The following is a 70,946-nucleotide window of genomic DNA, read 5'->3' on the forward strand; positions in this document are numbered from 1 at the left end:
GGGGGTTATCACTATGTGAGGGGTATAAATGATAAATGTCTGTTACATTGTTTTGTACACCTGAAACTAATAAAAAAATAATAAAAAATTACTGTCTGTTAAAGATCTAAAACCTGTTTGTAAAGAGAGTGGGAGACAGAAAAAAATACATATGATTAGCCTAAGTTCCTGTTTTCCCCCAGATTTCAGACTTTTAGTGTTCTGACCTTTATTGTCTTCCTCAGACCTGCTCTCGATGATGTGTGCTGGTGTGTGTCTTAAATGGTACCTTTATTTAATTTTTGGTGTTAAGCAATTTAAGAACTGGTATTTATGAAATGAAAAGGATTTATTTCCTGGTAAAGGAATGGCAAGCACCTTCCAACCATCTCGGGGCATGTGGGGACAGATGAGATGGAGACATCCTGATTGCATTAACAAATGTGTCCCCACATTCTACAGTAATGTAAGGCCAGTGTTGTAAGTTCATTCCTAAACCAGATGTGCTCCCTTCACTAGCCATGGCCCGCAAAGAAATGATTCAGTGACTCAGGGGATGGAAAAGAAAAGAGGACAGTTGAGGTGCAGGACTGAACAGAGAAACTGGAAGAACTTTTGAGATCTGTCTCTGAAAGGGCAGAAATCATACCTCTCTCCAGAATTGGAGAACATATTCGGACATTGTTTTCCAAACTTTAGTTGCTCTCATAATGCCCACTATATTTGTCATAATTACACATCATACCTATCACATAATATTCTTAATATTTTTATATTTACAATCACTTTATGCCAAGTGTTTGAATTTCTAATTTCGTTGGCCATAGGCAATCATGTCCATGAGATGGCAAATGAAATATTCAAATTTTATGTTTTTAGAATGCAGAATTTATATGAACATACAGCTAACAGTTGAGTTATTCCATTCCCCACCAAGGCCACTGCCTGTATCATAAGCAGTATTCGTGCTTTCAGAGATACTGTTAGAAACTGGTGAATGTTCTAGAACGTGGCCCTTATAGGCAGGTGAAACATTTTCAAAAGGCTTTCCATGTATTACTTTAAGGTCCCCTCATGGGCCACCTCTCATTTGTGGCACAGGAGGCATCACGACTGAGAGTGTGTTCCCCTAAAAAGACATTAGCTGGTACCTCAAGTTTGGCCCTGATAGCACCTGCAGGCCTGGAGGCAGAAGTGAGGGCCAGGATCCAGGAAAGCTCCAGGTGGAGCTGATGGAAAGGTAACAGCAGAGGGCACGATTCTCAGGAGAGTCAACTGCCACCTCTAGGTGGGCACCAGGACATGTACCCCAATGGCTGGTGTGTATCCCCATTAACCTGTGAAGAAGGCAGAACTTCATCTTGTTCTGTAATAGGAAATCAGAGGGACCACACAGGTGTCAGGAAATTTTGAATGAATGCTTGTGATTTTTGTTCACTTGTCTCCATTTCTTTACAGTGGTGATTCAGAATACACTTTTTAAAATAAAAGGGCTCCAGTGTACATCCTTGAGGGAAGCAAGGAGGAAACATGCTGAAGACACTGGATTCCACTCTGGAATCTTTCCTGGGACAGAAGCACCTCTAACAATGGGATGGAGACGAACCTTCCCAGAGGCAGCAAATAGAGGTCAAATCTGTGGTTCTAAGGGAAGCAAGAAAGAGGAGGAAGAGAGAATTTTAGGCTTGAACAGGGTCAAGAGATGGCACATGCCATTAGCACCCACTCGCAGAGGCAGGTATTATTCTTCCCGGTTACTACAGAAAGACTCAAACCCAGGAAGGGGAAATTACCTGCCTGTGGTCACATAGCTTGTCAAAGAGAACTTGGATTAGATTTCCTCTGAATTTTCTTAGGTCTCTCTTTCTTTATTAGCCAGGGTTCTCCAGAGAAAAGACCGAGAAGATATAGGATATAGAGAAGAGGCAGGAGAAGAGAGAGAGAGAGAGAGAGAGAGAGAGAGAGAGAGAGAGAGAGAGAGAGAGAGAGAGAGAGAGAGATTATAAAAATTGGCTCATGTGAATATGAACGCTGGTTAATACAAAATCTGCAGCGTGAAATGTCCCAGTCTGAAGGGTTTCAGGCAGGGAATGATCTCTTTCCCAGGGGAGGGTCAACCTTTTGTTCTATTCAGGACTTTACCTGATTGAGGCAGGCCCACCCACCATATAGAGGGTAATCTTTACTCAGCCTATTCATCTGTTAATCTCATCTGAAAGCATCCTCATAGAAACACCAAGAACAATGTTTGACCAAATATCTAGGTACCCCATGGCCTATCAATTTGACAAATTGACATTCACACCTTCTTCAAGCACACTGAAAAACTGTATGAGGAAAGTAGAGATGGAAATAGGTTTATTTGATATATACTCCACTGTGATTATTATGAAAAAATTCTAAAATTGAGTAAAAGTTATAATGAAATTATTATTAATGATTAAGAAATTATAAATGAATGGCAAATTAACTTCAATAACTGAATTATTAATAAAGTGATTTGAACTTTGTTTTGAATTTTCCAATAATACTGTCAAACAAAATGTGTTAAATGATTAATGAATATAAAATCCATATAAAATGGGTTATTTGAGTGATATTACTTGTGAGATTTGGTCTTCCAATGATTTCAGAGGGATAGGAAGCCAGAAATTTTCACAACTCTCTGAGTTCTCTTCAAAAGTTGAAGAAGCGGAAAGAGGTCAGTTGGGAGACATTATGTAGGAACAGGTCATGTGTCACATTGGGGAGTTATGAGCAAAAAGCTTGCTCTCTGTTGTAGGTCTAGGGACTGAGCTTCTAGGACATCTGAATTACAATAGCTGATGTGTGGTCTTAGTGGATTCCATGGGGCCGAGGTGGTACAGATTTATAAAGATCACAGGAATCAGCTTTATGTCCTCTATTTGAAGGACCAGTGCAGCGAAAATAGGACTCTGGAGGTCACCTTTTTACTGTGTGTTCCTAGTATCATTACGGGAAGGCTAGTGAGATGGTCTCCTTTTTAGAAGACTAAGAGAGGACTTAGTCTTCTCGAATCCTAAGGAAATGCATCATAAGGAGGACTTGGGTAAGGAGAAAGATGTCACCCGGTAGCCAGGCTTTTTTCCTCCTAGCATGTACAACAAAATGGCAACCAGTTGAAAGGGAACAGAGCAGGCAGTTTTATGACTCGGGAAAGGTGGAAGATAGGAAAGGGTCATCTTCTGCAATGAAGAAAGAGAGCTTTCAATCACCAGTTTGAGAATCCCGCAAGTTCTCTCAGGGCCGTATGTCACTGACTGAGAGCTAAGGCAGGGCCTCCATGAGTCATGAGCATGTAACCCCGTAAGGAGTCCCCGGAGCAGGATTCCGTCTATTTTCAGAGTTCCTGTCAAGCCAGTTATGGATGGAATTGCATTTTGGTTGGCAATTTACTGGACCAGGTCAGTTTTAGGACCTCCACTTCCTGGGTGGAGCAGCGAGCCCTATAAAGAGGCCCTCTGCTCTATGATTACCATTCTCCTGGGTACTCAGTCCCGAACGACGTTGGAGAAGCTGGTGAGTCTGATTTGTTGAGTTCAGTTGTTTCTTGGTGCTCTCAAACGTTGAATGTAATTGGAGACAGCCAGTTTGGTGGGTCCAATGTCATGATCGTGGGTTTGAGGATACTTCATTGATAGAACCTTAGAAGTGGGGCACAATGATATACTTTCTTCACTTTTTTTTGGTAGTTATTTTGACATCCTATAAGGAAAAAGAAATTAGTGGGAATGCTTTGATAGGAAGGAAAGGAAAAATGTAGGTATTATTTTGTCTTCTATATTTTTGGTGTCTTTCCCCTTCTGCTGTGACTTCAGCAGCTATGACTTGGAAGGTGTGAGGCCCGTGTATTTTTGCTCTGTACCGAAGTCAGCCTGTTGGGACCTCACAAGAGATAATGACAAAAAGAATTGCTTGTGAGGTTGCCCAAGATTTCAGAATTTGCGATGGTCTTTCTTGAAGATGTTATTTTCCTACAAAACACATGACTTGGTTCTTCCAAACAGATATTTTCTTTGGAAAAATGGAAAGAGAAAAGAGAGGGTTTTTGCAGTGCTGATGACGCAATTGTTAAAGAGTCTGGGAGAAGCCAGAAAGTCTGAAGAAGGGACTTCAGAGATGAAAGCACATTCCTGGAGATTGGGGGATAATGTTTCATGGTATCACCTAAGCTTTGGGTTCTCTCTCTCTAGGAGTCCCTTCCTGTGAACACTGTCATGTAATTTCTTTCAGATTCTAAAACTTGAGAAAGATGTCTTATCAACAGCAGCAGTGCAAGCAGCCCTGCCAGCCACCTCCAGTGTGCCTACCTACGTGCCCTGAGCCATGTCCACCCCCAAAGTGCCCTGAGCCTTGCCCACCACCCATGTGCCCTGAGCCATGTCCACCCCCAAGGTGCCCTGAGCCTTGCCCACCACCTAGGTGCCCTGAGCCATGTCCACCCCCAAAGTGCCCTGAGCCTTGCCCACCACCCATGTGCCCTGAGCCATGTCCACCCCCAAGGTGCCCTGAGCCTTGCCCACCACCCATGTGCCCTGAGCCATGTCCACCCCCAAGGTGCCCTGAGCCTTGCCCACCACCCAGGTGCCCTGAGCCATGTCCACCCCCAAAGTGCCCTGAACCTTGTCCACCCCCAAAGTGCCCTGAGCCTTGCCCACCACCCAAGTGCCCTGAGCCATGCCCACCTCAGCTCTGCCAGCAGAAATGCCCTCCTGTGCAACCACCTCCTTCATGCCAGCAGGAGTGTCTGCCCGAGAGCAACTAAAAGCTTATCGTCAGAATCAGGAAAGAATAAGAATTGGCTCACCTTGTTCCACAGCACCTCCTTTATCTTCTCTTCAAAGCCCATCCTCGATATGGAAGAAGCTTCTCCACCCTTCAGCCTCTCATATGCCCGTGATGATTGCTGACAGCAAAGGTTTCCTTCCTGAGGCTGGTAAACTGCTACTGTCCAGGAAGAAGCTGAGAGAGGGCAGTCCTCAGCTGTGCCAGCATCCCAGAGTGTCGGAAGAAGGAGCAGCTGCTCTCTTTTGGGTGGCAGCAGAGGGTTCTAGCGATGGCTTCTGTGTCTGTCCTCTGGGCAGGGGTTTTGACCACCTGGGCAAATGTAGCTTTTCTTCCATTTCCTGAATAAAGTACACTTTTGCTTGGGATAAATATTTTCTTTTGTTTGAAACCTGCTTCTTAGAGATATCATATCATTTTGGTTTATTTCTATCCTTTGATCATAAGGTTCAATGTCTCATAATCAGTGTTACCTGAAGTTTGGGTCATACCAAAGATTGCTTCTCTATCATTTCAAATATATGTCATTTTAAAAAATTATATGTTATTTTAAAAAATTTGAGGAACAAATTATGGAGCTCCTGAGGATTTCATTTTCTCTACTGCAAAGTGAGAAAAATGATACTGACCGTATAAACTTGCCTTAGGCATAAAATTGAATGAATATGTGTAATTTGGTTGGCACAATGCTTGACCCTTAATTAGCACTTGGTCATCATTGTCTCCCTCATCATCTTTATTATCACCATCACCACCACCGCCACAACCACCATCACCACCACCACCACCACCACCATCACCGCCACCACCACCATCACCACTATCACCACCACCACCACCACCATCACCACCACCATCACCATCGCCATCACCATCGCCACCACCACCACCATCACCACCACCACCACCACCGCCATCACCATCGCCATCACCATCGCCATCACCATCGCCACCACCATCGCCACCATCATCACCACCACCACCACCACCACTAATCACTACTACCACCATGTTTCTCTAGCAGGAATGTGGTTCAGACATAACTAGTATAGGAAACAAGAAGATTCTGAAACTTTATTTTTTATTACACTTTCATATTCTGTACTTTTCTTTCCTAATTCACTCTATTTTATGTGATATTGCATATAAATAGCTTTTGGGAACTAGTGGATTATTCTGCATAAACTTGCAGTCATTCTTAAAACATGGGTAGTACAGAGGAAAGGGAAATAATAAGCACCCTACAAGGCAAAGTGCCGCCCCCTCTCCATGTGTATCATCTGGTCTTCTTACTCCAACAACCCACTGAGGACCATGGACCTAGCAATTTTGTTCACTTCTGAAATTACTTTCTTGAGTGTTCTGACCTCACCTTTGAAAATATTTAGGGTTTATATGTTTATGTAGATTTGCAAAGTTACTCTTGCTTTGCAGCTTGTTTTCTCAGTGCTCAGCCACTTAGCCAAGTAAGCTGCAAAAAGAGGGATGTGTCCTTTAAGTACCTTTTTTCTTGTGGTCCTAGATATCCACCATAGCACACGCATGCACACACACACTGATAAATATAGCATTGTTTTTATTTTATGTATTTATTATTTTGTTTTATTTGTATTAGTTTCAGGTGTACAAAACAACATAATGATTAGACATTTACACCCCTCACAAAGTGATAACCCCCCCAAGTCTACTACCCCTTTGACATCGCACATAGCTATTACAATACCATTGACTATTGACTATATTCCCTGTGTTGTACATTCAATATTATTTTATATTAGTTTCAGGTGTACAGCGCAATGATTAGGCATTGATATAATCTATGAAGTGATCCCCCCCATAAGTCCAGTACCCATCTGACACCCTGCATAATCTTTACATTATTGATTATATTCCCCATGCTGTATTTCACATCTCTGTGACTATTTTGTGACAACAAATTTGTACTTTCTAATCCCTTCACCTTCTCCTCCATTCCCCAGCTCCCTTCCTATCTAGGAAGCATCAGTTGTTTCTCTGTATCTATGAGTCTATTTCTGTTTTGTTTGCTCATTTATTCTGTTCTTTAGATTCCACATAAAAGTGAGATCATATGGTATTTGTCTTTCTCAGTCTGACTTATTTCACTTAGCATAATATCTTCTAAGTCCATCCATGTTGTTGCAAATGGTAAGATTTCATTCTTTTTAATGCAGAATAATACTCCATTGTATATATGTAATACTGTTTCTTTATCCAATCATCTATTGATGGACATTTTTGTTGTTTCCATATCTTGGCTATTGTGAATAGTGCTGCAGTAAACATAGGAGTGCATATATATTTTTTTGAATTTGTGTTTTGGATTTCTTTGGATAAATAGTCGATAAGTAGTTCTATTTTTTTTAATTTTCTGAGGAACCTCCATACTATTTTCCATAGTAGCTGCACCAATTTGCAATCCCACCCACAGTGCACAAGGGTTCCCTTTTCTCCACGTCCTTGCCAACACTTGTTGTTTGTTGATTTATTGATTATGGTCATTCTGACTGGGGTGAGGTGATATCTCATTGTGGTTTTTATTTGCATTTCTCTGATGATTAGTGATGTTGAGCATCTTTTCATGTCTATTGGCCATCTGTATGTCCTCTTTGGAAAAATATCTTTTCATTTCCCCTGCCCATTTTTAATTAAATTGGTTTTTTTTTGGTGTTGAGTTGTATGAGCATTTTATAAATTTTGGATATTAACCCCTTATCAGATGTATTATTGGCAAATATCTTCTCCCATTTAGTAGGATGTCTTTTTGTTTTGTCAATGGTTTCCTTTGCTGTGAAAAAACTTTAGTTTGATGTAATCCCATTTGTTTATATTTTCTTTTTTGTTTCCCTTGCCCGAGGGGATATATCAGTAAAAATATTACTAAGGATAATGTCTACGAGTTTACTTTCTATATTTTCTTCTATGAGTTTTATGGTTTTGGGACTTACATTTAAGTCTTTATTCCATTTTGAGTCTATTCTTGTATATGGCATAAGAAGGTGGTCCAGTTTGTTTTTTTTTTGCACGTATCTGTCCAGTTTTCCCAGCACTGTTTATGAAATGGACTGTCTTTACCCCAACGTACATTCTTGCTTCCTTTGTCGTAGATTAAATGGCCATATAAGCATGGATTTATTTCTGGACTTTTAAATTTGTTCCATTGATCGATGTGTCTATTTTTATGCCAGTCTATGCTATTTCGATTGCTATAGACTTGTAGTATAATTTGACATCAGGTAGAGTGATACCTCCAGCTTTTTGTTTCTCAGGATTGCCATGTCTATTCGGTCTTTTATGGTTCCATATAAATTTTAGGATTATGTGCTCTAGTTCTGTGAAAAATGTCATTGGTATTTTGATAGAGATTGCATTGAATCTATAGATTGCTTTGGGTAATATGGACATTTAACAATGTTAATTCTTCCTACCCATGAACACAATATATGCTTCCATTTATTTGTATTTTCTTTAATTTCTCTCTTCCATGTCTTATAATTTTCTGAGAACAGGTCTTTTAGTTCCTTGGCTAAATTTATTCCTAAGTATTTTATTTTATTTTATTTTATTTTTTGGATACAATTGTAAATGGGATTTTTAAAAAATTTCTCTTTCTGGTAGTTCATTATTGGTGTATAAAAATGCAACTGATTTCTGAATATTAATTTTGCATCTTGATATAGCATTGTTTTTAAAAGCAACAAATTCTTCATATCAAATCATATTATATCTAAACATATTTAAGTTTAGGATCTTCCTCTTCCTATATCCTCTATTCATAAAGCTAGACGTAAAGGACTCTGGGTGGGGTGGTGGTGTTGTTTAAGGGGTGTTTGTTATAGCAGCTAGCCTATGCTGACTAATATACATAATGGTCAGGACACGTTTAGTTCTCTTCGTTGGTTTGATTAGTTGATTTTGGCGCTAGGGGGCACTGTTTACTTGGGTACCGATGAAAGCGTTTAGGATGATAAGACTTTTAGGGTAAACATTTTTCAAATAGACTTTATAATTTTAAAGACTGCAAGCAGGTAAAAATTATGATCCAAAGTATCACAATTGCTTGAATTATATCAAATGCTCATGGTTTTTTCATTAGTTCATTTTACGATCTAAGGAAAATGTCTTTTTTCATACTACGTAGCATAAAGAAGAAACATACTTTTGGGTTAGTCTGGGAGACTCCTGGTCCAGCATGTGTGGGCGTGTATGTTTGTTCGTAGAAGGGGTGGGGTGGAAAGTGAAGTTCATCCTTGTAGGTGACTGTAAGTCCCCTAAGACAAGCACTGGGAGTCCCCTCGTCCTCTTTCTGGCAGAGTGGGCACTCAGTGAATGCAAGAGGATTTCCCGAGACAACAAAAGTGCAGGCTGTGAGTCTTCGGGTTATGTCTGAGAAGCTGAGTCATGGCTACCAGAGAGAAATGAGTGAGAAGGAGCAGATTCATGTATGTGGAACAACAGCCCTTGAAATAAACTGGAAGTGGCTAAGTCAGCAATCCAGGAGCCAGGTTTAGGGGCAGGACACTGAGGGGTCGAGTCAGTCCGAGTCAGCATGGACAGGCACTAACTAGACTCCAGCGTGACTCACTGAGTTGCAAGAGGGCAGCCGTGGGCCACCCCTGGATGCCCAAGCAACAGCCACTTGGTAGCATTGTACAGCTTCCCATGGCCAGCCCAGGAAACTCAGGGGGACAAAGCAGGACGTGCCATCTCTGAAATGAAGCCCTTCCTCCCCAACCTTTCTGCCAACAGGTCCTACTTCCCCAGGGAAAGGCGTGAAGACATTGAGTTGGACCACGACACACAGTCAGGGGTGGAACTAAAAGTGAATTTAATGGGAACAGCACACAGCTGATTCACTTCTTTTCACCTTAAGTCTCTCATCAGATGAATCCCGAGGAGCTGAAATCTGAGGTTCGAAGGTACCAAGACCCTCAGCTTAATTCTGAGACTCAGAGGCCTGGAATGTTTGGGAAGGTAAAGCTTCATAGCTCATGTTTTCAGGGTGCAAATGAGGAAGGATTGTGACTCAGGGTGATAGCATGCTAATTGCAAGGCAAATGGGACTCAGGCAGCAGGGAGAGGGGCTTCAGCATCCAGTGGTCGGCTCCTCCAGGGCTTCGCTGTGGACAGTGTTACTTCTGCTTGGTCTGCTGAACTGGCGCTGGGATGACTGTTGAGGGACACGGCTCAGGGACCTTGCAGTGGCTGGGCTGCAGAACCTTGGTGTGACATGGCTCTGGAATCTTGGTGGGACATGGCTCAGGAAACTTGGTCTGACATGGCTCTGGAACCTTGGTGTGACATGGCTCTGGAATCTTGGTGTGACATGGCTCTGGAATCTTGGTGGGACATGGCTCAGGAAACTTGGTCTGACATGGCTCTGGAACCTTGGTGTGACATGGCTCTGGAATCTTGGTGTGACATGGCTCTGGAATCTTGGTGTGGCATGGCTCTGGAACTTTGGTGTGACATGGCTCCGGAACCTTGGTGTGACACGGCTCTGGAACCTTGGTGTGACACGGCTCCAGAATCTTGGTGTGACACGGCTCCGGAACCTTGGTGTGACATGGCTCTGGCATCTTGGTCTGACATGGCTCTGGCATCTTGGTGTGACACGGCTCTGGAAACTTGGTGTGGCATGGCTCTGGAACCTTGGTGTGACATGGCTCAGGAAACTTGGTCTGACATGGCTCTGGCATCTTGGTGTGACACGGCTCTGGAACCTTGGTGTGGCATGGCTCTGGAACCTTGGTGTGACATGGCTCAGGAAACTTGGTCTGACATGGCTCTGGCATCTTGGTGTGACACGGCTCCGGAACCTTGGTGTGACACGGCTCTAGAATCTTGGTGTGACATGGCTCGGGAAACTTGGTCTGACATGGCTCTGGAATCTTGGTGTGACATGGCTCTGGAAACTTGGCGTGACATGGCTCAGGAACCTTGGTCTGAGATGGCTCTGGAATCTTGGTGTGACATGGCTCTGGAACCTTGGTGGGACAAGGCTCCGGAACCTTGGTGTGGCATGGCTCTGGCACCTTGGTGTGGCATGGCTCTATGGTTTGGGGGACACATGGTTCCTGGGGAGGAGGCTGGCAGGGCTGTTTCACCTGCTGCTGCTGAAGCTGGGGGGGTAGGGTGCAGGGCTGCTTCTGCTGGTGGGAACTCATGCTTCAGAGGAGGCTGGACCTAGAGATGGAGCAGATGGTTTAAACCAAGATTAACTAGGGAGGAAGCCAGGTTCAATGCCACTTTCAGGTTTCCTAAGAAGCACATGTTCTCCTCTTTCTCTTTACCTCTAAGAACACCTGGATGATTTCTGAGCCTTGGAAGAGGAGGAACAGAGGGGCAATTTGTTCTACTCCACCTGCTCAGGGCCTCCCCAGTGTTCTCCTTCTTCCTGGCACATCTGAAAACCCAACTAAGCAACACAACACGACTGCAGGCTCCTGGCAGAAATGTGAGAGCACAATAGTGGATCACGTGGAAATGTGATATTATTATTTGAAAAAATCCCAGTAGTGACTTCAACCCACCCACACATTTCTGATAATAGGATGGCTTATCACCTATGGGATAACTACTGGCTTCTCTAAAACCCCACAGGATCCCCCCCAGTCTTGCACACACCCTCCTCTGCTTCAGATGTTTTCCTCATTGCTATTTGTTCAAGTATAATAACTACCCAATCAGCACCATCACAGATCACCTCATATAATGCTTTGGGGAGGAATTTCTAGAGTAAACCTTCCAGAAATCACCTGTGTCCCCAAACTGCCACTGTTCTTTTCTTGTCCTTGTCACCTTAGGCAGGTGACTTTCTACGTTGTATTTTTGCTCTTCATACCCATGTCTAATTTTCCAGAAACATTGTAGTTTCGTGGAATAAATTCCCCGTTGTCTAAATTATGTTTTAGCAAAATGCCAACATAATAAATGATCACACAGCAAATTGTTGACAGAATGAAATTCTCTGTATTAAGATTATGAATAATGAAAGAAGTACAGTGTTCCTCTACCTAAGTGCTGCTAACTGTGGGTCTTACACAAGTCAAGCCTCTCCTCGCTGGCACAGTGAGAACTGCTGGGGCAGAACTCATAACATCTTAAGTCCTTTCAAGCCCAAATAATGATTCCTTTTAGAGCAAAGATATCTCTAGAGGCTAGAACTCTGACGACTGAACTTCAATAATGAAGGGAAAGATAGCGAGAACACCAAGGAAGTGCCAGTAAAAATCAAATGCCTTGAGCGAACGATAAAAATTTCCAGGGAAAGACACTCACCTGGTGCGCAGAGAAGAGCAGGCTGTGTGGTCAGTCACTCGGATCTGGTGTGGTGTCCCCAGCCAACTGGCTTTTTATACAGTGTGAGCGAGACCTATTTCATGGTAATGGGACTTTCTTGGCTTCTGTGTCTTCATTCTTTGCCTGCTGGGGTGATTCACCCCAGGCCCCTCATCAACCTGTCGGTTCAGTTTTAGTGATGAAATCACCCACTTGACATTTTTTGGGTACTTGCTGTCTCACAATGATGTCACCTGGGCTTTCTCCCCACTGAGCGTCCTTTGCATCTAAGTGTAGTGTTTATGGTGAGGGTGGGGTGGGGTGGGCTGGCAGGAGAGAAGGAAGACGTTTTAGGGCTGCTGGAACCAGAAACACCCCTGGTTCCTGGAGGACCCTAAGCTTTAGCATGAACCAGGCCTATTGAACTGCGTGGTACAGGAAGTGGATGTGGAAATGCACAAGGCGTTTCTGGTTCTTCTGGGAGGCCAGGGTATGGTGACATGATTTCCCCAGGAGGAAGCAAGTAATCATTTGCTTATCCATCACTCCGTGTGCCAGTTCTGGGAGGGAAAAGGCCTCAAGTGATCCTTTTGGCCCTAAAAAGCCTTCATTCCTAGAAAGGTCTCAGAGTCAATGGAAGACAGAGCATGGGGACCACTTTCAGTGAGGGGCACGCCTGTCAGTAAATACCAGGGAGACTGTCCAGTGCAGCAGCCCAGGGCACTAGCCCTGTCACCTGTCCACTTGTTGTGGACCGCGAAGACCCTGCCTCTCTTGGGACATCCTTTCCTGGGGGCATCACAGGGACCTAGGAGTCCTTGACCCTTGGTAACAGAGTTCACTCTGCTCCAGATGAAATGAAACTGGGATCACCAATCTAGACCGTTCATACACAATCTGTCACAAGCTGGGCTCTTTGGAAAATTCAAGTCATTCTTCAAATCCAAGTGTTATGTGGTCCCTCCCTCCTGAACTTCACTCGCCTACGGGTTGTGGCCTACCTGCTGGCTCCTCAGCAGTGTCACCTCCCCTGAATTCGAGCCCACGGCCAGCCGGCCACCACTAGGACCTCCTCCCACGGCCCCCCTAACGATTATTCTACTCGTCATCCCCCACTCTGCCTTGTGTGTGGACAATTACAGAATGGATGGAATTATTTGGGATGAGATACAGAGGCGGCTTTGAGAACAACTAGGACATTTCTGATAAGGGAAACATTCCCTGTGACAAGGCGAATGGCATGATCTCAGAAGAGGCGGCCTCGTAAGGGCTCACCAATAGATAGCTGTTTCTGCTACCACCCCCACCCATCTGTTTCCTTCCCTAGAGTTGACATAGCTGCTTCCCTTTGGGCTGGCCACGGTCACCGCCATGCCTGAGTCCAAGGCTTGTTTTATCAGTTCAGCTCTTCTCACCCAGACCCCATCACTAAGGACCCTGCAAAGAGAATTCCAGGCATCCCTTGCTGTTGGTCTGGTGGGCTTCTCAGACCCAGGGCAGCCAGCCTTCTGCCCCTCGGTCCTCCGTGGCACAGCCGTGGACCTAGCTGACCTGATCCTCGGCTCTGCGGCGGGGTCCTGCCTCTCGTGTCTGCCCTGGACCCACTCTCTCGGCTTTGACCTGATGTGTCTTCCTGACTTGTGTCTCCTTTCCCCCAGCCAACGCTTTTCCCTTTCTACTGTCTCAATTTCTCCTTTCTCCTTCTGCTGTTTTGTCCAACGGGCAGTGAACAGTTGGGTATTCAGCCTTTTTCTCCTATACAGGAAAGCTGAATTTCTGGATTAGCCAATAAATTTTCTGGAAGCCATATGGCTTGTGATTGCCACTGGCATCTTCCCACTTGCCTCTGACTTTCACACCGATTTCCTTGTCAGGATGATAGGAGGCTGCTGGTTTTCTTATACCAAAGCCTGGCCCTTCTTGGTTTTATTGGAGAAGGGCATTATGTAGCTTTTGGGCGTCCTTACACATCCTCTCTGCTCTGCCTCTAATGCACACACTGCCACGTGGCCCTTTCCACGTAGGTGTGGGTGGGCTTCGTGTAAGAACCTCCTCTCTTTTCCTGACCCAGGCTCCTTTGGCACTACAGTGCAGAGCACCCACGGAGCAATGCACCCTTGTGTGTGCAATCCAAAAGTGTGGGAGAGTTCACGCACATGGAGCCAGACTGGCCCAGTGGCGGTGGTGAAGGGGGTGGCAGGAGGCTGTGGATAAACAGGTCTGCCTTCATCTCCAGACAAAGAGTACTCCATCTTCTCAGCACATGAGAAAAAGCCCACAAGCATCAAACCTTCTGTTTATGCAGATGCGAACCACCATCTCATTGCTCCCAAACAGACCTGAATCTCAAGAACTCAGGCTGAGCCCCGGGGGAGATGGCAGCCTCGCCGGAGGGGAGTGGAGCTTCCCAAGACCAAGTACGTTCAGTTACTTCTCAAGTGAAATCCAAGGCACTTGGAAGGCTAAGTCAGGGAGTATGTGGTGATGACAAGCCCCAAACCTCCCCCCAGAATACATGCTCCGCGCTGGAGGCTTTGTCTAAACTTGCAGTGTCAACAAATTGCTGGTTGCAAGGGAACATCTTGAGGATTCACTAACTTTAGGTCGGAGGAACTCCAGTTCATGCTTTCAGCTGATTCTTGAGTGCCTGGAACAAGTCAGGCGGGCTTCTAGATATTTGGGGTGAATCAGTGAACAATAACAAAAATGTCTGACCCTGGGGAGTTCATACACTACAGGAACGGTGGAAATAGACGATAAAGAAACAGGATGACTCTAATTCTGTAAATGCTGTGGCAAAAAGAATAGCTGTGTCTGCACTTGGGAGCCCCAAGGAGGTGGGGCTGCTGTGTCCTCTCTGAGAAGGTGATGTTTTATTCACCTTGAAGCAGGTGGAAGGCTAGATGTTAGGATGGCTGTGGAAATTGTCCTGGGTCAGGAGACTCCGATACACATATTCCAAGGTCAGAGCCTGCCTGGCGTGTTCCAGGGCCTCTGTGGCGGGAAAGAGGAAATGGAGGAGAGGCAAGGGCCAGAGGGGAATGAGTTTCATCCTCGGCAATACGCTCAGAGTAAGATGCACAAAGAAACGTTTTTATTCAGGAGCCCAAATGTCTCTCACATTCTTGGACTTTCTTGTGTCTGGAAATTTCCACTCTACAGGGGAAGAGTTACCTGTAAAAGGGGATGAAAGTCACAGCCGAAAGCCTTTTGAGGGCAGGAAGTGTACTTACCAAGGAAATGCTCTTCTAGCAGGCTTTGCTTTGTCACGTGTCGTGAGAATACCACTGAGTGACTCTGATTTGGTAACTATACACTTGTGATTTTTGAAAGAAAATCCTTTGTTATAAAATAATATGAAGCAAATATTAAGTACAAGCATATGAAGTTGTGGTAAAACAGGGGTGCTGGTGTGCGAGTAACTGAATATTGGGGAAAACCCCCTTAAACACTCTTTACTACTAGCTCAATGGCACCTGTCTTATCTTGCTGGTTATATGGGATCCAATGAAAGCCCTCTGTGATTTCCTGCCTTAAATACTGGCCCAGGACTCACCACATCCCCTTTCTTTGTTGTCTCAGCCAATGGGACAACTGTGCCCCCACCTGGCCCCTCTGGACCCCCACACTGGGGATTTTTCTTGGTTTATGTATCAGGAATGTTGACTTTATATATGTTTGGAGTGGAGGGCTCCCCATGTTACTGGACGGGATTCCTTCTGCTCCCCCTTGCCCTGGCACCTCCCTAAATGCTGTACTGTGTTTAAACATCCAGCCAGTAAAATTGCCACCTGTTACTTGAAAGGCCAGACTGTATGCCCAGTAAGCTTATAGTTATATATATAAAAAAGTGACTAGGCAGATGCAGAAATTTTGTGAGTATTGGCTGCTACTGAGTCCTGTCGGCAATATATGAATGACTTCATGAAAGAAATGGGCCAATTTGCAGATAGAAGAAACAGGAATTCTTAAGAGTATCGAAAATTGGTAGAAAAAGCCGACTCCTTCTAAATCTCAGCATAGAGATAAGAGCAAAGAAACAAAGGTTTTAAGACAAATTTTTGCAGCACCGATGAGATTAAAGGTGAAGTCTTCCTACCCACATCCCAGAGAGCATTAGGGCAGTAGCAATGCATGAATAAAAAAAAAAAAAAAGAAAAAGGGGAGCAAGCACACAGAGAAATGCACGTGGCTTGAGAATGAGGGCAGGAAAACAGCTTTGAGTAGAGTTGCTGCCAAAGGGGCTGATTGGAAAAAACCAGAACCCTGCAAAATTTTCGATGGAGTTGTTTTGCCTGAAAGCCACGGCCCAGACTACAGAAACTTGTGTTTCGGGATCTTACAACAATATTGAGGTGGAAAGAGCACTGAGCCAGAGGAGGACTTACGAATAAATCCACTTATGAGAAGCTAATATGAAGGAAGGACCCACACAGGCTAAGAATACCTTCCAGAGGAGGGGGACCCATGCCATATCAAAGCATTTCTTCATGTCTGCTCTGAGAAAAGTTGGAATTCCTGGGGGTCAGATATGGGCCAGCTCCTTTGCTTCTCCTGTTCCCCTATGGAAGTTTACTGAAGGTATCCAGTCCCTGCTCCACGATTGCAAATTGGGTTGTAGCAGGGGTGGACAGGACCCATCTTTGTGTTTTCTAGTTTGCTGAGGGTAGAGAAGGAGCTGAACCCTTACATGACGTCAGCTGTCGATCAGTGGGCAGGATTTGAGTCCTGCTGTGACTGGAGTGTTGGGGTATCCAGCATCAAGAATTGGGATGGAGGTGTGTGGGGAGGAGAGGCACATGGCCTACCCCAACAAGGATACATCCTATCAAAAATGGGGTTTGCTCCCCGATGACTATGGGTAGCCCTTCTGAAATTTCATGGTGTGTTCTGTGCCGTTGGAGACAGCTCTAATATTCCAACCCACTCAACCCAGGCCTCCAACCCTGCTGGTCGCTGCTGAAATCAACAAGACCGGGCTGCAGAAGAGAGTGAGGGGTGGGGGTCTGGCGAACTGGGCTCTGGGTATGATGCAAACACATCATTTCTGGGTTACTGCAATTGACGTTTGGGGTATCAGTTTCTTTACTTGAAGAATGGAATGGCTATCCTACATCTGTGGGTGTGGGTTGAGCGATGAAAACCAGAACAGTCAGGTTCAAGCACGTAGGAGGGATGTTTTGGGGACTAAGCAGCCGTCTTGGGGACAAGGTCCTCAGGATCAGAGGGGGCATGGGGCAGGCACCGTGGAACTGAGCATGACTGAGTCTAGGGCCGGAGGACAGCCCTGCTGCAGGTGTGGCGCCCAGGTGACAGGCTCTGACCAAAGTTCTGTTACACAATAGGAATGCCCCCTCAATGGAGTCACAGCACGGAAGCACGCAGGACCAGTCGGGACAGGTGATGTCACACCAAGTCCCTCTGATTAGAGGTCCCCCTCGTGATGGGAGAGCAGCGAATGGGGCTGAGTCACCCAATGACACACGCAGCCGGGAGTGGACTCAAAGATGATTTAATGGAGGCAGAGCAGAAAACATGCATTTCTTCCCATCCCGATTCCCTCTTCGGATTTAGAGCAGTAATTTAGATTAATTTAGACTAAAACCACTAAGACCCCTGTGTAATTTAGAGGCTTGGGGGCCCTCCAAAGTTTGCGTAAGGAAGAGTTTCATAGCACATATTTTTAGATGCAAATAGAAAGACAGGGTGAGAACACGCAGATGCAAGGTCTGTAGGCAGTTAGGACACAGAAGCAGAAGTGGAGGCATTCAGGGCCCGGGGTCGGCTCCTCAGGCGTGTGGCTGTGGCCCACTTTACTTCTGCTTGGTCTTCTGCTGGGCTGGGCCTGGGATGACCACTGAAGGAGATGGCTCAGGAATCTTCGACTGGCCAGGCTCAGGGAATTTAGGGTGGACCGGCTCAGGGACTTTGGTGTGACCCTGCTCAGGAAACGTAGGCTTGCTTGGTTCAGGCTGCTTGGGGTGGTATGGCTCTGGAAACTTGGTGTGGCCAGGTTGTGGCACCTTGGTGTGGCCAGGTTGTGGCACCGTGGTGTGGCCAGGTTGTGGCACCGTGGTGTGGCCAGGTTGTGGCACCTTGGTGTGGCCAGGTTGTGGCACCTTGGTGTGGCTCTCCTCCTTGGTTTGGGGGATATATGTTTCCTGGGGAGGAGGCTGGGAGGGCTGTTTCACCTGCTGCTGCTGAAGCTGGGGGGGTGGGGTGAAGGGCTGCTTCTGCTGGTGGGAACTCATGCTTCAGAGGAGGACGGACCTAGAGATAGTAAAACCGACTCAGTGGTTTGGTGAAACAAGGAAGAAGACACATGGTATGATAGATACCATGCTATGGTATTCCATGCCCTTTCAGACGTGAGAGCCTCTCTGCCCTTTCTCTCTGTTGCCCTGAATTTGAGATCACTGGGAACTTTGGTGATTTCAAGAAGAGAAGCTTAGAGGTGCTTTCTTCTGCTCCACATGGGTGGAGCCCTGATCTGTGCTTCCTTTCTCCCTGGTGATTCTGAAAACCTGCGTCGGCAACACACCGCAATAGCTGGTTCCCAGGATTCATTGAGGCCCCAGGTTTTGAATAATTTGGAAACATGATAGCATGAAAATTCTGGAGTCTACCCTCTCATGTCCCTCACATCGCTGTCCTAGGAAAACTCCATAGCACCCTGCCCTGAGCCCACATAATCCCACCGAGGGGCCCTCTGTTCACACTGTCCTTTCCGTGCATGCTTTCTGGAAGGCTTTTCATTCCACGGCTGCTTGTCTGCACATGCATGCCCATCATGGCTCTCGTCCCAGACACTCTCTGCCAAATCCAAATCACCTTCCTCGGTTTGCCATAGCGCAATACCTGCCTTGCCCTCTTTCTTAATCACTTTCTATGCAATATGTTTGCAAATCACACCCATGTTTTATGTTCTCTGATGAATTATAGGTCCATGGAGTTAAGAAAAACGTATCTTTTGAATACCCAAATTGCCAATGCAGTGCCTTCAAGATTGCGAATTCTCAATAATGATTAGAGGGAGTGTTAAAAGTCCCTAAAAGTACCCTGGACATGGGCTGTCGTCCTTATCCTGTAACTGACCAGACGACCATTACAGAAACCATTGCCCTTTTCTGATCCCAAGTTCCATAGCTATCATCTGAGTGGGAAGTCAAAAACATCTGTAATGTCACCTTAAACACAAATTACCATTGCGTGTAAAATAAATAGATCCTTAGCATGACACAGATCCCAATCACAGAAAATCCAATTAGGCAAATATCAAGACATTGCAAGGGGTAAGACTCACCTGGCACAGAGAGAAGTTCAAGTTGTCGGGCCTCTCGAGTCTGGTGGGGTGTCTCTGGCCAGCTGGCATTTTATACAGACCATGGGCCTTGCCTTAAGGAAGTGGGTTTTTTGAGGCCGGCTGCTCTACCTTTGTTCAGGCTTTTGTCACGAAAATCTCTGGCTTAACATTTTTGGGTACTTACTCTTTGACAAAGAAGTCACCTGGGCTGGTTCCCACTGTCCACCCACTGCTATGGGCAACCGGATTCTTGGGTGGTGATGAGTTAAATCAGGAGGAGTTTCTGGGCTTCTGGGACCAGGAACAACTACGTTTCCTGGACAGGACCCTAATCCTTAGCTCTTCTTAATTCTGTTGAGCGTTTCAGTTTTCTCAGTGGACGTGGAGATGAGCCATAGGCACTACTGGTTCTTCTGGGAAGCCCCTGAAAACAGTAAGTGAGTCACTGATCCTCACTTAAGTGACTATTCAGTAAGGACAATAAGTGAACCGTATGATGTTCCATTTCTCAATGGATCCGGGCCTGGGAGGGGAAAGGAAGGGCCAGAACGCCTGCTTTGGAAATGAATTGTTTACACTCTGGCGAGAGCCTGCAGACACACACCATGCTGACCAGGGACAGTAGCCGGGTTGGGGATGGACAGTGAGCATTGACTGCAGCTGTTCAACACGATGTCACTGCCCTGAAGATCTTGCCTCTCTTCGATCTCTTTTTTTCTGAGGGCAACATAAGAACAAGAGAGCTTTGATTCCCTGAATTCATGTATCAGCCATATCCTCTGATCATGGTAAGAAAAAAACAGGTCTCTCACTCAGAGTTGACCTCAGCACACAATCCCTTACCAGGCGTGACCCTGGGGAAATCTAAACATCCTTAAAACTCAGGTATGTGGATGGCTCCTCCCTTCCCACTGCTTCACCCCTGCATTACCTCCCATGAACCTGAGCCCTTAGGCACAGTCACTGCCATGCGCTCCTTCCATCAGTTTCTCAGGGCCCTACGTGTACTTCATCCTCGCATCTGTCTGGCAGATGTTCAGTTAGTGGGCACTTGTTTGCCCCGATAGATGTGTAGGTTCATGGAAGGGAGAGAGGGAGAAAAGAAGGAAGGAAGGAGGAGAAGGAGGTAGGGAGGGAGGGAGGATGGGGGAGGGGAGAGAGATAGAGAAAAGCATTATTTAGAGGCATGTCTATGAATTGCTTTGACAATAATAAAGCAACTGTTTGAAAATGATTCGCTTTCTTAGGATGGCCTCATGATAGGAGCTGAGAAGAGGGTGAGGATTCGCCATACTCTCTCTCTGCTTCCTTCCCCACCCATTTTCTTCCCTCTCTGCTAGTGTCTGACTAGCCACCACCCTCTGGAGTGGTGCCAGGGCCACCCTCACGCTATGCTCTAGTCTCATTAGCTCTCCTCTCCAAACCCATCTCTCAGGAGCCCCTGACACAGGGAGCTTTGAGCAGACACTGCGCTTCCACCTGGGATTCTCATCTCCAGAGGAACCTGCTTCCTGCTCCTCTGTACGAAGCTGGGTCTTTCTCGTGTCCTACTTGATTCTGGACTGTGATTTGAGAAGAAATTCCTCTCTTATTTCCTCACTTTCTTTCCAGGGTGGGCTCTCTCCTGCCCTGTCCTGACATACTGTTCACTTTTATGAAAGACTCTCTGGCATCAGCCTGTACTTATCACCTTACCCAACTCTGTTCCTTTCTGTTTGGACAAACATACTTGGTGGTCGGTTATTGAGGCTCTTTCTGCCCTTCAGAGAAGCTTGTTGTTTTTCACCATTGAACATGCACTGATCCCCAATACGGAGCAGCATGCCATCGCTTCTGATGCTGAGTCCCATGTCCAGAGGTGCCTCATCTTTCCCACTGCCCCCCTTTCCTGGTGTCCGAAGGCCACTACTTTCCCCATATCAGTGGCCTGGGCCATGAATGTGGGTGATATTGCGTACCTTTAAACACTCTCCAGATTTTCTGGGTCTTGCACTTTGGTCAGTCATGCCTATTCCCACATATTTCCTTGTGCTCTATTTTCTTGACCCTAGGTTCCAGGATCCACATTGTGACATGTCTGTGATTTTTTAAGGCCTTTGTGGAAGTGCAGGCTTGAATTATTAATGCTTGGCAGCCACACTTCACCAATGGAGTACATGAACTGAGAGATAATGCTTCCCTAGGGAAAACCCTTTGAGACACATTTTTTTTTCCATATTTAATAAGTACAATTAGAGGAGTTTGGACATAGGCAAACACCCTGATACCAGCACCACAATCAAAGAAATCCAGTACCTTTCAGTGTTTCCTTGTGTCTTTTTCTTGGTGTGTGTGTGTGTGTGTGTGTGTGTGTGTGTGTGTGTGTGGTGAGAACTTATCATGAGAGCCACCCTCTTAAATTTTAAAAACACTACACATTTGTAACTATAGACATTGTTATATAGAGCAGCTCTCTGACTCTTTTTTATCTAATAGAACTGAAACTTTATGCCATTGAATAACAACACCCTATTTTCCCACCCCTTTACAGAAAACCACTATTGTATTCTCTGCTTCTCTGAATTGACTATTGTAGATATCTTATATAATTGGAATCATATAATATTTGTCCTTCTGTGTCAGGCTTATTTCACTGAGTGTAATGTTCTCCAGGTTCATCTAGGTTGTCGCAAATAGCAGGGTTTCCTTCTTTTTTTTTAAGATCAGATAGAATTCTGTTGTGTGTATAAATCATATTTTCTGTATCCATTCACCTGTTGATGGACACTTGTGTTGTTTCCATGTCTTGCTATTGTGAATAATGCTGCAAGGAACATGGGAGTGAGTGCAGATATCTCTTAGAGAGGCTGATCTTAATTCTTTTGGATATACACCCAGAAGTGGGAATGCTGGATCACATGGTAGTTCTATTTTTAATTTTTTGAGGAATCTCCATACTTTTTCCACAGCTGTTGCACTATTTTACCTTCTCACCGACAGTGTACAAGGGTTCCGATTTCTCCATAATCTTATCAGTGCTTACCTTTTGCTTTTAACATAATTGACACATAGAATCATAAAAGAGCCAGATTAGCCCAAACAACCTTGAGAAAGAAGAACAAATCTGGAGGCATTACATCCTGATTTCAAATTATATTACAAAGTTATAATAATTAAAACAGTATGGTACTGGCATAAAGACAGACATATAGACCAATGGAACTGAATAGAAAGCCTATGAATATATATATATATATATATATATATATATATATATATATATATATATATATATATATATATGTATACACACACACACACACACACACACACATATATGGTCACCTGATCTTTGACAAGAGTGCTAAGGACACAAAGAGGAGAGTAGTCTCTTCAACAAATGTTGGGAAAAGTGGATATCCACATGCAAAAACAGACGAGAGAGAGAGAGAGAGAGAGAGAGAGAGACAGAGAGAGAGACAGAGAGAGAGACAGAGAGAGAGACAGAGAGAGAGACAGTGAGAGAGAGAGAGAGAAGAAGAAATTGGACCCCTACCATCCTCCATCCACAAAACCCAACTCAAAATGGGTTAAAGACTTAAGTGTAAGACCTGAAACTGTAAAACTCCTAGAAGAAAACAGAAGAAAACGTAGGGGAAAATCTCTGTAACATTGATCTTGACAGGGATTTCATGGAAATGAAACCAAAAACGCAGGCCACAAAGTAAAAGTAGTCGAGTGAGATTACACCAAACTACAAAGCTCTGCATGGCACAAAAAATTATCAGCAGATTGATTGGCAACCCACAGAATGGGAGAAAATATTTGCACGCCATATATTTTATAAGGGGTTAATTTCCAAAATATATAAGAAACTCCTGCAATTCAATAGCAAAAAAGAAAATACCTTGATTCAAAAAGGAGCCAAGGATTTCAACAGACATTTCTTCCAACAAGACGTACAAATGGCCAGTGGGTGTCTGAAAAGACGCTTGGCCTCATTAATTAGCAGGAAGATGCAAATCAAAAATTATCAGGGAAATGCCGTTGGTGGTTACCTACTTTGGAACATATTGGTGTTTCCTTTTGCTTCCTTTCACTCCTCCTTTAAGCTCATGTTCCTCCTCCCTGGGATTACGTTCCCGAAGGAATTAGTTGCATACGAGGCTCTGTTTTGGGGGAATCCAGGCTAGGACCCGTCATGAAACATATGCTTTATTTGAGATGCAGAAAGAGAAGCACAATTACTCAATGATGAAAATCAGTGCCGAGGCCAAGGTCAGTGCCAAGGTCAGAGAATCCATGTGGTGGAACAGTGTAAGAAGCTTGGGATTGACCTAACGCCCCTTTTTGGGGCGTTCTGGAACTAGGCCACTATAGTAGCCACTAGCATATGTGGCTTTTTAAATTTAAATGTAGGCACCTAAACCCACGGAAACTATGAAATAATAAATAGTATATGTTGTTTTCAGATACTAGCTTTGTGGTGATTTATAGAAAACTAAACAGTACTTATTGCTAATGGTAAAATGTAAACTTTTAAGCAAAAATTATAATTTTGTGTTCAAAGAGTGAGGTTTAGCATGTTCCCCTCCAATCCCCAGCATCACCTGGTGAAGGTATAGACCACTCAACATCTCAGCAGGTATCCAATAAGCTCCTCCCACTGGGCAGGCACTGCTTCTGCAGGGGTGTGGAGGTGGCAGGGGTGTGTATGTGGGGGCGTTGAACATACAGCAGAAACGAGACAGATGGCAGAGGGGGAGCGGGGGAGCAATATGGCGGAGAAGCAAGCACATTACGTGGGGGAGGTGCAGGAAGGCGACTAGGAAAGCGGTTGGCATAGAGTCCCAGGAAAGAGACTCTTCTGAGTCAGAAATGGGAGGAAACAGCCCGCAGCCCAGTGGGAACTCCCTTATTGAGTGAGCAGTTCTCACCTAAACCAGATACTATCTTCGTTGTTTTCTCCAGCGCAAATGGAGACTCAAGGCTCTGCTAGGACAGAGGAGTGTGAGGGTCAGGAAACCAAGATATGAAGAGAACCAAACATGCATTTCTTTACCTGCACAGGTGAGAGCTGCAGCCAAGCCGCAGCCCTGCAGTTTACCAGCCTGTGTGTAGTTTGTCCCTGAGTCCCTCACACAGCAGCAGTACCCTACCCTCTACTCTTGCCTGTGTGAAAGGCCTACTTACTGGAGAGGAAAGGAGCTGAGGGCAGGGAGAAGCTGTGGTCATCAGGTTAATGTAAATTCTGGTTTGGTGCCCGTGCTGAGCCTGGAGCTACTCAGCAAAAGTCTCAGAGCACACCCGAGGCCAGTTACCACGCGTGGAGCCTGTCAGCCTCCCATAGTTTTCCAAGAAAAAGTACAATGTGGGCGGGTCTGACTGCTAACAGAGAAAGTGCTTCTGGTGTTGGGGTAATTGAGTGGGGAGGGGTCCCAGGAGAGCTCCAGGACAATCAGGTTCAGATTTGGCCATAGTGGGGGTGGGCTCAACACAGGAAAGATGGTGCCCACCTGCCAGCTGCATGGGAGGAGGACCTCACAGAGGATAAAGGGCGACTATCCTCCAGCCCTTGCATCAAAGCCACACACTTCAGTCTGTCCCCAGTATGGCTCCCATGCCGTCCAAGTCACTGTCCTTCTGTGGGAATTCCTTCTGTGGGAGTGCCTGCGAATGAGTCTGTGCTTAAGAGGATGGCTGGGTTTCCTGCCACCTTCTGTCCCACCTGGGTGGTCGGAATCCCCACTGTTTTTCACAGCCAGATGTTGTGGGGGCTCCTCTTCCTGGCACCAGTATTCTGGGCTGGGAGCCCGGTGTGGGGGTCTGGGGTCCCTTACTCCTCTAGGCTGGAACCTCCGTGGCTGAGATATCCCTGCTGATTCTCAGCCCCCACAGGGAGGTTTGGGGCCCGTTCCCCGTCTCCACCCCTCCTACCAGTCTCAATGTGGCTTCTTTTTTATATCCTTAGTTATAAAACTTCTGTTCGGCTAGACTTCAGATGGTTCTCCAGGATGATTGTTCTATAATTTAGTTGTAATTTTAATGTGTTCATGGAAGGAAGCAGGCACAGTGTTTATCTATTTGGCCATCTTGGATCTCTTATAATATATAATGTTGAAGTGATCATACTTATACATAAATCTTTGTGCATATGAATGCATATTTCCCAGTGGAATGCAGAGGGCATTGGATGTTTGAGGATTTTGACTCATTTTGCACAGCTCCTCTCTAAGATGGTTCCTTCCAGCCGCATATCACGAGTCACTGTCCCCAGTGACTGCTCCTGTGGATATCACTGACATTTCCCATCATGCCAATGAGCAGCAATCGGAAATCACTTGAACTTGTGCAAACCTTACAGGCCCAAGTGACATCATTCTCTCCTGTCAGTCTGATAATTGCTCATCAACCTGCAAACTTTGCTGGACAATTTTTATCTTACAGTCTCCAGATTGCTCTGGAGTTCTTCCCAAACTTGTTCAAGGGCTTGTGTATCACGCAGGTGCTACCTGTTGCCTGCCTCACATCTGCTTGATGTTATGGACCATCCATCTTGTCATCAAATGGGGTTCATTCCCCAATGACCACTGCAGCCCTCCTGAAAATTCCATTGGTCATTCAGCCTCTAGAGATAGCTCCCTGGTATCCCAGACCCACTCAACAGAGCCTTTCAAACCCACTGGTCACCAGCAAACTCAAGAAGATAGGGCTTCATTGGACAGAGCCAGAGGGTGGAAAACTGAAGACTGGGCTCTGGGTGTGATTCAGGAACGTGACTTCCAGGTGAACTTAATGAATTACCCTCCCCTTTCGGGATATCAGTTTGTTGATCTGGAACATGAATGAGCCAGCCTAGGTGCTCTTTGAGTCTCCTTTCAGCCTGACAGTTTATATCTCAATGATCTTTATGCTGACTTTTTGTCTCATCTGTATTAACCTCTCTTTCTTCTGAAATCTGCCTAAACTTTTTTCTTTTTTTCTTTGAAGCTTGTATGTTCTTCTCTGAGAGGTACTGTGTGTGTGTGTGTGTGTGTGTGTGTAGCACTCTGTGTGTAGCTCTGTGGTGAGTGTGGGTATGTATGTGTTTGTGAATGTGTGTATGTTTGTATCTGAGAGTGAGTGTTTAAGTGTTTGGCTGCTGGGTGTTGGGACATCAGGATGGGAGGATGAGTGAAGAAGAACAGATACTCATGTTGGAATATGTACAAGCACTATTTCATCATCATCATCATCATCATCATCGTCATCATCATAATATAATAATGACAATAGAATAAACTAAACAGAATAAGGGCGATTTGGGGGCCAGGGCTCAGTCAGGGAAGGCTTGAAGTAGATACCGTGTACATACAGGTCTGACTCACTCAGGAGGGAAGAAAGCCCTGCTCTGGCTGAGGCTTCCCCAAGTAACAGGCTCCAGGTGGCTTTGATGGCCCTCCCATCGGCAGCCCAGGACTGTCCTGTAAGTACAACACACACACACACACACACACACACACACACACACGCACGCACGCGTTCTCTGTGCCTGGATTAGGCGCTTTCTGACCGCAGCCCTCACAACCAGCCCTCTGTGTGCAGTTCCTTCTTCATGTTGAGGGAAGAGCGAAGAAAGCTGAGGTGGTCAATGACACACAGAGCCAGCTATGGAGTTACAAAAGATTTAATGGAAACAGAGCCGGGAACAGTCACTTGACCCCCCACTCACTGTCCCGATGAGCCCTGAGCAGCTAGAAGACCAGCTCAGCCAGTGAGACCTTCAGCCTTAGGCAGGGGCTCAGAGCCCTTCAGACCGAGTGTGAGGACCATCTTTTTAGAGGGTACAAAGAGGGAGGGGTTACGACTCAGAGTGACAGCATAAGTAGGATGAACAAGCGGAGTGGGAGAGGGGCTTCAGCATCCAGTGGTCGGCTCCTCCAGGCTTCGCTGTGGACAGTGTTACTTCTGCTTGGTCTGCTGAATTGGAGCTGGAATGACCGTTGAGGGACATGGCTCAGGGACCTTGGGGTGGCTGGGCTCCGGAACCTTGGTGTGACACGGCTCCGGAATCTTAGTAGGACACGGCTCTGGAACCTTGGTGTGACATGGCTCTGGAACCTTTGTGTGACATGGCTCTGGAACCTTGGTGGGACATGGCTCTGGAACCTTGGTGTGGCATGGCTCTGGAACCTTGGTGTGGCATGGCTCTGGAACCTTGGTGTGGCATGGCTCTGGCACTTTGGTGTGACACGGCTCCTTGGTTTTGGGGACACATGGTTCCTGGGGAGGAGGCTGGGAGGGCTGTTTCACCTGCTGCTGCTGAAGCTGGGGGGGTGGGATGAAGGGCTGCTTCTGCTGGTGGGAACTCATGCTTCAGAGGAGGCTGGACCTAGAGATGGAGCAGATGGTTTAAACCAGGATTAACTAAGGAGGAAGCCACGTTTAATGCCAAATCGGTTTTCTTTCAGACCCCTTTAGAAGAGTGACCCTCATATGTCCCTGGCTCCTTACACTTGAGAGCAAAATATGCTTCGATAATTTCTGAGCCCTTTCAAAAGGAGGAGCTTCAAGGCAAGTTGTTCGGTCCATTTCAGTAGGATTGATATCCCTCATTGGCAAGTACCCTAGACCACGTATTAGGTCTTTGGGCAGGTGATATATTAGGAATGACTGCCGGCTACCTAGTCCTCGTACTGCACAGCACTCCGTGACTTCTAGGATCAGTCTTGTCTATGAATTCTAAGCTCCCACTTCTTCACTCACAGCCGCTGCTCACACAGCCCCCCTGCAATGCTTTCCTTCCCATCTCTGCTTGCCCAAATGCTCCTCCATCGTCACTCACGTCATAGACGTCATGTGCCATCACTGGGAGCTCTCCCTGAGTGTGGCACCCCCACTGTGCCCCAGCCCTTCCCTGCCCCCTCTCCCCACACCCATCACCCGCTACTTTGGGTTTCATCTATGTACATGCACTACCTTCCCCGCTGGGTTCTGAGGTTTTTGAGGAAGTTCCTGATGGTGTGATTTACCCCAAGTTCCTAGTTTAGTGCCTTAACTATAATAAGTTCTCAGGAGAGGTCCATCGCATGAATTAAAATTTTTATAATAAATAACATAACCAGAGAGGACGGTGGCACTTCTGAGAGTGCTCTGAAGTGAGTTCTAGTTGTAACCCTGCTTTGAACATACTGGGGGGACTTGCACAAATCTGCCCTCGTCTTTGACCCCCATCCTATGTCTGTCCACTGAGGCGGCGGAAATGTAACCACCTCCTAAGTTCTCTTTAAACCCAAACTGTGCTTTACATTCAAACAGAGCATCCCAAATTCTCTCTCTCCAACTAATACCCTGCATCAGCCCTCTTACACCTGGTTGCCCCTGTCCTGTTTCTAATCATGAAAAATAAACGAGTTTCACATTGGTTCTCATCAGAGACTTACCTGGTTTGCAGAGAAGGACGGGGATTCTGGTCGTCCTGGTACGGTGTAGAGTCAACGGGCAGCTGGCTTTTTATAGGATGCCTGAGCCCTACCTTAAGGAAATGGCCCTCTGTTGTCATTCCTTACTTGTCAAACATGAGTCACCCCCACTCCCCTCAATTACCAGTTGGCTCAGCTTTTGTGAGGAAAACCACCCACTTGATATTTTTGGCACTGGCTGCCTGACAGTGATGTCACCTGGGCTTAATTCCTGCTGCCACCATCCCCCTCAGACCCAAGTGTAGGGCTTGTGTTGGAGGAGGGCTGAGCCACAGTCTTTCTGGAGGATTTAATGAGTAAACCCTGGAGACAGAGCTGAGTCCTTTGGTTGCCTTGCCCTGCTCTCTTTCTCCTGGAGATGGTTATTCCTCATGTTCTGGGGGATAGAATACATTCGGGCACATGAACAGGTAGGAAAGGGGAGGGGAGCAGAGGAGCTGAGGTGGGCACGAGGCGTCTGCCTTACAAAGGTAGAAGCTAGAATCGTGGAATTAACTGAATGTAGGCTTCTTGACTGGGAGTCCAAGACCTGTATATGCATTTCCGCCATCTTTTCCCTAATTCCGCTGAACTGCACATGTCCAGAATTACTTAATTATCACCCCCCACCCTACCCCTCCCTGACTGGTCTGAATCTGGGTAAACCTGCTCTGCTTTCACCAGCCACACCTTCACCCCTCTCCTACTTAAGAGATTTTCAAGGGGTAATTCATCTTCTGGGATAAACTTTCTGTCCACTCCACCCAGCCTCCTGGCCATGGCCCTTTCCTCCTTCCCAATCCAACTGTAGGCCAGCCCCAACTGAAAACCTGGAGCCTTTACTTCATCCCAAGTGCCTTCACCCCAAGTCCACCTGGGGAGCCCTCCATGATGAGCCCTCCAACTCCAGTCCCAATACCCACGGCCCTTGCTGACTGCAATGTTTCCCCCTCTTCCTGGCTCTGTATCTCCCGGGGGCTTTCTGCATGCCAGTGTTGTGCCTGCTCAAAACGACTGTATTCCCATGGCAATACTTGTTTCCTCATGTATTCAAGAAATATTAACAAAGTCCTTAGTAATTGCCAGTCACATCTCATTCTAGAAACTCTCCGAGCCTGGGAGCCACTTTCCCTCACCAGACCGGCAACTCCCTGGGACAAGAGACACAGCCACGAGTGTAGTGGGTCTCAGAGAACCCCAGTCTGTATTCTTCAAGTGAGGATTGGGAAGTTTGAGGCCAAGAGAGGTGAAATAAGTCACCCAAGGTCAGTCAACAAACCCCATGAGCAAAGGCATTCTCCACAGAAATCCTGTGTTCTCCTTTGTCTTAACCTCTCCCCGCTCCTATACCCACGGAAGAAATTAAGCCCAGGCGGGAACATGATTAAAAGTGGGAAGGGGAGAGTCCAGACTTCCTGGCTTGGAGCGGGTCCACTCATAGCCCTGGGACAGCCGTGCACGTGTGTCTCTGTGAAAAAGCCCCAAGAGGCTTGCTTTGGGGTAAACCCTTAATCTTGGCTGAGAGGAATCCTTTTAAGAGTAATGTCTGCTTAATGTTTGCTGTGGCTCTGGGGATCAGCAGAAAGTATTTCTAGCTCTGCTCTAAACAGGAGAGGACACGCATTAGCCTTGATGGAAATAAGGCATTCATTCAGTTTATCGTCACTCAGTGGACCAGAGGCTGAGAGAGGAAGGGAGAGGCTCAAATGCGAAAATGCCTCGTTTGCATGAGAGTTGCCTTCACGCTGGAGGAGGTCCCAGGGTGGCATAGTGACAGAGCCTGGGTACCCAGACTGGCAACGACATTGAGGATGGCAGAAGGCGAGCAGCTTCTGGCACCTGCCCAGGTGTTCCTTCCCTCCAAGGTGATCAGGTCCTGAAGTTTCTCCTTGACACGGGCGTCTCTCTTCTGGGGACATAAGCACAGGGCTTCCCTGAGACCACCAGCGATTTCCTCTGGTCAACATAACATGACTCTGAAGTCACTGGTGTAGAGCTGCCCTCAGAACACAATCTGTCACCAGGTGTGGCCTTTGGAAAATCCAGATCACCCTTAAGACCCAAGTGTATGGATAGTTTCTTCTTCCTCATTCCCTACCCCTGCCCCCAATCACACACCTAAAGGTTTGGGGAACACCTGCTGGCTCCACAGCTGGGTCACCTCTTGTGAACTCGAGTCGAGGCTCAGCCTCCCACTGCATCCCCATGGCCACTGGGGACACATCCATGCCTGGTGTGCAGTAGCTGCTCCGTGAGCTGGTGATTGCAGAATGACTGAGTCACTGAAGGTGTACATTCATGACTGGCGTTGTGTGTAAGGAGAGGCCCAGAGGCTGGGAAATCCCTCCTCTGTAGGGATCAGCTAAGGGGAGAAGTGAGGGCTCAGCAAAGGACCGTGGACGTTTCCGCTGCCTTCTCCACACCTCTGCTTCCTGTCGGTCACTTCAACACCCCACTCCCTCTGGGCTGCTCCCCCCACAGCTGAGCTCCAGCCTGCGGCCTCACGGGAGCCCCCTCTGGGCTGGGCCCAGGTGCCTCTCCATCCCTGACACAGGGGCTCCAGGCAGAACCTGCTGCTGTGCCTGGAAGAAGTCTCAGTCCTTGGGAAACTGCTTCCTGCTCCTCTGTCCTACAGTGTCACCCAGCTTGTCCCAGGCCGGGGGGATCGGAACCAGCTCTGAAGCGGGGTACTGCGTGCTTTCCCTGGTCCTTGCCCTGGACGCAGAGGATTTCCCTGTCACCCGGTGCCCCACCCTGGCTGGGCTCTCCTACCTGTCTCCATCTGTTTCCTCCTTTCCGCCCCGTGCTGCTCTGGCACCCCCGACTCTGGAACTTTCCCTCGGCCCTCGACCGTGATCACCCTGTTTGCTTCTCTGGAGCTCACTGGGGTTGGTGTTGAGTCTGTTCTCGTTCAGAGTCTTTTAGGTTTGGGATAGCTGGCGAATCTGGCTGCAGACTCCCCACATAAAGAAAGTGGGAAGCAGGGGCTTCTGGGTGTAAGTACACCCCCCAGGACCTCCCAGCCTTCCACGGGAGCCCCTCCTCAGGGCACCAAAGGCTGCTGCTCTGCCACATCGGAGCCTGGCTCCCCTTTGGACCTGCTGTGGGATGTGCCGCTGGTTCACCAGCGTTTACGGAGCAGGGAAGACCAACCTGCAGCCCAACCGGTGCTCCCACCCTTTCTGACTCAGGCCGCTCCCTTCTCGTTTACTCCCCCGAGGACCAGAGCACACACAGAATGTCCTTCGGAATTCGAATTCCAGTTGTTCTGACCATAGGAGCCCATATTTGACATATGGCAACCTCTAGAAACAAGCAGTATGAGGAGAGTTTTATTTCCACCCTCCGCCTGGTCACCGTGAGGACCTAGGGAGACCCGAGTGTTGGTGGCTTGTTACAGGTCAGGGTCACTAAAGGAAACAGTCTCTATAACATGGGGTCCCGTCTGAGCGGAGGACAAGGAGGAAGAGACACCAGACCTCAGGTGTGTAGAAGCTTCCTGAACACTCTGGACATTTCCCCTGTGGGCAGGGGAAGCGAGGGCTGCCAAGCGTGGGTGCAGAGGTCCTGGCATTGACACCCTCTACCCAGCCCTGTGTCCTACAGGGCGGAAGGGACAAACAGGGTAGGGAAGGGACTCCCAGGCCCACAGCTTGTCCAGCAGCAGAATTAGACCAACACCCCTGATTCCTTCTCCAGGCCACTGTCTCCCTAAGAATAGGCCTTAGCCCCCTCCCCCCTTGTCTTTTCCCAGTCCCTGAAAGATGGATAAATATTTAAATCTGGCTTCTTTGCTTAGGACAGGTAGAAAAGGAAGAACCCAGGCTGAGTGGCCCAGTGGCTTCAAAGTCTTGTTATGTCCTTGTGAGCTGGGTGACCTTGAGCAAGTCACCTAACCTTTCTGCATTTTGATGTCCTCATCTTTAAAGTGGGAACTGTAAATTGGGCTTTACAGGATGGTTATAAAGATTAAATGAAATATGCTTCAAGCATTTTTAGGATGAATAGGCTGAAAATTCTGGCTAATTTGCCTCATTCTTTCCTCTCCTTCCCCTTGAAATCAGATGAAACTTCTTCCTGTTGTCTGTGCAATTCCCTTTTTCTGGTGTGTGTTTGTGTGTGTGTGTATGTGTGTGTGTGTGTGTACACATGTGTACCCAAGGGCAGCTCCCTTCCCAGTGGAGCAGCGAGCTTGGGCTTTGTGACGGCTTTACCTCCCATCTCTTTTCCCACTAAACTTTCAGGGGTCCGTGCTGGCCAGATAATACCGTCAGTGATTGGATGGTGGCAATGACACAGAGTCCATGCTTTGTATGAGGTGGGGCACAGGGTGTGGCTAATGTTGGTGATCATGCAATGACCCAGGCATGCCCTAGATGGGGAAACTGAGGCAGCATAATGTCAAGTGACTCTCCCAAGAGGTCACAAAAGTCAGATATGTCAGGATACGGTCCGTTGACAACTCTGCCACAGTGGTCCTCAGTGCTAGTGGAGCGTGGGGCGTTCTGTAAGCTGGAGGGCTACTCTGAGAAGAGACACTAACTGGGTCCTGATGTCACACAGCTGAGCCCATCCATTGCCTATTTATGTCCGTTTGCGATAGAGGTTCCCTGGGCATGGATAGCAAAAGACACAGGTAGATATATATTTTCAGTGGAGGGTACTGAGTTTTGAAATGGGATCTGGAATGGTTCAGACTATCGTACTAGGTGACCACTCACTGCCCCCTGGGCTATTTCAGGGGCACAATGACAAACACTCTGCCAAACATTTCCCACGGAGACTCCAAAACTCCATCAGAGGTGGCTGTTCCTAGTGGTTTGTCTCCTCTCCTGCTTGTTCAGCTGTGTCTGCTTCATCCCTGACCCACCTCTGAAAGCAAGTGCCACCAGAGTGCAAAGTGACCTGTGTTGATCACCGGTTTGGAAGCAAAGTCCTGGCTTCACACTCTGTCTCTGTTCCTTTACTGTCTGCGTGTGTGTGATATTGGGAAAGTATCTTACTAATGATAGCTCCCATTTGATTGGCACCTGCAAAGTCTTAGACTTTATTCTGGGCACTTGACTCTAATCCTCACGATAGCAGTGCTAGGAACAGGTGGCGAAACCCCATTCTACAGATGTGGAAGTTGAGGCACAAAGAAGTTACCTGCCCACGTTTACGTGGCCAATAAGTGGCAGGTCCAAGATGCAAGCAAGGTAAGGTGGTTATTCTTCCCTGTATGTTAGGACTGAGAATATTGGCTCCCGAGCTGTTACTAGATGGGATTCCATAGGCAAAGTTACCACAGTGGACACATGGCATCAATGCCTTTCTCCTCCTGAGGGTCCATCTATTGTTAGAGACTCACCTCCAGCGACTCAGAACATTCCAATAATCATCTTGGTTTGTGACATAGATAGTCAGTCATTCGTTTAAAACATATTTGCTGAGTGACAGCCAAATGCCCGGTGTGCAGTGCCAGCCTTTATGCAGCTTCCAGGACCCAGGACCCACCAGGGAGGGGTGTTTCCCTGAGTGACCTAAGCATGAGACTCTCTTGGGATGCTTGCTGCAAATACAGCTCCGACCTCTCCATCCTAATGAACTGGAAGTCGCCGGGGAGGCCACCGGACCTGAATTTCTAAAGAGCTCATCAGGTGGTTTTTAGGATCAAACAAGTAGGAAAACACCAGGTTCTAAAACGCGTGGCTTTTCTACCTTGACTGAGGTCGACATCATCTAGTATTTTTTTTTTTTTAATATCCATATCTGGGCTCCGCTTTCGTTTTAGTTCATCAGTTGCTTTTTAAAAAGTCCTCAGATGTGATCAGGCTTGAAGATCACTGCTCTAAGAGAATATATCCACTCCTGGTCCCTGAATGTAGACAGACAGCTGGAAGGAGGTGCAGGTGGGTGGGAGGAGGTGCAGGTGGATGCTGAGGGTTACAGGTGTTTGGCCTGAGGGTACTGGGAGACTTGGGAAGAAATTAAGTCCCATCCAAGGACGGCCAAGGACTTCCACACACCCTTGAACCCCACCTCCCCTTCAAGGAATCATCAAAAGACAGGCGCAGGCCGGGCAGGTGCTGGAGCCAGCGGCCTGGAGCCAGGAGGACGTCCTGGGGCACCTGCCTGGACACCATCACGTGAATGGTATGGAGAAGACTCTGTGTGTAGGTGTCAGGGAGGCAAAAACTTGATCTTCACTTTCTAGCTGAAACTCTTTAAAAGAAAAGACAGATGAACAAGAACAAGAGAAAAACAGTTTACTACTGTGTGCAGGGCACACTTGTGGGAGAAACCTAAAACAAAGAGCTGTGACCCAGGACTATGGATTATATAGCATCTTCAACAAACAAAACATTTGTAGAGAAATGACAGGACAAAGGAGAGCAGTCTTCGGATTCCAAGGGCAGCAAACTGTGGGAAGGTAAATACATGGGTGGGAACTAATGTATTAGGAAGGTTTGCTTGCAGATTACTCTGGTGCCATTTCTGGGCTGATAAGAGTCTGTCTCCAGGAAAAGGAGAGTTTATAGCCTGGTCCTAGCAGAAAAGGGGCAGAGGTCCTTTTGTGTTAGCTGTTTCTTAATTGCCTTCAGCTCAAAATAATTTTTATGTCAAAGAGGCTTATGTGGGGGTGACATATTTCCAATTCGGTGGATTAAACGTCCATGTTTCCAACTTTCAAGGAGCTTCTGGTAGGGCCAAAGTATGACCTTTGGAATCCCAAAGTACTAAAAATTATACCTTTCTGCCCTTCCGCACCCTGCCCATTCAAAAGAAATCTTTGTTTTTCAAAACCACCTAAAACACGGTTTTTGCTTCTTTTTAGATTTTCTGGTTACCGCAGTCTGGCATTGTTCATGGGATCTGAATTTTATTTGCTCATCCGTTCATTTATTCACTCTCTCATTTTCTGGGTTCTGCCCATGCCCCAAACACATGTCGTCTGCTTATTAGGAGACTGGCAGATCCACTCTCAGGGGGGTAGCATATTTGCAGTAGAGAACAGGACCCGCAGTGATGCGAAAGCCCAAGAAAATGCATAGGTCCACATAATTTCAAGGTAGGAGAAGACGCCCAACTCAACTTCTCACTTTGTGGACAAAGAACTGAGGCGAAGGGGCTTGCTCAAGCTCACAGAGCTATTAGGTTGGTGCAAAGGTAATTGAGGCTTTTGCAATGATTTTTGACCTTTTAAACCGCGATCATGTTTGCACCAACCTAATATTTAGTACAGAGCCAGAACCAGAACGCACGTCTCTTCTGTCCCAGGTCATAGTGTTCTCCAGGCTGGGAAAGAGACCATAGTTAGATATTAGCATCGATTCCTGGGCCAGTGCAAAGCTCCCACGGGCCACTCTCTAGGAGTATCCTAGGCTAATGCTTTGGCAGTGACCTTCCCCAGCTAAGCAGTGACAAGATGGGTCATTTACTGAGCGTATGTTATACCCAGCCAATTCATAGACGTTAATACCCAGCCTCACAAAAGTTCTGCAAATAGTGGTAATTAAACCATTCAAGCTTGACAGGTGTGCGGAGACTGTGGCTTGGGATCGACGTGATTGGGTGCAATGGCACAGCTAGGAGACGGAGAGGCTGAGAAGCCACTCTGCAGCCGTCTGACTGCAGAAAGGACCCTGCTTCTTTCTGGAAGGGACTGAGTGTCAGAACAGCTCGCATGCAGATGCCAAGGTCGGGGCACTTTGCCTCCAAGAGCTCCTGGCCAGAGGAGGTGGCAGGGTACATGCCAACCAGGTTTGTGGCTGCCCAGGTGGGCCGCTGGGTCAGATGGCGATCAGGTGTTGTGCCCCTGGGGTGGAGAGGGTTTTCAGGGCAAGTGGAAAGATGAGAAGGAAGGCTAGCGGGAAACTCCCCTACTGGCATTTAGAGGGTTTGTTAGTACAGTATCCTTTCTTTTCCTCTGAAAACAGAAATATCATTTTCCCCTCACTGCTGTGTGTTTGAAGACAGGTTTGAAGACGGTGTTTGAAGACAGGGTGCGTGGGAAATCGGTGAAGTTTGCGCAGGAACAGTGAGAAAAACGAGCAGTTGTCAAGTCAATCAGGGTGGAAATATTGCCTAAGTACTTTCTAAATTCATACAACATTAAAAAATATTGGAAGTATAATATTATACAGGAAAACGCACACAGCTCGGTGCATTTTCACAAAGGGACTGTATCCATCTACCTAGCATCCGGATAAAGACACTGAACTTGACCAGCTCCCTGGAGCTCCCTCAGCTCACCGGCCGGTCACTCTGACCCTATGTAAATGGGGTCATTCTCTCTGTACTCTCAATGTCTGCTTTCTTCCCAGCAAGGTCATGTTTGTGAGATGTACCCCTGGGATGTAGTCTAGTGTATCTAACCTTTGTTGTATGGCATCTCACTGTGCGACTATAGCACGAGTGTTCAGCAACTTTTTCTATGTTTATTGGTCATTTGGACATTCTCTCTCTCTTTTTTTAAAAAGAGTTTTTCGTGTGAAGGTAGCCAGATTTATTAATATTTTTTATAGTGGCCCTTTTGTGCTGTTTAGGAAGTCATTGCTTACTCCAAGATCAGTAAGACATTCTTCTGTGTTTTCTTCTAAAATCGCATGGTGTCTTAACGCTCACATTCAGATCTATAGTTCACCAGGAATTATTTTTGGGGGGGTGTAAGGTGAGAGTTCAGGTGGATCTGTTCTATATGGATGTCCCTTTGGCTCATTGCCGTTTACTGAAAAAATATTCTTCTTTTCTCATTTGTTCACAACGCCATTTTTTTTGGTAATGAGTCAGACAATTGTGTGTGTATGACTCTTTTAGAGTGTAGTAACCTTCTCATACAAGGTACAGATCGTCATTTATTAGTTGTTTAGTTTCTCTCAGTATTGTTTTATATTTTTAGTATGAAGGTCTCATAAATCTTTCATTAAATTCAGTTAAGGTAATCGATGGCATTTTTTTTGGGGGGGGAGTTTTCTTCCCCCCCAACTTTATTGAGATACAATTGATATATAACATTGTGTAAGTTTAAGGTGTACAATGTGATGATTTGATCCACTTGTATATTGTGAAATGTTTGTTTCTATCTTCAGTCCAGCTCAGTGAACTTTTTATGTGCATAAGCACCCACCCACAAAATTTCAGCTCACCTCTGAAGTTCTCCTCTGTGGAGTTTTAGGGTCCCCAGCAGAGTTCAGATAATTTATAAATTGATTCCGGATTTATACTATTCTGCTGATTTACCACATGCTACCCCCATTCCACTCAGAAACAGGTTCTTTCTTCAGTATTTTGGAAAAGCCAGTTGTTGTGCAGTTTGGGACTCTTAAGAGCAGTAAGACTCCCAGGCTCAAAGGGCTCATAATTTAATAGGGGATTAAACACATAACGGTGAACTATTGCAAAAAATGACATGCAGAGTGCATCAAACAATATGATAATTATATTACTTAATAATAGAAATTTGTACATAGTGTCATGAGAGCTTGTAGGAGGTGTCATTTCTTTCTAAAATGTTAAGTGAGGGGCCATGGAAATATTTGAACCAGACCTTTAAAACTAAGAGGATCTCCTAGGGAGCCAAGTGGAGAATTGATATCCTAGGCAGAAGGAGCAGTATGCACAAAGAACGGAGGTAGCAAAATTGAATCATGTATCTGGGAAAAAGTTACTCTCTGGTGCTGTATGACTGTGGCATGTTTTGGGTTTTCTGGGGTATCCTGGTAGCATTTATACTTTAGGGTGTGTAGGAATTATGGGAGAACTCTTCAGTTTTCTCTTTGGGCCATGATGTTGAGGCAAAACATGCACGTGTCCCTTTGTGTTCTGACATTGTATTATTTTAGGTGAAGGGGGAACCAGGTATGAACAAATCTCACACCATGTGTATGAGATTTTCATATATAAGACATTATTACTTTGTGAACCTCTGATGAGTGTGTGAAATTTTAAAAAAAAACACCCACCAGTTTCTTATGAAGGAATGGGACCTCACAGAGTCAAAGAGAGATGGGACTTTGCCCTTGGTCATTGGTGTGGAAGGGTTTGAAGTTCCTCCTTCCCCACGGAGCTAAGAACCTGAGACACCGACTACAGCAGAATCACTCATTGCTTCAGTCGCGCCTGTCTTGCCAATTAGCTGAAGTCAATGCAGAACTGTCAGCCCTGCGTTGTCTGTGTTGGAGGACTAGCCAGGGCCTTCCTGGGAGATATGGAAAGGACATTCACAACCATGTGACCAGGAATCTGGCTGGGCTTAGATGGAGGGAGCCACGCCAGCGGTGCGCTAGGTGCCCGAGCTTTCTACCTGGCAGAGGAGTTATTTCGGGATGTGAGGACCGGGGCTTAGAAGGGCCATCTGAATTCTTCAATTCACTCTGGAACTTTAACTGTTTTGGGGACACTGTGACACTCCTGGTTATTGCCTGTGCTCACTGAGTTTAAGGAATTACTACTTGGAAATATCAGCCACGGATGGTGATTTTAAGGGGAAATGGAGAAGGTGGTTATTGATGCCTTTTCAGGCCAGAATGTTAAATGAAGACGCAATTTATTATTGCTGTTGCCCAACTAGAGTTCAGTGAGCAAATCCAAGGGGAATATAAAGCTCCAGGGGAGAAAACCTGGCCATGTGTTTGGCTCCTCCTGCCTATGCAGGATCTCTCCTTCAAAGACTCATCTCTGTTTATATCTGGAAGGTTTGCTGCTGCTTTGTTCTATAGGCACCCAGTCGCGACCAGGGTTAGGAAGCCAGCTGTACAAATAGAGCTTCTTTCACAAGCCAAATAAAGTTGGACTACCTGACAACCCAATTGTAGAATTGCACGCACGCTGTATGTGGCGATCCCTGGAATGACCTTTTCCCGTGTTAGAAAATAACTGAGCCTTCCACAGAGGAAACCAAGACTCGGGTAGACCATCTCAGGAGAGCTCTGGAGAACCAGCATGGCAAAGTGGAAACGCAAGTCACAGCAGAGCTGGCTGAATATTAGACGGGCGGGGGAGTAAGTGAGGGCAGGAGTAAATGAATGGACAATACATAAACAAATACGAGAAGAATTCATTGGCACGCATTTGTAGAAGTGCTTTGTAGGGCTCTTAACGTCACTTAGGTTTGTTTTGTCTGCTTTCTCAGAATGCCAGCTTCCAAGAGGCAAAAACCACATTGGCTGGGTAGGCTGGGTGCTTCTAATACTGGGAGCTGCACTTCTCGGTCCTTTGTATTTCCCTCGATACAGTTAGTTAGCAAGACTCTCCCAGGCTCCCGTCAGCGGCTCCCTGGCTTTCCCCTTCCTTTTCCTGAGATGTTTCAGGATGTGAGCTTCCCTGTCTGTAGTTACCAGAGAGCAACTGTGCCCATGAGGGTGTGGACATGTGTGCTCACACACTCACTTCCCCAAGTGTCCCCTCGGAACCAACGGACGATCACAGACGGCTGCCAGGACACAGACAGTGACATGTGGCACAGATTTATTAGGGGAGGAAACAGAAGAGACACTGAGGGATGGGGAGCTGGGGGAGGGAATGAGGCAGAAGTGGTGTCCCCACTAGTCAGGGTGAAACCCTAGAAGCCCAGGTACATTCCTTGTGTTGGGACGTGGTTGTGCCATAGCTGTGGTCAGGCTGGAGGTCGGAGAGACTGAGACTTCTCATGTCCACTGGGGAGAGCGTCAGGCTGGGGGATAGACGCTGGCGCGGAGGCAGCGCGAGAAGTGTGACGAGAGTCTCAATGGGAAGCATTCCGGACAGTGCTTCACGGGCCCTGGGTAGGCGGAGGCGGGAGGGGAGGTGGGGGCCGAGGAGCAGGAGGGCGAGCAGGTAGCATTCCAGGTGACCTTACTTCTGTTTACTCTGGGGGGCTTGTTGGGCCAAGGGGCACTTCTGCTGGGCAGGGACGGCTGTGCCCTTGGGTGGGCTTTGCTTCTTGGCATGGGGAGCACATGGATCCTTGGTCTGGGGTGCACAGGTCTCCTGGCATTTGCTGGGTGGTGGTTGACAGGGCTGCTTCACCTGCTGCTGCTGGGCCTTCTGGGGCAGGGGCAGCTGCTGCTGCTGCTGCTGCTGCTGCTGCTGCTGCTGGTAAGACATTGCTGCAGGAACAGGTGAGCCTGAAAGAACCCCGGGCGGGGGACGCCATGAGAAGGGCTCCCTCCATCACGTCTCTCTTCTGACTCCTGGAAGAGTGTTCTCTCCACCAGCCAAGGATAGGAGAACTCCACCTGGTTAATGGTGTGATTCACACGCACCCATTTTGATCTCGCCCCTCTCTCTCTTCCTTCTATGCTGTTCTACTCTCCTATCTTCCTCCATCCTCCCGTAGACGCCTGGCTTAACCGAGTACATCATCTATTTCTAAGTCTTACCAGGACACATGATAGGGGTGCTGAGTTGGTGATTCAAAGGAAGCCCAGACATCTTACAAGATCAAAGCCTGAGGTCTTAGCTGACGGGTCTGCAACGTCAACCGGCTACCTTGGGTAGCGAGTGTGGGCCAGAACGGACGTGCATGAGGGAGAGGGCAGGGGCAATCTCTGTCCTAGGTGGAGGTGTCATGTGTGAGTGATGGGGCCCGACAAAGCCTGTTCCAGGAACTCAAAAGCCGGAGTTCTAATCCCAGCTGCACCCTGACTCACCAGGGGATGATACTAAGGAGATTCATTTCACTTGGCTGAGGGACAGTGGTTGTAGCTCCATGGAGAGCTGGGGAATTGAAGGCCAAATAGATCACTGGAGGTAAGAGACTATTACAGGACGGTGTTTTGTCAGAGGCAGCCTGGTTCAGAGGAAGGAGCCTGGGCCCCTCACTGGCCAGCCACAGCTCTGGGCAAGGCCTTTGGACCCTCTGCCCTTGTTTGGAGAATGCTGATCTGAAGTCTCTGAAGGCTTCCCCACTCTGCCACGTATCTCTGTTTTCCTTTGTAGGCAGCATTCCTTATTTTCTAAATTTGTGGTTATAAATGGGAAGTATAGGTCCCAGGGGGCAATCATGATAGACATGGGAGCTGTGTAGTATAAAATACAATATGTAACACACTTGTTTCTGGAAACCTGAAGAGCAACCTTGAAAACGTGTTGGTAGTGCCAAAGGGGCATGAACACGCTTTGGAGGAGGCTCCGAATTGCGACAAAATGCCACAGCTCTGCATCTCTCCCCTCAACGAGAAAAATCCTTTGGCCAGGGCGTCAAACCAGTCAGGAAATCAGTCACACCCAGCAACGGTGTGGAATAGAGACTGAATTTCCTGAGGGACACTTAGTGTGACATTTCCTTAATTGTCACCAGGCTTATGTGACTGCTCTGATTACCCAAGAAAGTAGAGGAGCTTGGCCTAGCGGCTCTAGACAGATCAAGGAGGAGGAGAGGGCCCCACACATCCCAGGAGGACGGATGCGTTCCCACTTACCGGACGTGCAAGCTGGACCCCAGGAGAAGAGGCTGAGCGCAATCCATGGCCAGCTACGCTGAGCAGCCTTATAAGGCCCCCAATCTGCTCCGGGCACTTGGCGTGGCCCTGCTCACCACCTCCCAAAGAATTCCTCACCCACTGCTCCCACCTGCACTTCCTCCAAGGACTTGCTTTACTTGCCTGTTTTGACGGAAACACCCACCACGTATTCCAGCTTTCCGGGTCCCCATCTACCTGAGCTGACTTCACTCACCTAAGGGCTTTCTCCAACTCAAGCTCTTTTAACAATAGAACAAATCTGAGGATTTATAAGGACCATGAAGAAAGGAGGAGAAAGCGGGGGGGTGGGAGGGACGTGTGGGCTTGGGGGACTTCCGAAAAAATATGGATATCACCTTTGCTGGCATGTATTGAGCACTCACGGGTGCCCAGTGCTGACATCACCCCCACGCCACCGTTTCATTTATCTTTGTAGCCCCTGCAAGGCGAATGTCATTGTCACCATTTTGCAGATGAGAAAAGTGAGGCTGGGAAAGGTCACGTAGGTAGTACACAGCAGAGATGGGATTGGAACCCAGGTCTAGAGGACTCAGAGAACCCAGCCTTACAGAGGGAGAAGGTGAGAGTGTAAACACAGGCTCTCCGGCCCCCAGCCTGGCCCGCTACACAGGACTACGAGTTTCCAGTCCAGTCGGAACCTATCCTGTCAGCTTCTAAGTGTTTCTCCTTGAGCGCAAGCAGAAGGGTGTGAATGGTGCCCCCAAGCTTAACTGGAACCGAGCCATGTCCCCCCACTTGTCCACCAGGAGTCAGGCGCGCTCTGGGGTATTAGTGGTGGTCAAAGAGGGTGGCATAGAACTTGGCATCAGATAGAACACAAAGCACCCAGTTAAACTTGAATTTCAGATAAACAACAGATTTTTAATTTTTTTTTAGTGTAAGTATGTCCCAGATATTGCATGCGATATACTACAGAATTACTTGTTGTTTATCCAAAATTCAACTGTAACTGCGCAGGTTGTATTTTTATCTGCTAAATCTGGCAACCGTACTCAAGGACCTAGTCAGACGGGAGGAAGGAGCCCTGGTCCCCCAGTTGGCCTCGTAGCCCCCCGGCATGGAGAAAAGCCGGACAGCTCTGGGAGGCCCGCCCACCCTTGGGCCAGTGCCCTGAACCTCAGCCACCTGTCTGACTAGAGGCCAGCGTGCTCGTTTGTGTCATTGTCGCGCAAAGTGTAAGGCTGCCCGAGAAAAGATAGAGATACCTAAAAGGACTGTTCAGAGCATTTTCAAACACCTTGCCTTGTTTAATCATTATGGCAGTTCTGTTGGGTAGTTTCCATCTGATTTTCCAGTTTATAAAAGTAGATCCGGGGAAGTTAAATGATCTGCAGAACACGTACAGCTAACGGGTGGAGCTGGGGTGCTGGCCCAGAGCCCCTTTCTACTACGTCTCCTCGTGGACAGGTGACTGTCACTGGGTGGGGGCCATGACTAATGACCTTTCCCGAGCTCGCTGTCTTATGTGGGTTGGATATTGTTCATTTTTCAGGGTCGGCCTCACTTAAAAGTTAAGCCTTCTCTAAATTTTACCCCCCCAGGTCAGGTATCCTTCTCCGCCTCCTCCTGAGCATATCACCTTCAAGAATGAAACATTCTGGGTTCCAGATTCCGGGTTCTGCATTCCATCTTCAAGAGGAAACCCTCTCCACCTGCACCCCTCACTCCCTCACTCCCATACCTCTGTGCTCATCCTGATGCTCCAAAAGGGAAATCAGTCTTCAGCAGGACGGATTTGGCTCGCATGTCTGCCCCCAGAAGCCACCAGTGTTAGTGTGCCGCGTATGAATGGACAGATAGCACTGTTCCCTGCCTGTCCGGTCCCCCGCCTGCTCCTCTGGAATACACCCCAGTCCTTATTTTTCCCAGTCTTCCCACTGGCTTCTTACTTCCTCGGTAAACATCTCCTGCTTAGTTTGGCGAATTCTAGCTAGAGACAAAACTTGGCTTATAACACCACTGTCATCTCAGAGTGTACTTCGAGGGTGTAGGGATAGACATGGCTGTCCTCTAGGTCATAAATATCGAAGACGCTTCAGGCTCATGCATCCAACAGGTCAAACTTTTCAAAACCCTGGCACTCAACTTTCCTTTGACCACATTATCCCCATTTTATAGAGGGGAAAACTGAGTCTTGGAACAGGGACATGCTTTGCTCAAGGTCACACAGGGTTAATGTCAAAGCCAGGGTTGGCTCACAGGTCTCCTGACTTCACAGCTATTTTCGGTTAGCTGAAGTGACTACGGCATGGGGCAGCTCCTTGGCAGAGGCAACTGCAATGACAAAATTAGGGAGCTGGGTGTGCTGGTCTCCATCTCTTGCATGTCTCCCTTCCTTTCTCCCGGCATTCAGGTGCTCTCTTGCCCTCCAAATTCGGTCTTCCCTCTCTTCCCTCTCTTCTTCTGAGAGACCTGAACTCATCCCTGTTCCCTGACAGGGAACGAAACCAGAAAAGCCCTGTGCCAGGCACAGGTGCATTTTTAGGCGCTTATAAAGCACCTCCATATACAGTTTTCACGCTACTCTATGAAGAAAGCTAAATTGTATTATAAATTTTATCAATGAGGAAACTGGTTCTGATGATGGCTGGATCCAGAATCCAGAAGGGAGTCTCTTAAATCTGCAATGGCTGATTTCCAGGCACCTGGGCTGGCTGGGGGAGTGGATTGTTTTTTCGAAGGAGGAGGGGAGACTACCTCGCACCCCTTGAATCAGTCACCACATGTAAACAACTCCTGCAGGTGAGGCAGGCCCTGAGAAGCTATGTGGGTCCCCTCCCATCCACCGCCTCCCCCTCCCCCAGGCTGGCCTGGGACTGTGGGGACGTCCCCCGGCTGATTCTGCGTCTCTCCTCTCATCCTCTGAGGACCATGCTGTATTGAAACCAGAAGGCCAGGCTCTGCATCTCCCATCTCTAGGAAGCAGACACCTGAGAGCAGGTGTGTGCCTGTGACTCCATTAGGGAGGTGAATCAAAGCTTGAGCAATCCCAGCCGCACCCCACACACAAACAATGGGTGGCCGGGCAACAGACACCTGACACTGGGAGGGGACCCTCCTGGAGACGATGCAAATCGCATCGCCTGACTCTCTATCTAAACACATCCCCACCAGGGCACTTTTGTCTCTGGACTTTGGGGAAAGAAGGTTTGTGGAAGACTTCATCTGGAGACACATGGGACATATTTATTATGTTATTTCAGAGAACGAAACCTGAAAAGACAAAAAGGAGAGCTCTGGGTTACTCATGAAAGGTTGTTAGAATGGGAGGCCTTTTTAGAGATGATAGAGGAGGTGTGAGGCCACCCACATTCCTGCATGTTAGCTGCTTATCCAGTAAAATGAAAATTTACATCTGAGCAAATTGCATCTCATTAAAAAAATCACAATTGTGTCAAATTGGCTTTATCTTAATTTCTGGTTGATCTTTAACCAGCCGTCGTGGCTTAGAGCCGTTTAGTTTCATGTTTCTCCCATCACCAATTACTTAATCTGTTTACAAACACTTTAGAAGGTGCCACTTAAAAGAGACCTTGGGCACCCCCTCTTTTTTTCATGTGGGAAATCCATTTGTAACATGAATCATTTCACCCTCTAGTTTATCTCATTGCAAGCAAGATGCTCAGATACTAATATCAGGTATTCTGTATAATGGTATTAAAAGCAGTCCCGCGGAGAGGGATGGGTAAGAGGATGAGTCTCCAGAAACATGTGATTAATTCATCTCCTCCCTCCACCTCGTGTCCCCTTGTGATACGTTCCTAGAAGACCTGTGATAGTCTTAGGAGTTTTATAAAGCGGGAAAGAAAGTTGCGGATCTGGGAGAGGTGAGTTCCAACAGAACACCCATAGGCTGTCACCTGGGGAAGTTGAAGGTTGGCCGTGGAACATGGGGGGAGTGAGTGGGCAGAGCGTCCCTCCCCAGGAAGATGGCCAAGGTCAGCCTCTTGGAAGTCAAGTCACCCTCTCCTCCGACATGACAAGTATAGTTAGAGACGTAGGGAAGAAGCCAGGGGAGCAAAGAAATAACTCTACTGATACTCGCCACTCACGGGCTGTCAGATCTTGGGCACTTTCCTTAACTTTTCCGGGCCTCCGTTTTCCTGTTCTCCAATACGAGGAGATTGGCTAAAATATTGCCTCAGGTCCCAGTGAGTGCTGAACATTCTGTAAATGGATGATAAGTTCTGGGAAGGCAACCGTGTTTCATCCACCTGGGATTAATAGTGAATCGAGAGCCCTGAGGTTGAGTTCAGGTTCAACCCGGTAGAACCTGGAAGTAATTGACTAGAGATGACCGCTATTGGATGGATGAGTGGCCCAGGGTGCAGCTAGTGGCGCTCCCTGGTTTAGCTTAAGGCAGGGATTTATGGCCCAGAGATTTATGCTAGGATTTATGAGTTAGAGTAATTGAAACACTGGAAGGAGAGAGGGCATGAACTGTTTAAAAATCCTGTACAATCCACCATCACCTGTAACTCACATTTCAGTTCCCACCTTTCCTTAACGCAGCTGTTAAAGGTAATTGCTGTTTCCAAAACTCGCCTCATGCTTTCCTGCCTCAAATCATTCCATCAGTGATGGCCTCCGACGCCCAAATTTCCCCATGAAGTTCAAGGTAATCTTTAGGTACCATCTTAAATACTACTTTCTCCATGACCTCTTTTCTTAGTTTTTTCCCCCAAAGATTTCTTTTTCTGCTGAACACCCGCAGCTATTTATACCTACTTGGAGCACTTTTCACATAATGTTTTAACTTGATATAGATATAAATGATAAAATATTTATTTTTTGTTTATTCTCCTTGAGCATCAAATGTAAGTTCCTCAAGGGTAGGAGCTGTTTCACCCTCATCATACATTCATGTGCTTGTTATCTATGCCCCCATTGTGGCCAAACACGTATAACATCCACTCAATAAACAGGAACCAATGAATGACAAAATGAATGGGTGAATGATTAATAAATTAACAAATTGAATTGAATGGTAAACTCACTTTTAGATGTTTTTGACTTTATAACCAGAGCCAATGGAGTACCACAATGCTTTTTGGACTAATCCATGTTTTCAAGTTCAGGTTGATGGTTGCCCCCTCTCTAAGTAGCTCTCCCTGTTGATCCCAACCATACCCATTATCTTTATATCTCTCAAACTTGAAGATCTGTGCTGAAATAACCCGTAAGAGGCCGAGGGGCCTGGATGCTTGAGTGTGTGTGTGTTGTATGTGTGTGTGTGCACGTGCGTACGTGCGTGTGACACATGGGTGTTTTTATACCCAGCCAAACTGCCACCTTCCTGAGGGCAGAAAGAATGTTCAGGACAGAGCTCACATCCTGGTAAAAATTGGTGTTTGGCTAGCTGATAGCCTAGCTAGTCAGTGAGTGGGTGGTCCAATTACTAAAAGATGCTGTTGAGTGAGTGAGTCAGAGGGTGAGTGAGTGAAAGAAGGATGGAGTGAGTGAGCATGTAAATAATAAATGAGTTGAGACGCTAGCTGACTGACCGGCTAGTTCACTGAACAGCTGACTGGTTGAGTGGTTGACCAACTGATTTATTGACTGTTTGGCTGACTGGTTAGCTGGCTAGCTGGTGGCTAATTTTGAAAAGTGGATTCTAGTATAGTATAGCAAAGAAAGCCTTTTTGGGGACCTGGGCTTAATGGTATAAAACAAAGAAAATGCTCTGTATAGGAGCTCCTAAGAAGTATATCCTATGGGCTGGACAGCCATTTTTAAACTTTCTTTCCTTCTCTTAGGAGTTGTCTGTGATCTTCATTTTTGGTCAACAGGGCTCAGCAAATGTCACCTCAAGTCAAGACCAGTCAGAGGCTGCCATGGTTGAATAGTAGCTCTCTTCCTGGAAGAAGATGGTTGGGGAAAGAGGACATTTCCATTTATGGCACCGCCTACTGGGGAGCCTGTTGTTTCCTGGGCCTTGGGCCCTGGGGGTGGGCCGATTGTCAGAGATCGTCCTTCGGGTTAGAGAAAGGGACCTCTGGGATCGTGGCCGAGATAGGGAACCAAACCAAACAGACAGATCAGCAGATACCACAAGCTGAGCCAGTATGTCCAGTTGATACCCTGCTCTCTGACCCAGAGACTTTCCTTGGGGAAGTGGCTGCAGAAGGTAGCAAGCAAAGGCTGCCAGCCCCAAACAGTGCCTAGTGATGACTGAGACCCCTGGGTCACCCCAGGGCTCACAGAGCTCTGAGTCGCCATCCCATGCTGTGACTGGCCTTGTCACCAGACTGATACACAAACACACCATCCCGCCTAAGCTGGATAAGAAGGGGGCGGGGTGCAGGGCAGCACCTCGTGTCCATGAACCAAGCCACTCCATGCCCCACAGGCCTCAGGACCAAGTCCACAGCTGCTGCCAGCGTATAAAAGGCCCCCCACACTCTGGCCTTCTCTGAGAACCTTCCAGTCTCTCTGTGCTGCCATCCCACCCTCCTCTTTCTCTTTGCACACATGCTCTTCTGCTCCAGCCGTAAGCCATCATGAACTATTTCCAGTTTTTCTTTTCCTTTTTTTTTTTATTTTAAATAATGCGCGCTTTTTCTCTTTCTCCTCCTGCCAACAAGCCACTCTGCCTGCATGGAGTGCCTGTCCCGTGTCTGTGCTTGACTGGTGTTAGAACTTCAGAAATGACGTCATTCTTCCCCAAACACCCCGCATTCTGTGTTACCCAGGCAGCACTCAAGGTCCGTGTTTCTCCAGGAAACTCCTGTCCTAGCACCGGCTCTGATCTGGGATAGAGTAGCCACTGGGCTGTCCCTCTGTTATCTGGGAGCTCCTTGGGGGCAGGACTGTCCCAACTGTCCCAGTGTGTGGCCGTGGGGGACACGCACACGCTTTGTGTGCCGCAGCAGAGCCGGGTTCCTGCCCGTCACTGGGTTCCCCTCCCTGGAGTTTTCAGCCCGTGTCAAACAGGCCTGCTGTGTGCTCTGTTGTCAGCCTGTGCTCTTCCTCTTCGCCGACTGTGTTTCCTCCTCCTCCTGGCGGCCTCAGCCATCCTTTGTACACCAGAGAACTTAACAAGGATCGGGTGGGTTTTCTAGGGGGAGATTCACAGTTCAAAAGAAGTCCACCCTGGGATGGGTTATTCCAAAGGGTAGATATCCAAGACTGTCTCACTCGGCTGAGGTAGACTGTGCCACCTTCATGAATACTTTGCCGCCTGTGTCCCTCTCCCCCAGGGAGGACCCTTCCCTATCCTGTGGATGATGGCAGCCCTGGCCTGTGATTTGCTTTGCGTATAATGTAAACTTGAAGAGCCGTGGTCAGCATGCTCTTTCCTCTCTGCTTTGGGGACCGGCCGTGTTCCAGGCTCGGCTGCACCGTCGGCCTGCAGCTTGAAGTTGTCGATGGGCAGGAGGTCTGACCCTCAGTGGACACGTAAGGTGAACGGGACATGAGCCTTTGTTGTCTTACGCCACTGAGAGTTGGGGCTATTGGTTACTGAAGCATGACTCTCGACTGATGTACTGGGGTGTACAAGGCCTGACGTCTTTCTCCCTAGGAGATTGCAGAGTGGAGATTTCAGAGTTCTGCCGGACTCTGGCCAAGGGGAAAAGAGATGCTGAAATCCAGTGTGTACTGACTGGTAGCCAAGACAGTGACTCAGGTGTGTGTGTTGGTGCCCGTGTGTGTATATGTGTGTGTGTGTGTTTGTGTGTGTGTGTTTGTCCCTGGACCCAGGGCTGGGCTGTAGGGGGAATGGAGAGGGGAAAGGGAGTAGAGAAGGCAGCCTGGGTTTGCACAGGGTTTGTACATGAGGACCATCTGCGTGCAGCCAACTGATGTTTTCCTACAAAGGACTTTCTGTCCGCGGTTGCAAAGCTAAATAAACCATCTCTTTCCTCACTCAGGCCACAGGACTCTGTGCCAAACCACATCACACATCAGCCCCTAGGTAGTTAGGGCACAGTACCACCTGCTGGGCCTGCTAAGCCAGTGCAACTATTTCCAGTTTCAGCCCAGTGCTTCTCTCAGAAGGCTGGTACCCATCCACAGGCCAGGAGGCCTCGGCCCAGAGGAGACCCTAGTGACCTCTTCACCTCACTTTACAGGTAGAGACACTAAGGGCCTCAGTCAGTACTTTTCTCATCCCAACGGCCTCTCACGCTGGACCACACAACCCCAGACGGAAGGACCGGCCGCTTCTCCATTGGAGCCAGTGCCTTTCTAAGGTTCCTTTGTGGGTTGTGGGTGGCAGTAGGGGTCCGCAGAGACGATGGGTTTGAGTCAGTGCATGGGGCGGGGGGTAGGCGAGGACACGATGAAGTTCAGGAGAGCCGACCCACACGGAGGGTGAGAGCAGCTGTCGTTGCGATGGCTTCCATTTACTGAACAGCTGCTATGTAAGAGGCAAGGCCCTCTCCGTGGAGGTCCCCACCCCTGCAGGAGGAGAGGCACCCCCTCCATTTAGCAAACGAGGACACTGAAACCCAAGGAGGTTCTGTAAGTTCTGTAAGTTGCCCAACGTGGTGCAGCTGGTCCGTGGCTGGGCCCATGTCAGTGTGGTCCTAAGACTGAATGCTGCTGTGCAGCACGCTGCCTCTCCCCCAGACCACAGGCTCTCGGGGCCTGTTGTGCATCCTTAGGGCACAGGGGTGTGGGCGGGCAGGGCTCAGGACACCCGGGCCACGCCGTGTGGTCCTTTCAGGGAGTCAGCACACTGCAGCGTGAGTGAGGGCTTGCTGAGTCTGCAGGGAGCAGCTCTCGGCTGTGGGAACGCTTCCTCAGAGCCCCACGGTGGTTCCAAGGTGCAGGTCCATCAGCAATCGTCATATGTTTGTGGAGGACCCAGCTAAGCCCTGTGTTTATCACAGGCAGTGAGTGGGCCAGGCAGTGAGTGGGGCAGGAAGACAAGTGACCGGTGACAACCTCCAGGCCGGCTGAGTGCAGCACATTGAGGAAGCCGTAGGACACTTAAATCTCCCCTGGGGCTTTACAAAGCCTTCCGGACAGGTGGGATCTAAGCGTAGACCCCCACCAGATGATCTGGTGACAACCGTCTCTGTGTCCCTTCCCCTGTGGCTGGAATAGCCTTTAGCACAGTCCTGCTGAAAGTCTGCTCCGGCATCATTTTAATTCTGACGCAACGGCTTAAAAAAGAGGGAGCCACAGCTAGCAAGAGCTCTCCCAACGGAAGGTGCATTGTGAGGAGTAAGAGTTGGGCTGAAGGCCCATGTGAGATGTCTCGGAGCTTGTTTCCACTGCTGGCCTCAGAGGACTGTCTCTAATTTCAGCTGGTGCAGTTTCTCACAGAGGCAGCGTGATTTACCACTCAGCCCCCTCTCTTCTTCTCACAGAAACACCTGGCCCCCGGCTTTGGGGCCCACAGGGCTTCGTGGTCCAACCTGGAGGTAGAAGGAGCTTGTAATCAGCCCCAGTGTGAGCCACGTGCAGGTGTCCTGAGTGCATGCCTGCCATCATCTTCACAAGGTGGCGGGTCCCTGCTCTCTTGTCCTGTCTCTTCGACTTTCCCCCTTTTCACACCACCTGCCCTGCACCCACAGGTCACCAGCCCCCTGGGATAACAAAGCCAACTCCATCCTCCATCCTCCATCCTCCTCACTACCCCGGGTCTGTTCTAAAGAGTGTCAGAGTGGGCATCTTTAGACCAAGATTCTGACTTTACAACTGTATCCACAGGGGGCCCAGTCGTAATACAAGTCATGCAGAGAATGGAATCAGGCCGTCCCATGAAGACTCGAGTGGAATGTGGCTGACGGCTGTCCGTCAGGCTTAAACGCCACAAGCCAACCTCTTACTCTTTCCCAATAGAGACGCTCCAGCTCCAAGCACCGTTGTCTTGCCATTTAGTCTTTATTTCCTTACAGCCATTATGAGCAAGGAAAAGGGTGCCTGGCCAGTTCCACATAGGCCAGAAGCAGCATCTAAGCATTCCATGAGACGATGCCCATGTTCCCCCTCTCCCAAGTACCACGTGAAATGCAGATGGGAGCAACTCGGCCACTGCTGGCCCTGACACTTTTCGGCCTGACATGGGGGAGAGTGGAAGTAGTCTAAAGGATGGGCTTGTGTGAGAGACAGACCTGTATTTGAATCCCAGCTCTTCAGTGCCCTGTGGTCTTGGGCAAAACTTGTTATCTCCTCGGGTCTCATTATCCTTTTCTACAAAATAAGAATTTTTATCTTTTATGGTAGTAATGAATATTATAAGAGTGTTAAATCCTAGTATGGTGCCTTGCTTATAGTAGTAACTTTACTTTCAGAAATGCGTACGTGTGTAAATATATATGTATATGTATATGTACATACGTGCGTATATAAATACCTCTAAACCAGCTCCAGACCAGGTGTGCGTATTGGCTCCGTGGAGGGAGGCAAATTAGTCCTGAAGCTGAGGGAGGCATCTTAACATCTAGACGTGCATGTCAGCCCAGTTTGCTCTGTGCCTCCTCAAGGAAGCCATAGAAAACGTCTAGGGCCTGGCTGGCGCCATCTCATCTTACCTCTTTAAGGGTTTTCCGTGACTGTGGCTAGTTAGGAGAAGAAGAGATTAAATAAAGATTAGAGTGCGTCACTTTATACTGAGTCAGAATGGGAAGAAAGCTACGAAAGAGCCCAGCAAGCCTGACCTTGTCGTGTACACATGAGAAAACAGGTCTGGGGAAAGCAGTGACTGGGTCGAGGTCGCACGTTCTGCCATCAGGGCCGAAACAAGACAAGAACCTGGGCCTCGGGCCCCGGGGTCTAGAGCTCCAGTTTTGGAGCTATGGTGCCTCCTAAAACCCACTGAAAGTGGGCTTCCTTGTTCCCTCAGCCCTTGGGGACAGAAGGGACTCAAGCTGAAGGGTGGCCTGGAGAGCCGAGGACAGAGAGAATGGTTTCCTTTCTATTTTACTGAAGGTCAGATGGAAGCAGCCACAGTCTAATACCTGGTGGCGGGTGTGAAAGTTCCAGAAGGCAGGGCAGTCAGTGCCAGGAGCCACTGTCAACAATGGCATGTGTGTGACAGAGCCCGTGGATGGAGCCCCCAGACAACAGCTGCACTGACACACACACCAGTGTCCCAGAAGAAGTTTTGGGGACCTGGGCACCGGCCGAGCCCCTGTGTCTTCAGGGCCAGGCGTCTGTGATTTCCCAGAAATGCCAGGCAGCTGGGCCACATGAACAAACACGCAGGAGAAGGCAGCGCCCACCAACCGGCCACACCCACAGGCAGGGCTCCCGCATAGGATTCCTCATGGCGGCAGTGGGCGCTCCCTGCCGGAAGCCATCCCCCGCTGAGAATCCCCCTCGGGCCAGGAGGGGGTGTGCCAGCAGCCCCGGGGCTTGTGGAGGAGGGGATGAGGGGAAGCCAGGCCACCACGAGCTGTCTGCTTGAGTTTCTGATGCACACCTTGAAAGCTGAGCGAGTCTCATTTTACGGCTGAGAAAAGTTAAGTCGGCCACAGTTACTCCACGAGAGAGTCGGGCAGAGGGGATTTGAACCCAGGTCTGTCAGGCTCCAGGATGGGTGGCTGTTCTGTGTCCCGCACCACAGCCCGCCCAGGGACTTTCTTCCTTCGGAATCCATGTTCTTCCCGAGGAAGGCACTCCTTGCAAGCCCTCAAAGCCACACCCTTCATCCCGGGACCCTGTCCTGTGGACACACACTCACGGCAAATGGTCAGACGTCCCTGCTGGGATGTGGCAGAGGTCCGGAGACAGGTGACAGCACAGGCCATTGGGATAGGAGGACAGAGGCTGGACGCCGTGCTCTGGGCCCAGGCACACGAGTGCCAATCATAATGTCGGCGTCTGTGTTTACGTGTCCAGGTACCTGAGTGTGCCTGGACACACAGTTGAGGGTGAGCGACAGCATGTGATTCTGTGTGGCGTGTGGTGGTTGGCCGGGACCGCCTGTGAGGGCCCATGAGTCTGAGTGTGAGCGTGGCAGAGCTGATATTCAGCAGGTATATACCGCTACACGCAGGAGTTGCTGAATCTGCTTACAATAGGAAAACGACTTCTGTAACGGGCCAAATGGCCACCGCACCAAGTCCCCTGCCCACCAGTGTCTCTGCCACTGTGCTGGCTGCCCAGCTCCATCCTCCACACTGTCAGGAACTAGGAGGCCAGTGCCCGTTACAGCAGGGACCTCTGGGACACTGCCTCGCTTTCCACTCTCAATGTGTGTCCAGAGCTGTAGAATCGACTTGGAATACAACCCTGTGTGTGTCCTCTGTGTGAGTGTGTGGACATGCATGAGTGAGTTTCCCTGTGCAAACAAGTGTGAGTGTGTGACTGGCTTTGCCTTCCCAAAGCACTGGGGGGTTGTAAGTTCTGGAAAGACAGGACCCAGGCTTTGTGCACCTTCCAGCCACTGCTACGCTCAGAGCACTTGCGGTGTGGCAAAGACTGCAGCCCAGAGAACCAGAGCGCCAGGCTCTGCATCTCAGCTCTGCCACCTACAAGCTGTTATTACCATCAGCAAGTAGCGAAGGTCTCAGACTCCCAGCCTCCAACTCCAATGGGACCAGCGGCGCCTGCTTTACCAGGGCGGCGTCTGTGTGTGTCAGGGCTTGGCGCTCCCTGTCAGTCGGGTCCCTGCCCTGTGAGTGCTTCCTCAGCTGGTCACCCTCAGTTCTTGCCTCCAGGGAGCAAGGGCTGACGGTGTAAACCCACAGGCTTGAGAACGACTGTGGGCCAAAGTCGCCCAGGCCGGCCTCAAGAGCAGGATCCATTGTGGGCAGGTGTTATGGAAGGGAAAGTTCTAGAAGCAAAGGGCAAGCACCAAATGGGGTAATTATACCCCAGACGAAAGCTTGTTTCTCCCTGAATACCCACTCAGACCCTTTGTTCTCCTTTATTGGTCCTTGCCCCCCAAGGGGACCTTGGCCCTCACCCTTTTGTGTCACTAAACATCTGGAGCCCGTGTCCTCAAGCTGGTGGGAACAAGCAGAGGGTACTACCCACAAGCTTGCTGCTTGGTCAGAACCTGGAGAATAATAATAAAGATAGTAACTAGCACTTACCAAACACTTATCATGGGTCATGCTATCCTTACTATTTATTTGTCTTGTCCCCTTGAACCCCCCAGAGGCAAGTATCATTCTTCCCACGGTACAGATGAGAAAAGTGAGACTTAGAAAAGGTACTGGTATGTCATTCGCTCCAGGTCACACAGCAAAAGAGGGGTAGTTCTGGGATCCAAATCCAGCCTGACAGGCGCACACACACACACACACACACACACACGCGCACACACAAATCAGCAGGGTGGGCCACACACAGCCCCGGAGCACACATGCTAATTACGGTAATTAGTGGAGGAGAAAACGGAATGAAGCCCAGAGGCACAAAAGTAAACCTGGTATTAAGCTGCTGAGTGCGGGAGGGTGAGGAAAGGGGATGAGAACCCACGCGTGAGAGATGTGGGGGAACACAACGTAGGGGACGGGGTAAGCGTGGAGACGTTTGGAGACTGTGCTGAGTGAGATATCTGAGTGTTGGGAAAGCTGACAACTTCTCATCATTTTCAGGAAGTTCGGTTAAGGTGTATGTAACTTGCAGTGCTTTTTATAGGTCACACTCAGGACTGTTGAATGCAACTTTCCGGGGAAATGTTTGCTTGACACAGGTCACGAGACTGGAGCCATCCTCCCGCGTTCTGTGGTGTTGAGTGTGGGTGGCTGCACAGGCCACGCTGTCTAACCGCCATGGGTGGGGGCACGCCTGGCTCTCATAGCAGTGGCTAGTGCTGTACCCAGCTCTGGAATGCGCTCCTCCCCGCCTGGCCAAATCCCACTGTCCTTCCACTCTAAATCCCACCTTCTCCAGGCGTTGCTCACTGGACAGACATTTCTGGGAACCCTATGGTGACAGAGGTGGCCAAGTTCTTCCTTCCTCCCTTAGCAGCCCTCCTTGACCTCTCTCTGTCTCCTCTGGACTCTGAGGTCCCTCACTGCCCAGTTACCCCTCAGACAGACGCCACCTTGCCTAATGGTTCTGTGTACTCTCTGGGGTGTCAGCTCAGTCTTCTTTGGGGGTGGTTAGACCACGAGGTCCAGAGCCCTGTGCTGTGGTTCTGAGTATTTCACAGCACGTGTCACATTTGGAGCAAGTAGGATAGGGAGGAGCTTCCTGAGGGTGCACTGATGGATAGATGGGTGGGATAGATGGCGGCTGGCTGGAGCATAGCTCAGAGGTATTGAAGAAGGTCTGATGGAGGAGGGAGAGCCCAGACAGCCAGGGCTGCCACCACCATGAAAGCTTCAGTCTTTTGCTAACTCTGCATTCTCCAGGGTATGGAATATATGTTGGGGATAATCTAGACTTTTGGTTCGGGTTCTTTTCCCCGCTGGCTCCTGCTGGCTTTCAGGGACTCCCCTGGAGCCCAAAGGCATGACAGGGGAGGCAGGGGTAGAAGAGGTTCAAATATCACAATTTTTAGATTATTTTATACGACAAGGGTTTGGTGGAGAGGGATGGGGGTGGGTGGATGGAGGGTAGCTACAGAGACAAGCTGTTTGTATTACCTATGGGTCGGAATTATCTGGTTAACTCAATTCCCCCAAGGGATGTCAGGAATTGAAAATAGGAGGGTGGTGGGGGAAAACTAGCCCAGGAGAATCCCCAAATAGAGAAAAATGGGGGCTGTGATTTTGCTGCAATATTGACAGTGGATATCTGTGTGTGGGGTGTACAATGTTTGCATAAGCTGTCTCCTAAATCATGCATTTGGCTAGGTTGAAGCAACTTTGCTCTTTTCTTATTTTTTTTATGAACCTATCCGCAACTCCTTTTGACCGGTAAGCCCTTGGGGTGTTCTCTGAATTACAATAGTTGCCTCAGCCCTTCTCCTCTACCATTAGGCTCTTGGCTGGGGGTTTCCTCTTTCCACACCTTTCACTCTTTCCACGCCTATAGGGCGGTTGTCTTTTTCCTTGCAGACATTCTCGAGCTGGGCACCATCTTCCTCTGCTTTCAGGCGGCGTTCACACTCTCCGTGGATTTGGGACAGTCTCTGTGCTGCAGAAGCGCCCGCCTCTCCTTCCCCCGCAGGACCATGGTCAGTGTCCCCAGCTCAGAGCGGCGTCCATCCCTGTCTTCTCCTGTCCCTGCACCCAGGCGCCCCGCTCTCCTGGGGCTCTGGGTTCAGGAGCGAAACACAAAATCTGCAGGGATGGAAAATTGTCAAACAGCAAGATAATCAGACTGAGACATTGGTGCCAGAGGAATTATGTTTAATTGTTTAGGAAACAGGCGTGGAAATGAAGGGTGATAGGAAAGGGTGTCCAGACATGCTCCCAAATTTCCATGAAGCCGACAGGCGATGTAGGTACATGTCGGCAAGATGATTAGACAGTTTAGAAGCAGGTCCTTGTCTGAGGTGGAAACTGCAACTGCTAATTAGTGACAGGGAGAGATGATGGAAGCCGCCGTCTTGGGGCTGCCTTGTCGCAAGGAGTGTGTCTGCATCCAGAAGTCAGATGAGCGGTGAGTGCAGCTGACAGCTGTCTGTCTGAGGGAGGGGGTGGGCTTCCTGCTCTGTGTTCCCTGGGGGCTTGGCCTCTGGTCACATGTCCAGGCTTAGTTCTACTTGGACTTCTTGCATGCGGGTGGAGGCTGGCAAACCTGCTTGGTCTGCTGGGGTGGGGGGCAGCACTGCTTGGGTGGGGGGCAGCACTGCTTGGGTGGGGGGCAGCACTGCTGGGGTGGGGGGCAGCACTGCTGGGGTGGGGGGCAGCACTGCTGAGGTGGGGGGCAGCACTGCTGGGGTGGGGGGCAGCACTGCTGAGGTGGGGGGCAGCACTGCTGGGGTGGGGGGCAGCACTGCTGAGGTGGGGGGCAGCACGGCTGGGGTGGGGGGCAGCACGGCTGGGGTGGGGGGCAGCATGGCTGGGGTGGGGGGCAGCACGGCTGGGGTGGGGGGCAGCATTGCTGAGGTGGGGGGCAGCACTGCTTCATCTTCTGCTGAGACATTCTGGGCGGGAGTGCAACTGGAAGCAGAAAGACACAGAAGTGAGGAGCCCCGAAGTCATGGGGAGACTCTGGGACCAGGCGAACCTTGGCCACCTTCACGTCCCGCTCTGTTTTCACCTTGCCCCCTGATCACTTTGCTAATTTCAGGTGGGTGTCCACGTGTGCGTGTGTGCATGTGTAAATGTGTGTGCGTGAGTATAAAGTGTAGCTAAATGTTTGTAAGCCATTTCCACTCTTCCCGAGTCAAAGAAATAGAAAAGGAAGAAAGGAAGGAATATTTGCCTCACATAGTCAAAGAGAGATGGGACTTTGCTCTTGGCCATTGGGTTTGATGTTCCTTCTCCCCCACAGAGTTAGTAACCTGAGACACAGACTACAGCAGAATCACTCATTGTTTCCGCCCGCCTGTCTTGCCAATTAGCTGACACAGGGAGGGAGGGAGGGGAGAAGGAGAACAGAGAGAGGGTGGAAGAAAAGAAAAACATAAGCGAGATGGAGGGGGCAGAGGGTAAGAAGGAAAGACAGGGAGAAAGAGAACCAAAGTCATACACCATCGAGACAAAGCCCGTGGAATCTGGAACAGGAGCACCTGGGATTGAGTTGTGGCCAAACCATTAGCCAGCCGCTGACTCTGGGCGACATACTTGACTTTCTGCCCTCACTTCCCTTAGGGTTGTTGTAAGGGTTCAATGAGCATATCAAAGTACAGACCTCCAAATATGTCTGCGTACCGAATGTACGCATGTGAGTGTGTGGACACACGCAGAGTGCCTAGCACGCCATGGGCACTGTTTCAATGTACTAAATACATTTCTGAAAATTGTAAAAGGAGGCCAAGGAGCAGCTTAGCCACTCTCTAAGAGAATTTATAGAAAAGAGGCATCTGGAGATGAAATGGACCTCTTGGTTCAATTCTTAATGACAGTTGAGAAAAGCACAGCTCAGAGAGGGAAGTGACTGTTCTCCAGCCACTTGGTGCCGCTTGGTGGAAGCAGTGTCCCCGATTCCCAGAGCAGGCCCTTGCCACTGTGCCACTTCAACTTGTCTCTGCTGCTGCCCGCTCCCTGAGGCAGGCTGCTGTCCTCTCTGTCTTTCCCTTAAAGGGCAGCTCTGCAGCTCTCTGTGCCCCATAGCTGGTGCCACCCTCTCCTTCCACAGTGTCCTTCCCAGCACCTGGCAAGACTCAACACCCACAGCAGGCCGGCTGGAGCCTCAGGACACTGGCCTCTTAGCAGACCCACCCCCCATCTCAGCCCACCCCCCACAGCCCTCCTTGGACTTGCAGACTAAGATAGCTTGGTCCCAAATGGTACAGGAGAGAGAGCGGCCCAAACCACCTGGAGCTCCAGCCTCAGCTCCCAGCCATGGGGGGCAAGGCTGTGAGGAGCGCTGCTACTTTGTCACACTTACCCGAGTTCCCTGGCGACTGAAGACTGAAGCGAGGAGCTGCCACGGGGGTTGGGATGCCCCAAGACTGCCCACCTTTTATATACCTCGTTGTCGCCTGAGGCCATGAGCTGGCCTAGGATTGGGGTGCCCTAATTAGTCCCTAGTCACAGTGGTATCCACCTGTCCTTCCTCAAATTTTAGGTTTTAGTCACCCCCCCAGGGCTGGCAGCCACCCCATTGGCATGGCCGGCCTGGCCCTGGCCCCTCCTCCCGTCACTTTACGAGGTCTGACTGCTTTGGATTTCCAAACCCACTCGTGACTTTTGACTTAGAACGTTGGCATCTGGGATGGTCCCAAGTGAGCATTCAGGGCAGTGCTAGGTGTGGGGGGTGTGAGGGCAGTGTCCTGGGATGTCCTGGGTGGCAGACGGGAGTGAGTGGGCTGGGTGGGTGCTCACAGGGCATGGCTGGAAGGGAACCCTAACCACGGAGGCGGCGAAGGGCTCTCTGAGAAGCCCGTTCAACTTAGCAGCTATGACCTGGACTAAACCGGGGCCCAGAGCCACGCAGCCGGTTCTGGTGGGAAGTAGCTTTGGTTTTTCTGCCTCTTATTACCGTTTCCCCGAAAATAAGACCTAGCTGGACCATTAGCTCTAATGCATCCTTTGGAGCAAAAATTAATGTAAGACCCGGTCTTATTTTACTATAATATAAGACCGGGTCTTATATAATGTAATGTAATGTAATATAATATAATATAATATGAGGTCTTATATGAATTTTTGCTCCAAAAGACGCATTAGAGCTGATGGTCCGGCTGGGTCTTATTTTCGGGGAAACACGGTACTTAAGCAATAAATGGCGTCTGCAACCCTCTGTCCTGCCTGCTGTTGAGAAAACCATTAGGTGCCATGAAAAGAAGCTGGGTGGTTACAGTAGATGGCACTTATCTCTCTCTTTACATATGTATAGGTCACCTGGACTCCAACGTTTCTGGAGAAATGATTAGCATAAGTGGAGGGAGTGGAGGAACTATGAAGCCTGAAGGAGTCACCTGGGCTGGGTCCTGGATTCTGAGTGCTGCCATACCCAGTCCTGATTCTGTCCCTCCATTCCTGTCAGAGATTCCAGGACAAAGAGGGATGGTCCCCGCTTAGATGCTCTCCATAACTGACAAAGGACGAAACGTGGCTCTAAAAAAATCTGCAAGTGGTATTCGGGGGCGGGGCTCTCTGACCTTCCCCAGCTGGGTGGCCTTGGGCACTTGGTGCCTTTGACCCTCGGTTGCCTCATCTCTTAAAGGGGGACAGTGTGTAAGGTTAAAATGGACAGCACGTGTGAAGTATGCGAATAGTGTTTGGCACATAGCGTAAGTACTCAGCCACTGTTGGGGGACCCATCAGCCGGGCTCTGATACTCGGGCGAGACACACTCTTAGAAATATGCAATAGGGATGTAGTTGCAAAATTTGAAGGCAAGTAGAGTCACTTGTCATCCAGTGTCATGAGACCTTGCCTGAGATGTTGGCTGACAGAAATGAAACAGGCAAGCTGGTGCTGAGGATGGCACGTTTAAAATGTCAGACATGGAATTTTGCCATTGCTCTACTGAAAGCCTTACAGTTTCCCATGACCTTGGATGTCATGCCGCGAACACTAGAAGACACGGGCTTGGAAGTCAGTGGTCTCCTACTTACACCGTAGTTCTGACTTGCCGGGATCACAGGCTGGACGTGGGCAAGTAACTGAGGGAGAGCCAGAGGCGTGGAGGTCTCCCAGGAGGAGACTCCCTCGGACCTGGTGTCCCTCAGACAGAAGGCACCCCAGAGGGCTGCGGAAAGGGGTTTCTGATGGCAGAGAAGAAAGGCTGTGTGGGGTCGTTATGCTGCGAGGACCAATGATACTCAGAAGGAGCTGGGGACAGTGGTGAGCATGACAGACAGAATGTCACTGTTCTCAAGGCAACAGGACAGAGGGGCTTCAGTGTGGCACGTCTGCCTCTGTGAGTTGGGTCTGCGAGTGGGAGGGGGGAGAAAAGTGGTCACGTCTTCTTATCCTCCTAAGTCCAATGCTTACAGATATTTTTCAATTCTTTGACGTGGGTTAGCTGAAAAACATCAAACCCGCACAACCTTGGTGTGTGGCCTGTGTGGCCTGGCTCGAGACAGTATGGGACATGAGCTAACTCCCGAGGTTTGGGTGTGAAATCTGTCATCTTGTCTTGCACGAGCCTCTGACCCCCAGAGTAGGCTTTTTGTGGTTCTTGAGTCAGCTGCCTGAGGAACACACTGCTTCTACCAACAGAGGACAGAAAAGAAATGGGTAATCTAGAAGCCGCCAAGAAGACCAAACGCTCACCCTGGGCATTTGGGTGATATCATTCACTGGCTTTCATTCTCATCGCCCTCTTTCTCTTTTTCTTTCTCCAACCCTCTGTCTCTCTTGTACACACACACACACATACACACACGTACACACGCACACGCACACACACACTCACATTCACATATGCACACAGAGCCCCAAGTGTTTATGGGACCATACGGCTAGTTCTCAGTAAAGCTGCTGGGATGGAAGGTGGTATTTTCTACCAACTTCCGAAACATATGCACATACCACCCACCTCCCATGGGTCCCTATCTGCCCGGTGTATGGTCCCCACTTCCTTTGCATGGTTCCTATGCCCAAGGTTCCTTTTGGCTCCCGAGGACATTTTTTTCCTCTTCAGGTTTTCCTTGGTGTTCATCTCATCCTCATTTCACTGGCATGACCGTGAACGTGACAGTGAGGTAGTGGGAACGAGGTGTGTGCATTGGCGGAAGGAGGTGGGAAGGGGCCTCACCCCCCAGCATGCCTCTGGCTTGCAAACACACACCCGCTTGCTTGGTTTCTAGTTCTAGGCACCTGTTGGCACATCCGGCCTCAGAAGGACCAGGACCGAGCCAGTTAGAAGCGCACAGGCTGAGCTTGGCAGGGAGCTAGGCAGTCATCCAGTGTATAGGAAGCAGACACCATGCGGGTACGCTGGGGACAGGGGAACTGAGTAACACACAGGCCCAGAGCTCAAGGAGCGTGTGATCTGAGGGAGATAAAGCCAGGCCGATGCAATGCGGCAGAGGAAGTGGCGCTGGGAGGCAGATACCGTGACTCAGGACCTGAGGAGTGGCATGGGACGGGGTGACACAGGAGCTCCGAGGAGTGCTCACCCCTGGGCCAGGCTGGCATTGACAGCTAAGTGTCAGAGAGGACAGGGACAGCGCTGAGACTGGGGCTGGGCAGAGTCCTCGGCGTCCTGGCACCGAGCACACTTCTGGCTCAGATTCAGAGCGCAATACACGAAATGAATGAGGACATTCCGGGTGAGGGAATGTGGGCTGAGGAAACACGTGAAGTGGGGAAACACTGTGTGTGTTTTGAGGGGGAAAAAAGTCCTACTTGAGCGCCTGATGATTGGTGGTAAAGGCTTCATAACAGGCAGAGGTCGGTGGAAGCAGGCTCAGGACCCAGGAGGGTTCTGGAGCTGAAACTGAAGTGTGCAAGGAGATGGGGCTTTGGCCCTAAACCGTGCCCAGGTAACCCTTCATGGTGCACTGTCTATTTTTAACAATGTGATGGACTAACATAGGGAGGCAGAAAGGCTTTGGCTTATATTTAGAAGGCCCGGGTATGCTTCTGGCTCCGACATCAATTATCTGTGTGCTTTTGGACCACTGGCTTCTCCTCCCTGGGGGCTCAGATTTTCTACTTTGTAAAACATGATACTCCCTAAGGCCCTTTCCAGGTGTAAACACGGTATGATTTTTCTATAGGGAAGGGGGAACCAAAGGAGGGACATGACTGAAAGAGTGTTTTTGGAGATTAGTTTGGCAGCACCTCGCACAGGGAGGTGGGAGGGGGAGTGAGGTGGGTAAGGTGGAGGCAGGGTGATCAGTTGGGAGAGAAGAAACGATAAAGCCCTGGTCTGAGGTAGCATCCATAGAGGTGGAAAGGGATGGCTAGGTTTAAGGATGATCTTGATTCAGTGCAGCATTAGTCACAGTAGCCAAGATATGGAACCCACTGGAGTGCCCGTCAGTAGACGATTGGATAAAGAAGAGGTGGGACATATATACAGTGGGATATTACTTGGCCATAAAATGAATGAAATCTTACCATTTGCAACAACATGGATGGACCTCGAGGGTATTATGCTCAGTGAAATAAGTCAGACCGAGAAAGACAAATGCCACATGATCTCACTTATATGTGGAATCTGAAAAACAAAATAAACGAACAAATAAAACAGAAACAGATTCAAAGATTCAGAGAACAAACTGATGGTTGCCAGAGGGAAAGGGGGTAAGGGGATGGATAAAAAAGGGAAAGGGGTAGATTAAGAAGTACAGACTTCCAGCTGTAAAATCAGTCAGTCACGGGGATGTAATGTATCCCACAGGGAATAGAGCCAGTAATACTGTAATAACTATGGACGGTGACAGACGGTTATAGAGTTAGGGTGGTGAGCACACCGTAGGGTATATAAATGTTGAATCGCTATGTTGTACACCTGAAACTAATATAATACTGTGTGTCACCTAGGAGTAAAAATAAATTTAAAAATAAAATAGAAATATAAAAGTCACAGGACAAAACCCATCCGCTGTAACCCAATACCCACTTATAAGAAAGCCTTATAGTATATTGAAAGAAACGATCTTTTTTTTTTTTTTAATGATATGAATAAGTTTATTTTCATTTCCTTTGACATCTGCTGGTGTGGAGCCAGGCTCCGTTGGATAGGGCTGTGTGGTGCCTTGTATCTGTCTGCCTCCTGAAGTTCTGTTTACCATCTCCAAAAGGCTCAGCTTCTCAAGAAGCTGACAGTATATTTAGAAGGGTATGTTCCCAGGATGAGAGATTTGGAGTCCAGGCTGATGACATCAAATTTATCTCTTGGTCCATTCTGTTCTGGCTTCAGAGAAATAAGACAGCTGTTAACGAGATTGGTGCCATTTGGTGTGATTTCTTGAACTCCCATGTCTCAGAGATTTCATTCCTGCTCTTGTTTCTGTTGTAAGAGCTCACCACATTCTCTTTTTTTCTGTACGTGGAACCTAGATCTTCGATTTTGAAACCAAATTTGGACTCTTGACTCTGGAACCCCAATTTGCTTAGCAAGTTGCTCTCTGGAATCAATCCCAGGTTAAGGGTTGTTTGTAATGCTGTGATGAGGGTATGTAATTGGGAGGAAGTATAGCCGGTACGACACCGTCTATCTTCTCTACCATGAATCTTCTCTTCAGGGTGATCTTGGTCTTGGCTTGCTTCTAAGTCCTTCTCAGGTTCTAATCTTTTCTGAACTTGGTGCCTAGCTCTTCGATTCTGAAACCAAATTTGGATTCTAGACTCTTCAGTGTTGATTTCTAAAGCAAGCTTTTGTTTGGTAGCATAACCTGGGTAAGGTGTTTGATTGAATGCTTTGATGAGGATATTCAACTGGTCTTCTGTGAATTTGGTGCGGCTTCGTCTATGATTCCTTGCTGTGATCTTGTTTGTAGAGTTGTTTTGGGCCATGTTGTAATAGTCTTGAAGCTTTTAACCGGGCGAAAGAAACGATCTTGAACGAAGAATTCACAGGACTGGAGGATTGAGCGGATGAAGGGAGGAGTCAAAGGCACCCTATGATTCTAAGTGAGAAAGATGAGATGCAGAGCTGAGGGCCGGGAGGAGGGAAAAGAAAGGCGTATTGTGTTTGCACACGTGTGCCTGGCACAGCAGGATTCCCAGGGAGCCGCACTGGGCAGGGGGCAGCAGTAGCGCGGGGAGTGATGAGGAGATGGAAGGAGGGAGATCTCTTCTGTGGGAGTCAAGTGTGTGCTGAGCACTGGGAAAGGAGCACAGCAGCCAAACTCCAGGTCCCCGAGGGCCAGCCCTCCTTCTCAGTAGCAGGGTTTCGTCAGGGCACAGCAAACATCTAGACTAACAGGTGCCAGAGCCGGAAGGAGCCCAGTCAGTACTCAGAAAAAACATTCCCAGTTCCTGGTCCAAAGATTGTCAACAGTCGGTGACATTCTCAACAAGCCCCTGAGAGACGGGAATGTTACCATATTTAGTTGGTATAAGGTTGCTGGCTTTTAGTTCTTTGGCAGGTCTTACGCTTTTGTTAGGTTTTTGAGACTACACTTTTTCCAGAGCTGTTGGTGTTAAAATGACCTTTTGTGATCGAAAAGGATAGTAATCATAAAACGTCTTTGCCCTTAGTTGTCAAAATAAAAAGTTGGCCCTCTTTACTGATTGCATTGGGGTTTCTTTTTTCTTTTTTCTTTTAAGATTTTCATTTCAGTGGAATCCCCAAACCTGGGTGCCATTAATGTGTTGTGTCCGGCCTTCTCACTAGCAAATATGGAAAAGGTGAGGTGGAAAAGGGAAGTGACTTCCGTGAGGTCATATTTTATAAAACGTTAGAGGGAGGACTTGAACTCTGGATGCCTGACCCAAAACTAAACCCAATCCAGACAAACAAACAAAAATAGATGAAACAGGAATTTGGCTGATGTTAAAATCTCAGCAGGAAAGTCTCCTGCCCTCCCGCCCGTGCCCCTCGTCCCACCCCACACACACACACACACACACACACACACACACACACACACACACACACGCAAAGCCATGCCTTTGCAGTGATGGCAGGACCAGGGGTGGTGGCACCCACTCCCACCCCTTCTTCTCCCAGACTCTCCAGGACACTGGGCAAGGCTCTGGCTTGCCCCTCTCCTGGGGAGACGTGCTGTGGCCTGCCCTGTGACCTCACTGAGATGGAACCCATTCTCTCTTGCCCTTAGCCAGCCTCTCAGATCAGAGAGAATTAACGCCTACTATCTGTTCCCTGCCCGACTCCTAGGAAGCCCCAGCCATGAGCAGCAAGTCACCCTCTAGACCCCCACAGCTGGCTCCTCAGCCACCTGGCTTTTCCATGGCAGAACCAGCAGTTTCACCGTCATGAAAGGGACGTCCTGGGATACTTGCCACCACAGGGAACTAAGGCTGAACTCTGTCCTGCATGGCCCCAAGATGTGGAATGAGGTCCCTAAAAGGTCGAGGTTCCACAGTGATCTGCTTCCAGACTCCTGGTCACCCCTGGGGTCCCCACGACCACCTTCACACGGACAGCTTGCAAACCTGTCTTTCCAGCCAGGCCTCTCCCTGGTGCTTCAGCTCCCTGGGGCAGGCAGTTGTGCCCTCAGTATCTCCATCCGGATGTCTCAAAGGCACGTTGGTCTCAACATGTCCCCGCACCAAACTTCCCATCCCTCCCGCAGCTCACGCCCCATTTCAGTGAACAGCACCACCATCTGCCACCGACAGAGCCAGCAGGTCCCATCAGAAACCCGGCACCACCTCGAACTGCATGCCCCCATGTCCCATGTCCCACCGACCTCTCACCGAGCGGTGTGACGCACACCACAGATGATGGATGGGACTTTAGGAAGCCCCAGCCTGGTCTGGACTTCATCAGCTCTCACCTTGACGGCCGAGGAGCTCTCACCCATTTTCCCGTCTGCGGTCTCTCTAGCTGCAAACCATCTTTTAGACAGAAGCCAAAAGGATCATTTTGAAAGGCTAACGTAAGAGCATCCTGTCTACAATTTGCTCTCAAAATAATGTTCAGGAAAAAGAAAATAAAACGTAATAAACAGATACAGACATATAAACAGATATGTATATATACACATATAGATACAAATATATGGAAATATGTTTATATATGTCCATACAAATGTACATAAACATACTACGTATGTACATACAATCTGTATATATAGATATACCCCAGTTTTATATATATATATACACACATGTACATATATCTATATCATATCTATTTGTATATGTTTTTTTCCCTGAACGTACATATACTGAGGGTGCCAAAAAATGTATACAAGTGGACACTTTGGTCAACGTTGCTCAAGCAGTAGTTCACCATCGTCAGAAGTGTCTACACGCTGATGGGAACCACTTTGAGCACCTCGTCATTGCAGAAGTCAAATGTGACTTGTATTCATCTTCTGTTATCGATATATATTGAGGATTATAATTTTAATACAGTTTTCCTTTCTTAAACTGTGTATACATTTTTTGGCCCCCTCTGTATGTCTGTGTATCTGTATATGTTAAAACAGAGAGAGAGAGAGAGAGAGGGAGAGAGAGAGAGAGAGAGAGAGAGAGAGAGAGAGAGAGAGAGAGGCATCTGGATGAATATGCATGAAAGGGTATCCAGGAATTCTTTGCATTGTTCTTGACACTTTTCTGTAGGTCTGAAATTATGTCCAAATAAACAATTTTTACATAGACATACTTTAAATGTAAATGAGCCCATGCCATTCTCCTACATAGAATTCCTTGAAGGCCCCTCGTTCCTGCTCCCTACAGAATAGAATCTAAATTCGGATATGGTGGCCCCACCCCCTCCTGGCTTCGTCTCACCACTCCCTGGTTTGTGTTGCTGCCCCCTCAACAGGGACTTACTCGTAGTTCCTGGTAGATAACCTACTTTTTGTCGTTGCCAAGTCTTTGCTCACCTGGTCTTTTTGACAGGAATCCACGATACCCACCTGTCCTTTTCTGGATGAGTCAGGGGAAGGAGTTAAACACAAAATAGTGGAAGGAGCTAGATGAGCTTCCCATTCCTCGGTAAGCTTTTCCCTCCAGATGCTTGTGGTTGGTTCCCCTGGCCCTGAGTACAGACACGAGAGCTTCTGAGGAGCAGCCTGTGATCTAAGTAGGTTAGAGAGACAGGGGCAGAGAAAGTGAGGATTATCTTTAGTGAGACCAAGGTCTCCCAGTGGGAGCCCTGGAGCCACTCAGGGAGAGGACAGTTGTCATCTAGTCTGGTCCTGCTCCACTCCTGATTCTCTTGAGGAGACAACTAACCCCACAGTGAGTTCCCTCTAAGTGCATCAGGTAAATTAAGCTGGAGGCCAGAGGCTCAGTGTGCACACACCTGCGAGTACAGAGCTGGGGCAGGGGTAAGAGGCAGATAAGACACACCTTTCCTCTTCCCAGAAGTCTTTAAAAAAGTATTTATGAGACATCCCACTCCCCAGGCAAGGGGACATTCTGCTAGGCTCCACTGAATGTGGGGGGAAGGGCATTGCCTGCAGAAAACCTAGGTCCATAGGATGTGACCTCTGCTTGGACATTCTCTGACTCCGGGAGGGACTAATTGAGCTGGAGATTTCTGTTCCCACAGTAGGATTCCAGAGGGCCACATAGCCTCTTGAAGATTTAGATTTTGTGAAGATTAAAGGGAAGATATTATAAGTGCTTACAAACCATCTTCTCCCTCCAATAGGAGGGCTCCTCCTTGTCTTTTTGTGTTGTTCAGAATTGGGGAAATGGGCAAATGAGCTAAACTAAAATTAATGGAAGAGAACAGAAAGGCTAAGTTGGTCTCCTTATTAAATAATAGAGCCATGGAAGAGGGGAAGAGAAATGAGGGCATACACACACCGAGTGTCTGGGTGTCGGTAGAGTTTCTATGCAATTTGAGAAAGGAAGGGAGTTGTTTTGTTTGTTTTTTGCGTGGCGCAATTTCTGTCTGTGTGATATCTAGTCTATCTATCTAATTATATCCAGAAATGGTGGTAAGAGATGTGATTTAAAAAAAATTTGGTCTGAGTGTTAATGGAAACCTCCCTTGACATTCTTTGAACTGAAGTAAAATATTTAATTGCTTTTTGAGGTATTTCTTGGATGGGATAGCTCTCCAGGCCACAGAACTGTCCAATTATACACAGCTTTCAGAAAAATTGCATTACAAATGTAATGTAAAATGTTCCAAAGTCAGCCTAACCCATTGTAGCTACAGATACATGGAAATCTATAAATCTATGACTGTGTAGCTATGTGAAATGCATCCTTACAATGTTAAAATGCAGGCTCACTTTTTGGTTCTCAACAAACCTATAGAGAAATGCATTAAATAAGTAGTTTGAAATATAGCACCATGTAAGGTAGGAAAGAATCGGGCCCCCAACCGCTTGTGGACATGAGACGAGGAGACCTCACAAAGCATGGAAGAGGGGATCCCAAGTGTGGGTCCTGGGAGCCTCTGGTTTCTGGCTAACTTCCTTTTGCTCTCAGCAGTGAGGCTGGGCCCGCCTGCCTGCCTCCTTCTTTTCCATGCACACCCGTCAGCTGGGATAATCCCTGTGAGTGGGTGTGTGGAACCCAGACAGGCAGGTAGGTGTCTTGTTTGCTTCAGGGTAGAGAGATCAGACTTTGTGCCTGGAATCCTGAAGTCATGCCAAATATCAGCTTTCCAAGGTTGCATATTAGCAAGCTCAAATTAATGCGGAGCAATAAATATTTGCTGAATGAGTGGTCTAAACAGAAGGTGATGAGAGGCTGAGCTGAGGGAGATGGTCATGTAGGGTGAAGCTTCACACACACACACACACACACACACACACACACACACACACACACATACACACCCTAACCCCCCACATGCATACTTGTAGACTTAGGTGTGTGAAGATCTTCTGTGTTTATAGATATGTCTGTTTCTCTTTAAGAAAGGGTATATATATAGAATGGCATCCTCATGATGCAATTCCCAGCTTTGCCTCTCTGGGGTCCTCCTTGTTGTAAGGCTGCTTGGGAATTTGTCCTCACAGCCCATGACCCATGCATGGGTGTGGTCTATGCTGGGGCGTGGTCTATGCCTGGGCGTGGTCTATGCAGGGATGTGGTCTTGGATGGCAATGGAATTGAGTAGCTGTTTGCACGGTAAGATCACCTCAGGATTGTAGGGAAGGGGTGGCGTGGAAGTAGAGAACTCACACAGGCACATAAACATATATTCACTCAACATTTAGTGAGCACCTACTGTGTTCCAGGCACTGAGGATTCAGAGATAAGTAAGAGAGTTTTTACCCTGTAAGTCCTCAGAATGATTTTTAATGTAAAATGTTCCAAAGATGGTCAGTGCTTCAGGAGAGTTGTCTGGAGTCTGTTGTAGCAGGTTGAGTAGGACATAATTTCAGGTAAACCAGCCAGGAGGCATGTGAAGGCTTCCTGGAAGAGGTAAGCTCTGCTCAGTATTGTCTCCTCAGTGCACTCATGGCGAGATGAGGTCAAGGGCACCCTCCCTTTTCTCCTAGAGGTTTCCTGATTGGGAGATAACTTTACCCCTCCATCTGGTTCAGAGACGTCTTCCCTCCTCACTCCTCTACTCCTACTGAACTCTACCAAACCTTTACATCCCACCACCATCGTTCTAACAAAAGTCCAAAAGCGACGGAGGATGGGGCATCAGGAGAGAGAGCGCAGAAATTGGCCGGAGGCACTGACTGATTTCTAGGCTCATGAGCTGTAGAGTGGG

At 48.3% G+C, this 70,946-nt stretch overlaps 4 protein-coding genes and 1 pseudogene across 6 annotated transcripts; 1 reads left to right on the plus strand and 4 right to left on the minus strand.

Moving 5' to 3' along the window:
* Positions 1-4,252: 4,252 nt before the first annotated feature.
* On the plus strand, positions 4,253-4,765 carry LOC308487245 (uncharacterized protein; the record flags this gene model as incomplete). The annotated part of the gene is made up of 2 exons (XM_081025256.1): positions 4,253-4,314; positions 4,585-4,765. The coding sequence occupies 2 exons, from the start codon at positions 4,253-4,255 to the stop codon at positions 4,763-4,765; spliced, it is 243 nt and encodes an 80-aa protein (XP_080881382.1).
* A 5,170-nt stretch (positions 4,766-9,935) lies between these two features.
* On the minus strand, positions 9,936-18,335 carry LOC308487389 (uncharacterized protein; the record flags this gene model as incomplete). 2 transcript variants are annotated; one of them, XM_081025516.1, is made up of 2 exons in its annotated part: positions 9,936-10,214; positions 18,108-18,335. In XM_081025516.1, the coding sequence occupies 2 exons, from the start codon at positions 18,333-18,335 to the stop codon at positions 9,936-9,938; spliced, it is 507 nt and encodes a 168-aa protein (XP_080881642.1). The 2 variants fall into 2 exon arrangements, with proteins under 2 accessions (XP_080881642.1, XP_080881641.1); XM_081025515.1 differs by lacking the exon at positions 18,108-18,335 and adding an exon at positions 10,839-10,970 and having other exon boundaries at positions 9,936-10,430.
* Positions 18,336-27,307: 8,972 nt separating this feature from the next.
* Positions 27,308-27,718, minus strand: LOC308487390 (uncharacterized protein; the record flags this gene model as incomplete). The annotated part of the gene is made up of 1 exon (XM_081025517.1): positions 27,308-27,718. The coding sequence occupies one exon, from the start codon at positions 27,716-27,718 to the stop codon at positions 27,308-27,310; it is 411 nt and encodes a 136-aa protein (XP_080881643.1).
* A 12,902-nt stretch (positions 27,719-40,620) lies between these two features.
* On the minus strand, positions 40,621-40,872 carry SPRR4 (small proline rich protein 4; the record flags this gene model as incomplete). Its single annotated transcript, XM_081025257.1, has 1 exon — positions 40,621-40,872. The coding sequence occupies one exon, from the start codon at positions 40,870-40,872 to the stop codon at positions 40,621-40,623; it is 252 nt and encodes an 83-aa protein (XP_080881383.1).
* Positions 40,873-57,786: 16,914 nt separating this feature from the next.
* On the minus strand, positions 57,787-65,134 carry LOC308487247 (double homeobox protein A-like; annotated as a pseudogene). The gene is made up of 2 exons: positions 64,646-65,134; positions 57,787-58,088 (listed from the first exon to the last, which is right to left on the minus strand). The product of its transcript is annotated as a double homeobox protein A-like (transcript).
* Positions 65,135-70,946: the final 5,812 nt, after the last annotated feature.

Source organism: Rhinolophus hipposideros, assembly GCF_964194185.1.
Source record: "Rhinolophus hipposideros genome assembly, chromosome: 19".
Taxonomy (NCBI): Eukaryota; Metazoa; Chordata; class Mammalia; order Chiroptera; family Rhinolophidae; genus Rhinolophus; species Rhinolophus hipposideros.